General features: G+C 33.8%; 9 protein-coding genes, 1 long non-coding RNA gene and 3 pseudogenes across 23 annotated transcripts in view; 6 read left to right on the plus strand and 7 right to left on the minus strand.

Annotated features, from left to right (window-relative positions):
- Positions 1-7,715: 7,715 nt before the first annotated feature.
- Positions 7,716-9,160, minus strand: LOC111300919 (long chain base biosynthesis protein 2a-like; annotated as a pseudogene).
- A 401-nt stretch (positions 9,161-9,561) lies between these two features.
- On the plus strand, positions 9,562-10,407 carry LOC111300469 (uncharacterized). Its single transcript, XM_022896101.2, has one exon. It carries the CDS (start codon positions 9,685-9,687, stop codon positions 10,222-10,224), a length of 540 nt encoding a protein of 179 aa, XP_022751836.2. The 5' UTR covers positions 9,562-9,684; the 3' UTR covers positions 10,225-10,407.
- A 7,833-nt stretch (positions 10,408-18,240) lies between these two features.
- Positions 18,241-21,600, plus strand: LOC111299492 (protein AUXIN SIGNALING F-BOX 2-like). The gene is made up of 3 exons (XM_022894703.2): positions 18,241-19,283; positions 20,056-20,551; positions 20,636-21,600. Exons 1-3 carry the CDS (start codon positions 18,802-18,804, stop codon positions 21,404-21,406), a joined length of 1,749 nt encoding a protein of 582 aa, XP_022750438.2. The 5' UTR covers positions 18,241-18,801; the 3' UTR covers positions 21,407-21,600.
- Positions 21,601-23,814: 2,214 nt separating this feature from the next.
- Positions 23,815-26,173, minus strand: LOC111299494 (uncharacterized). The gene is made up of 3 exons (XM_022894704.2): positions 25,996-26,173; positions 25,606-25,897; positions 23,815-24,118 (listed from the first exon to the last, which is right to left on the minus strand). The coding sequence occupies exons 1-3, from the start codon at positions 26,036-26,038 to the stop codon at positions 24,064-24,066; spliced, it is 390 nt and encodes a 129-aa protein (XP_022750439.2). The 5' UTR covers positions 26,039-26,173; the 3' UTR covers positions 23,815-24,063.
- Positions 26,174-26,611: 438 nt separating this feature from the next.
- Positions 26,612-28,090, plus strand: LOC111299493 (GEM-like protein 5 pseudogene; annotated as a pseudogene). Of its 2 annotated transcripts, none has more exons than XR_016329826.1 (2): positions 26,612-27,713; positions 27,808-28,090. The product of XR_016329826.1 is annotated as a GEM-like protein 5 pseudogene, transcript variant X1 (transcript). The 2 variants fall into 2 exon arrangements; XR_016329827.1 differs by having other exon boundaries at positions 27,811-28,090.
- Positions 28,091-29,106: 1,016 nt separating this feature from the next.
- LOC111300471 (uncharacterized) lies at positions 29,107-31,549 on the minus strand. 2 transcript variants are annotated; one of them, XM_089747459.1, is made up of 5 exons: positions 31,251-31,549; positions 30,331-30,429; positions 30,136-30,244; positions 29,823-30,034; positions 29,107-29,506 (listed from the first exon to the last, which is right to left on the minus strand). In XM_089747459.1, exons 1-4 carry the CDS (start codon positions 31,430-31,432, stop codon positions 29,858-29,860), a joined length of 567 nt encoding a protein of 188 aa, XP_089603585.1. In that variant the 5' UTR covers positions 31,433-31,549; the 3' UTR covers positions 29,107-29,506; positions 29,823-29,857. The 2 variants fall into 2 exon arrangements, with proteins under 2 accessions (XP_089603585.1, XP_022751838.2); XM_022896103.2 differs by having other exon boundaries at positions 29,235-29,506; positions 29,963-30,034; positions 31,251-31,542.
- Positions 31,550-35,167: 3,618 nt separating this feature from the next.
- On the plus strand, positions 35,168-39,020 carry LOC111300472 (zinc finger protein CONSTANS-LIKE 14-like). Of its 2 annotated transcripts, XM_089747460.1 has the most exons (5): positions 35,198-36,158; positions 36,884-37,093; positions 38,094-38,356; positions 38,438-38,516; positions 38,818-39,020. In XM_089747460.1, the coding sequence occupies exons 1-5, from the start codon at positions 35,352-35,354 to the stop codon at positions 38,839-38,841; spliced, it is 1,383 nt and encodes a 460-aa protein (XP_089603586.1). In that variant the 5' UTR covers positions 35,198-35,351; the 3' UTR covers positions 38,842-39,020. The 2 variants fall into 2 exon arrangements, with proteins under 2 accessions (XP_022751839.2, XP_089603586.1); XM_022896104.2 differs by lacking the exon at positions 38,818-39,020 and having other exon boundaries at positions 35,168-36,158; positions 38,438-38,785.
- A 5,559-nt stretch (positions 39,021-44,579) lies between these two features.
- LOC111300921 (uncharacterized) lies at positions 44,580-48,368 on the plus strand (annotated as a pseudogene). Its single transcript, XR_016329828.1, has 11 exons — positions 44,580-45,405; positions 45,645-45,719; positions 45,806-45,864; positions 45,959-46,094; positions 46,207-46,253; positions 46,343-46,409; positions 47,094-47,192; positions 47,407-47,496; positions 47,601-47,755; positions 47,852-47,953; positions 48,061-48,368. The product of XR_016329828.1 is annotated as an uncharacterized LOC111300921 (transcript).
- A 127-nt stretch (positions 48,369-48,495) lies between these two features.
- LOC111300473 (CASP-like protein 1F2) lies at positions 48,496-50,406 on the minus strand. 2 transcript variants are annotated; one of them, XM_089747461.1, is made up of 4 exons: positions 50,275-50,406; positions 49,481-49,752; positions 49,237-49,357; positions 48,528-49,003 (listed from the first exon to the last, which is right to left on the minus strand). In XM_089747461.1, exons 2-4 carry the CDS (start codon positions 49,711-49,713, stop codon positions 48,779-48,781), a joined length of 579 nt encoding a protein of 192 aa, XP_089603587.1. In that variant the 5' UTR covers positions 49,714-49,752; positions 50,275-50,406; the 3' UTR covers positions 48,528-48,778. The 2 variants fall into 2 exon arrangements, with proteins under 2 accessions (XP_022751841.1, XP_089603587.1); XM_022896106.2 differs by lacking the exon at positions 50,275-50,406 and having other exon boundaries at positions 48,496-49,003; positions 49,481-50,227.
- A 2,413-nt stretch (positions 50,407-52,819) lies between these two features.
- Positions 52,820-61,201, plus strand: LOC111299495 (phytyl ester synthase 2, chloroplastic-like). Of its 4 annotated transcripts, none has more exons than XM_022894708.2 (14): positions 52,820-53,390; positions 53,483-53,534; positions 53,624-53,679; positions 56,376-56,534; positions 56,740-56,844; positions 57,086-57,192; positions 57,481-57,602; positions 57,728-57,836; positions 58,107-58,237; positions 58,492-58,861; positions 59,350-59,463; positions 59,959-60,044; positions 60,189-60,298; positions 60,517-61,201. In XM_022894708.2, exons 1-14 carry the CDS (start codon positions 52,979-52,981, stop codon positions 60,705-60,707), a joined length of 2,124 nt encoding a protein of 707 aa, XP_022750443.2. In that variant the 5' UTR covers positions 52,820-52,978; the 3' UTR covers positions 60,708-61,201. The 4 variants fall into 4 exon arrangements, with proteins under 4 accessions (XP_022750443.2, XP_089603589.1, XP_022750440.2 ...); XM_089747463.1 differs by having other exon boundaries at positions 52,824-53,390; positions 58,393-58,861; positions 60,517-60,853; XM_022894705.2 differs by having other exon boundaries at positions 52,832-53,390; positions 58,321-58,861; positions 60,517-60,853.
- On the minus strand, positions 54,277-56,165 carry LOC149513707 (uncharacterized). Its single transcript, XR_016329829.1, has 3 exons — positions 56,041-56,165; positions 55,087-55,134; positions 54,277-54,370 (listed from the first exon to the last, which is right to left on the minus strand). It is a non-coding gene; the product is annotated as an uncharacterized LOC149513707 (long non-coding RNA).
- A 589-nt stretch (positions 61,202-61,790) lies between the features above and the next one.
- LOC111300474 (uncharacterized) lies at positions 61,791-62,255 on the minus strand. Its single transcript, XM_022896107.2, has one exon. It carries the CDS (start codon positions 62,253-62,255, stop codon positions 61,791-61,793), a length of 465 nt encoding a protein of 154 aa, XP_022751842.2.
- A 3,463-nt stretch (positions 62,256-65,718) lies between these two features.
- Positions 65,719-68,973, minus strand: part of LOC111299496 (uncharacterized protein At2g33490-like) — a 5,357-nt gene continuing 2,102 nt past the window's right edge. For 3 of the 5 annotated variants that reach the window (XM_022894709.2, XM_089747464.1, XM_089747467.1), the window contains 8 exons: positions 68,750-68,811; positions 68,563-68,631; positions 68,383-68,411; positions 68,098-68,305; positions 67,755-67,982; positions 67,307-67,360; positions 66,325-67,150; positions 65,936-66,095 (listed from right to left, as the gene is read on the minus strand). In XM_022894709.2, coding sequence (XP_022750444.2) covers positions 66,085-66,095; positions 66,325-67,150; positions 67,307-67,360; positions 67,755-67,982; positions 68,098-68,305; positions 68,383-68,411; positions 68,563-68,631; positions 68,750-68,811 — 1,487 coding nt within the window. In that variant the 3' untranslated portion in view covers positions 65,936-66,084. Of the gene's footprint in view, positions 66,096-66,324; positions 67,151-67,306; positions 67,361-67,754; positions 67,983-68,097; positions 68,306-68,382; positions 68,412-68,562; positions 68,632-68,749; positions 68,812-68,973 lie in introns of all 5 variants that reach the window. The other 2 variants (XM_022894710.2, XM_089747465.1) reach the window with 1 other exon arrangement.

Consider the following 68,973-nt stretch of genomic DNA (forward strand, 5'->3'; position numbering starts at 1 on the left):
TGGATGAGAAGATTCAAACTCCCATTTTAAACCTCCTTTTAAACGTTCTTAATTATTATATATTATCAATAAATTAAATAATATCAATTTATTAATAAATAAATATTAATTTTTAAAATAAAGATATAAAAAATTAATATTTTTAAAAAATATATTCATTAATAAAATATATTATCTAAATCAATTTATTAATAAAACAATTTTATCTGATTCATTAATCATAAATTTATATACTAATAATACATCAAATATAAAAAATAAAAAAATTGTGCTGGTTTTACTATTGTGGATTTCAATAACTTTTTCTTTACCATGCATCACGAAACTACCCTATCGAATGAGTTCAATTAAAATTAACACAAATTGGCAACTGTATAGCCAACCTTATTTACCGTACAGCGACATCTAACAACTTGTTTAGGAGCTCAAATTCGGCTTCGAACGTTGAAGTTAAGGCTAGGGAAGGAGCTTTGGCTAGGGTTTTTTTTTTATTATTATTTAGGCATTTTTAAACGAGGTGAAGAAAATGCTGAATCTTGACTTGAGCCCTAGTTCGGCTCAAACTCATCATAAGCTCTAAGATGGTTAATACTCCCAGCCCCGCCCAGGGACGAGCATAGCAACAAAAGAGAGAAATCGACCCAAAGGCCATAACATAAAAAACTTTTAAAATGTCAATAGGTAGGAAAAAAGTAAGAATATTTTTTTTTATTTTTAAAATTTTATATTATATTTATTTTTTTATTTATATCTAATAAAAATTTAAATTTATCATTATTCTTATCTCTACAAGTATTTAATAGTTATGAATAATCTTCATATCCATAACTTAAAAAAAAATTAAAAATTAAAAATTTTTTATTTTTTTATTTTTATCTTGTATATTTGGGTAATATTTCTATAAATATATATTAATATTTTTTTAATAAAATATATTAATTTTAATTAATTTAAAATAATAATTTATATTATTTAATAAAAAATTTATATTATATATATATATAATATGGGCATAGAACAAATGTTATATAACCTATCTTTATTTTCAATAAAATAAAAAATCAAATTTTTCATTAAATATAAGTAAAATTGATATTTCTGATTATTTTTTCATCACAATTTATAGAAGATAAGGCAGGGTACCAAATACTAATGCTTATTACATATGTACAAATGATCAAACCACAAGATAAAATTGAAATAATAAAAAATTATACAAAAAGAGACACCGTCTCCTAAAAGATAAGATCTTTCATGTATGAAACAGATAGGCTCTCTTGGAGCAAGGTATGAAGAACGCTTTCAATAATTTATTTGGTACGACGGCCATTCTAAAAATTACATCATTAAGGAAACCATCCATCATACCAAGGCAATAAAACGTTAGACCTTTTTCCTCTAGCTTCTCCATCATCTTTTCTTGTTATTGCTAGATTAAGGTACATTCCTCATCAATGATTCCAGCTTCATCCCTTCTTGCTTTTGCTTCTCTGGCTCTGCAGGAAAATATTTTATGCCCACAAGATCACCAACCTGGCTGATAACCTGCAAAGAGAGGCCAATCGAAGTCAGAAGCGATTCATTCACGCTACAACAGTATCCTTAACAAAAATTGACTGTGTGCAACAATTTGCAAGTTGTACTTTTATGTTTTTCCAACAAATGATTGGTACAAGGACTAAAACTAATAACAATATGATGGAGTTTTATGTTGGTAGTTTAAAATGTGATGTAGTTTTCATTAGATAAAAAGATTTAATTATTGATGAACAAAATTAATTTTTATATTAATTTATTTATATTTTAAATAATTATATTTGAACAAAAATAATTATCATATGACAAATGATAATAACTATTTGAATATGAATAAATTATTGTTCATAAAGATCATAATTATATAAAAAGTTATAATCATCTGAATAAAAGTTTATATCTGTTTATTTATTATAAATAAATATTTCAGTATAATCATTTTTATTGCTTCTGATTAGAGAGTTTGAGGTTTTATTGTTTCCTAAAGGCAAAATTGCCATTAAAAAAATGTTTTTCACTTCTTAAAGTAAAAATTCTTTTCTATTATTTCCTTCTATTATATATTTTTCTAACAATTTAAAAGCAATTATAAAAAATTTATATTTCACATGAGGAAGATACAATGAAAAGAAATTTGCATGATTTGGAATCAATATTAGTGAAGGTTCAAGGTGTCAAAGGATTAATATTTCTATGGACCAAAATATTAATTTCATAAAGATCTTTATTAGAGGTATGTATCTTATTTTTTGCATAATTATTGGTAAAAAGATTGACTAAATGGGATAAATACATTAATAATTAATTTCATTAGTGTGTAAAGTCAAAACACAATATGTAAAATATTAATTACATTACATAAGTTTATGCATATACTGAAATTAGCTCCACAATTAGGTTTAATGAATTATATTATATTTATTTAAAAAATTAATGTTTATAAAAACTGGGATGAAAAATAACCTGAAAATATAAAAGAGAAAGACATGAATTGATCTGCAACCAAAAGAATTATCACTTGTTATAAAGTAACGAATTAAATTGGGTTCTAATAGAATGACTAATTGTTTAATTGTCATGTCTTAGTTATATATAAAACTGACAAATTATCCCATGGTTTCTATTAAAACAATAAAAAATAGGTAAAAGTATTTACCATGAAAAATTAAATGTAAGTGGAGAATATATGCAGAAAATAAAATTTGGTTGCAAGATTAGTTTTATTTTTAAATCATGGTACCAAAATTGAGATAATAAGTTGAGTCTAGCTATTTGTATAATTCTATCTTTGTTGGTCGTTTATAAATTAAATGTTGATTTTTTTTTTTTTTGTAAATTTATTATTAGTTCAAATTTTAACTAGTGTTCAATTTTCATGAAAATCAATTAAAATTAAATTGATGTATGTGAATAATTATTATTAAGATATGGTGTTTCATGGATTAATTGGTGGATAATAAACCAAATAATTGTTATTATAAAAAATATGGGTAGTGTGACATATATTTTGCCTGCTAGGTGTATTACACTAGAAGTAATTTTACAAGATAAAATTTTATTGTAAATAATTATAAAGTGAAAATCATAAATAGCAGTCAAAGAGTTAATAAATTTTTACATAAAAGCATTGTTACTTTTCGCAAACGAAATATTGATTTAAAGAAAAGGCATGTCATTTAAAATATTGAAGCATTTGTTGGTTATTAGCATTTTAACGGATGCTCATCAATGTCTAATTAGCAATGTTTATAAATTAGAAAAGGACATGCAAATTCAATGTTCCAAAGGCACCAATACGTGCATGTATTTAATTTCATTTTGTGATGGCATGAAAAATATTAGTACAGTTTGCCATATATTACGAAAATGAATTGAATGAGATGGAATTATATATATATATATATATATATATAAAAGAAATATATAAACTATGGAGATAAAATGCTATCATCCAATTAATACATTATTGATTAAAGACAATAAAACTATTTTTACTTCTCGTACTCGAAAAATGGCCTTTTGTAGGCTGATAAAATAAAAAGTAAATAAGTTTCTAAGGTTTTTAATAGTTTCATAACAATAGCAAGGATGTGGCTAGTTATACATCATACATATAGGCTTAGATAATAATATTGGTTTGTGAAAGCTTTAAACCATAGAGTTAGCCAATTAATGATTTAACCAATACAAATTCATTAAAGTTTTTGCATGAAATATGAATAGAACTCATATTATAATTATTGTTTATAATATTTTATGAAAATGATTCTTTGGATTCATGTTTCATGACTTGCATTGATATGGTGATCTAGATATGAACATATTAATCACAAAATGATTGTGAAAGTATTTGAAATTAGAGTTAAATATACCATGAACTCTTATTATACATTGGCATATTATTTCTATGAGTAAAGTTTGAATTTATTATATATCCAAAAATATTATGACCAATTAAAAGTGATAAATAACAGAGATATATAGGCTGTACAATGGTGGAGAAATAAAGTTTTAATAAAATTTTGAAATCAAGTTTAGAGATTTCAATAGTCAGGAATTTGGAATTGGCCATTGGGTAATTAATATATGCATTGGAAACTCTTGATAATATTTGAGATAGTTGATTTTACTAAAAGTCATCATTATAATGAGATAACTTTAAAAGTTAAATCTACATGATTTGTAAGTATGAGGTGAATTATTATGATTGGCTTAGAATAACCATAAGCCAAAATTGATGCCACAATTTTGATCATGTTATGGTAAATTTTTATTATGTATATAGTTTAATTCATAGATTATACAAATGATTTATCATTTATGATTTTATATAGTGAAAATTTCAAAGTATATTTACTTTGAAAGCCATGAATGATTCAAAGATCTTCTGAATTTGAAAACTTTTATAATAGCAAAAAGAATGCTATTTGATCCATTTGAGAGATGAAAATGGTTTTGTTCATAGTAATAAAAAATTATTAATAGTGTTCATGATGAAATAGATTCATATAAATATTTATGAATTGACATAAAAATTTTAAAATGCGACATAAAAGCATGATTATATTTGAAATCTGCTTATTGACGTAAACTCTTATATTGAGTTAAAATATAAAAGTTTTGAAAATTTTATTAAAATATTTAAATATTAATGAATTATTTTTCACTAAATATAGATTGGGATGCCTCTTACTTAAAAAAAATCATTAAAAAGTAAAAAGATGAATGAAATGGTAACTTAATTAAGTATATATAATGTCTTGATAATTGAATGAGATATTCTTTAATAAAAGAATGCATAGTTGCACATGATGAGGGTGATAAGAATTAAAAGAAATAAAAATTATGACCATAGTGTTGTAAGATTTTAGTATAATTTTATGAGTGAATTATACAAGCTAATAAATTTAAACACTTATTAAAGTAAAGTCATAAAAAAGTCCTTAAAAATCTTAAAATGACTAAAATCGTTTGGTTTATTCACTGAGTTTATCCAATTGTACTAAAAATATAATTGTATTAAAAATGTATAAAAGTATAAAAATAGAATGGTTGAAATTAATAAATATAAAGTTGTGGTCATAACAAAAACCAACTATTTCTTAAAATGATAAGAATGAGACAACAATGTCTGAAGCATATAAATAATATGCAAAATGAAAAGTTTGGACATATTAGCCTAAAGTAATTATATTAGAGATTTAATCTTAAGTGGGGATAATTACTATAAAAGAAAATTAAAATTCTAAAATATTGGGTTAATAGTACTACAAGTAGAATGGATTTAAACCTTATTATTAGATATTAATAATGAGAACTCAATTTTGAATTTGTAACCTCTAATTACAAAGTTTAATGGGTAAAAAAAATTATTATTATGTGTCTGTTAAACACTAGTAAAATCCATTCAAATTATTCATTGCGTGAGAATGATGAATTTTTATACTCTTAATAGAGTTTTAAATGTTTAAAGTAATGGAAACATAATGAAAATTCTATCTATATAAACATAAAAGTGGTGTTACTTTAACAAAAATAATTGGGGTCTCTCTTGTAAATGTTTATGAATACGATAAACATATGACCATAATAGTGCTAAAAGCAGTTATAAACTTCTAACAAAAAAATAAATAACTATTATGTGTATTATATCTTCAATTCTAACACTAGGAATGAAGTTTAATCTATGGACACCATCAACTTCATTAAAATTCTAAGATATATAAGCTAATTAAAGGTTTAAATCAAGAGATACCTTATTGTCTTCATAATATCTATTTGTGTGAAAGGTAAAAATTAAACACTAACATTCTAAACTAGTGAGAAATTATTAGTAATTTAGAATGTGATGCATCCTACTTTGGATAGAAAGATTTAATTATTGATGAATAAAATTAAATTTTGTATTAATTTATTCATATTTTAAATAATTATGTTTGAACAGAAACAATTATCATATGAAACTATTTGAATATAAATAGATTATTATTTATAAAGGCTATAATTATACAAAAGGTTATAACTATCTGAATAGAAATTTATGTCTGTTTATTTATCATAAATAAATCTTTCAGTATAACCATTTTCATTGTTTCTAATTGGAGAGTTTGAAGTTTCATTGTATCCTAAAAGCATAATTGCCTTTAAAAAAAAATGTTCTTCACGCCTCAAAATTAAAATTCTTTTATATTATTTCTCTTATCTTATATATTTTGCTAATAGTTTATGCTATATTTAGCTCCAAGGCTTTAACATGATCTTTCTTGGTACGAGACGCAGACATTTATATGTTTCTTTGCCAAGAGCAATGGTGTTGGTCAAAAGCCACTATCACAATAGTTATGTTACGGGCCGAGACTCAACCTTTAAGTCCGCGTGGCTTTAAGATCTAGGCATTGTACACAGTTGATGTGAGATTTTTGGCTTCACTTCAGGACCGTGATATCCTCTCCCACTCCAATGAGAGCTCATCATTTTTAGTGGCACATCGCTAGGAGCCCCAGAACTGGCTCTAATACCACTTGTCACAGGCCAAGTGTCACAGACCTAAGGAGGAGTCCTGAATCTCACATCGAATATAAAATAAGAGTCACTGGGGTATAAAAGGGTTCACACCATCTCTTTCTTGTGAGACGTTTTTTGTAGGATAAAATCGTGAGGCTAATGAGGTCAGAGTGGACAATACCTCACAAGGGTGTGAACTGTGGTAGAAAGACTAATCTGGGATGCCGGATGAGTGCATGCCCAGGTCCTGGAGCCGTACGAGTCGGAGTTTAAGTTTCGACCCGTGACAAGTGGTATCAGAGCCAGCCCTAAACCGTTCGATCCACGCCAAACGCCTCGAGGGAGGTAAGTAGGATGGCCAGCCTCTGTGACGAGGGCATCACGAGGTTGGGTGGGGGAGAATGTCACGGACCTAAGGAGGAGTCCTGAATTTTATATCGAATATAAAAGGAGGGTCATTGGGATATAAAAGAGTTCACACCATCTCTTCCTTGTGAGGCACCTTTTCGAATATAAAATGAGGGTAATTGGGATATAAAAGGGTTTACACCATCTCTTCCTTGTGAGGTACCTTGTAGGATAAAACCGTGAGGTCAAGGGGGTCAGAGCGGATAATACCTCATAAGGGTATGAACCATGACAGGAAGGCTGATTTGGGACATCGGATGAGTGCATGCCCGAGTCCTGGAGCTGCTTGGGTCGGAGCTTAAGTCTCGACCCGTGACACCAAAACTTAACCTCTAAGCTCGCATAGCTCCAAGATCGGGGCATGCATTCATTCTGCCTTTCAAATCGACTTAATGATCACGATTCATATCTTTGTGAGGTATTTCCGCTTTAACTTGGAGCCGCGTGGGTCGGAGCTTAAGTCTCTACCCGCGACACCAAGACTCAACCTCTAGGCCCGCACAGCTCCAAGATCAGGGCATGCACTCATCCGGTCTCTCAAATCAACTTAACGATCACGATTCACATCTTTATGAGATATTATTCGCTTTAACCTTTTTTTATCTTCACAATTTTGTTCCATAAAAATTACCTTACAAAAAAAAAATATGTGAACTCGTATATTTCAAAATTAATTCTAATATACTATCGATGTGAGATTCTTGATTTCACTTCATGAATATGACAAGCCGCCTATGACCCATCTGATTTTAGTCAGCCATAAACTAATGAAAAAAAGAATGAAAAGAGAGCATAAATTAAACATAAATTAAGGGCAGCCACTGTCACAAATGTATCGAAATCGAAAACGAAAGTTATTATCTAGGCCCAACCTTGTTCATTGCAAACTGCCATGATCTCTGGAAGTTTACAGAGCTTCCCTTCTATGCTGTATATTCCCTCCACCATAACCATAATCTTCTTCCATGGTCTATGACTCCTAGGTTGTCCTTCTGCAATTTGTTCTCTTAAGACTTCCTCCAAATAACGGGGCGCAGTGAACCAAGCAGTAAAAAGACATGAGTAGAAAAACCCCCAATGCAATTCTCAAAGAAACAAAGAACATAAGGGAACCAATAAACTGAACAGCGATCCCCTATGTGGCCACATCATAGAACAAAGACATTCTACGTACATATCAGTGAACAAAATCCCTGAAGCAATCTCTTTCAACAAAAAAAGTCATTATTCCTTCGCCCATTATCCCTTTGCATTAATATGCTACACTACCAAATATAAGACCCAAAACCATTTACAAGAAACCCGATAACCCAGATAACGACAATCACTTGAGAATGAATTATTCTAGCAACAAAACATCAAAACTTAATATTACGTTGGAAAACACGAATGGTTGCTCCAGATCCTCATGCACCATTGACAATGGAATTGTGGTTAAAAAAGTCACTAACAATCAAGCACCCTGTTAAAGAAATTTAGAATATAATAAAAATTTACTTGTACAAATACCATGCCTTTCAAAACAAAAATGATTAGTGAACTATACAAACCTTCCCAATTAATACTAGAAGTACAGCAGAACTTGTCAGATAATCCATACCGAAAACTATATCAGCAGGTTTTCCAACAAACCTAGCAACATGCATGATACCAAAATCGGGTTAACAAGTTCAGCTAGACTATCACAAAAGCTAAAGAATCGGAACAAGTACATTTGTCCGCCACCATCCACCTGGTTACTACAGGTACTCAGGTGAAATTCTCTTTAACGACTCAATTGCACAGGGTGTGCAGTATTCATCTGCTGCAGCAAAACTGAGGTAGTTGTACGATCGTACGTTAAGACATCTACTCATATTTGCAGTCGGTCTGCATTAAAAGAAAATATCAGTTACATCAACGCCGGCTTCAAAACTAAATCATTACTACTTTTAAACCATCAAATTGTGAATTATAAATCTTACTTTAAGGTCTAATTGTTGTCATTAGAGAAGCGTTCAATCACATCAGACCAAACATCAGGAGCACTAGCAATCGGTCTCCCAAAACAATCCTGCCGGTTCAAACATTACAGTCTAGCTCTAATCCAATTTCATTTCCACTCGTACAAAACGTTAGCTTTTTTATTTTGAGCTAAGAGATGAGAAAATGGGAAATTTAAAGCAGATTGCTGCATAACCTGCTTATGAGTAACAGTTAGTATTGAAAACATGATTTTGAGCTAAAAGAAAAGAGAAAATGGGAAATTTAAAGCAGTTAAATATGGAATTTCTATAATTTAATTTAATTTTATTTTATATATATTTGGGTAAATAAAAGGTCTTTGGCTTTTTTTTTTTTTTTTTTACAGCGAAGAATCCATTCGCATGTTGAAAAGATTACAAATTTAGAGGTATTAGTGCATTTAATATCTTCTTCAACTATTTAAATAATAAAGTAAAAAAATTTAAGAGCAGATTATGAAATTAAAAAATATTTCTTTTGGTTTTTTTGCTTTTCCTTGTTGCATAAATGTTGAAATAACAAAAAAAGGTAAAAATTATTTCTTTATTTCTCTTTTATTCGGGAAAAAAGGCCATAAAAAATTATTGCTTTTTTAAAGAAGAAAATTAAAAAAAAAAAAAAATCCACCAAGAGAGAATAAAAAAAACCCCTAAAATTCCGACCTTTGCAAAACCCCTCAAATAGGGCCAATCTTCGCGTAAACCCTACATCAAAATCCCAGCTTTGAATCCAATGGCCGATACCAAAAGCCTCAAAGAACCTGCATTGCCCGTCAAACGAAAGCCTGACGTCACCTCCCAAGACCAAGAAAACCTCCCTAAATCCCCAAAGCTCCAAGCCAACGACGAAACAATCCAGGCCAAAGAAGGAAATTACTCGTCCGAGAATCACGCTCTCGAACCTTCCGGAAACAACGAAGAACCTGGAATCGACTCCGAAGACGAAGAAGACGATGATGATGACTATGAAGATAGCGACGATGAGCATGACGAGGAGGAGGAGAATGGTAATGCGGCAGTTGACCGGAAAGGGAAGGGGATTTTGATAGAGGAGAAAAAAGATAACAGCGACGATGACGCGACTGATTCCAGTGATGGCGGGAACAAATCAGAGGGCGAGAGTGATTTATCAGATGATCCATTGGCGGAGGTTGACTTGGATAATATTTTACCGTCAAGGACACGGCGGCGAGTGGTGCCGCCAGGGGTTTATATTGCGAAAGATGTCGGAAACAATGGTGACGGCGGTGATAGCGATGACAGTGACGCTTAATTTTGGGAGGAGATTGTATTTCAGCGGTATATCTGTGCTTTAATTTAGAGGTTAGTAGAATTTAGTGACTAGTGTTACCTAATTTTATGAGTTTATATGCTAATTTTTGTTTTGTAACTCAAAATTTTAAGTATGCTGGAATGTCTAAGTTCAAATTCAAGAGCTTTTTCATTTGTTTGTTTATTTTCCTGTTTCAATTGTTTTTGAAATGCCTTAAGATAAGTAGAAAACAGAGCAGGGATTGCAAAGGGGGTGAAATAAGGTCAAGTGAGGCAAAATTGAGGTCTTGGCAAATGTGGGGTTTGTGAAATTTGATCACTTAAGGTGTGTGAAGAAGGTGATGATGAGAACTGTTAGGAAAATTATAGTACCTCTGCAATGGACCATAATATATAAATGAATAAGTCCCTTTCCCCATTTAAGCTGAAGAAGACATCCTTCAATTTTTGGAAGGAAAAGTAACAATTTTATGGGAAACAAGTATGGCTTTTGTACTTTTCATTCTGGAGAGCATTACTTGTAATTCTAATTCTGCAATTCTTACTCTGAGCTTGAAACTAATCAGCTCAGTTTGTAAGTGTTCAACTATGTTGTTTTCTGTGCTATTATTAGGGTGAAATGTGTGGTAGAGTAGTTGTAATAATATGGTTAACAGTTAATAGTTTTTAAGTTTTCTTATAAGTTTTAACTAGTTAGCAATGCATATATTAGGGTAGTTGTAAATATGTGCCAAGTGCCATGTTAGCAATGTCATTTTTTTTTTTTTGTTTTGCAATTGTTGAGATGTTCTTCATCTTGTTTAGTTGTATTTTGTATGTTACTTCTGATTGTGCCTACCCTTGTCCTCAGATTATTGACTGATTAAATACAGCTCATCTTTGATTTTCTTAATTGAAAAGTATGCTTGGTAATGTTTCCCCCTCGAGATAGTTTCCTTGTCCTGAGTTCAAACTTTGCGTTTGAAGACTTGAGGCATTGGACTTGTGGCCTATTCAGGTTTGTAATAGATATCATTTTGCATGGAAATGGTGCCAAATTTTTAGTTAAGCTCCCACAAAGTTCATAGTACTTCTCTATTGATACATGGTTTAATTGGAAATTGGAATTGTTACTTGATGGAAACAATTGGTCAAGGTATCCCTCCTTTTTCTCTTGTCACTTGATCTGCACCAAGAAAAATACTTCGTTTGTTTACATAACAATTTCTGTGGTCTGACTTTATCCTACTGGAATGTCATGAGCTAAGTTGATTGAACCAGTTTTTAGTTAGAGTTACATCCATACTAGGCACCAAAGGATCAGGCCTTTGAGTGATACCTTAGTTATATGTGAACTTACCCACCTACTTCAAGTTGCTTCTTGATTTGTTACCATCGAATGTGAATTGTGATGATAAAAACAACCTATTCATAAATATAATGCTTGAAACTCCATTTTTGTATTGACATTCATAATTCTCCTTCAACAAATTGAATTGTGGATATACTAGGTATCATAGTAGTAGGAACGTTTTTCCTTTTAGAGTCATAGAACTAATTTTGTTTGATAGAACCACTCTGTGTGGCATTGCAATGTTTCTTCATCTCCCTCAACTCCATATGAAACTTCCTGTTCATGTCAAAGGGTAGACTCTTCTTGGCTGATCTTATGGCAAGAAAACTCTATGCAAGGTTGTCTGAATGGCAATCTTTGTCCATTCCAGCATTACTTTTGGCGCTAGACTTTACATGTGTCATTTGTCGGTTTGAATATTAGGCTCCGTTTCTGTAAAATGATAACTTCAGGAAAAAAATTCAGTTGGTTGAGTGAACTCATAAAAAGTTAATTTTCCCATGTCTGGCATTCAATGGAAAATACCCAAAATTTTCATGATTTATAAGAAAAGTACAAACAAAAAGTATTTCATAGATGCCCAAAGCAAAAACCAAAACACAAACTAATATTCAATTTATATGTTAGTCGGAGAAGCAAATTAGTTGTTCATCCACTTGGCTGTTACAATTGACTACAAACATATTATTGGGCATCAAAATAGGCGTTAGATAAGTCGGCAGTTGTTGGGTATGCAGTTTGATAGATTGATAGGATAAGCAGAAGAGAGAGAGAGAGAGAGAGAGAGAGAGAGAGAGAGAGAGAGGTGGTGGCTTTTGGTGTGAAGCATGACTGTTAAACGATAATATTATTGTCAAACGCTACATGTGGCAGATCAGATGTCCGCTTTCAGAGACTGATTTATCAAACAATTTTGCGATATGCAGATAAAACCTTTGTCACCAATCCATGTGCTTTTTAAATTCACATTATGCATTTTATATAATTACAAAGCATAAATAGGAACTCATCTGTCTTATTAGAAGGAAATGCTTGCATTACTCGGTTTTGAAAGCAAGGTGTAGAAGTTTTCTGAAAGAGTGCAAAACCATTCGCTTCTTTTTCTGGCCGGCCATATGGGCATGCCAGTGGTCCACCCAGTCACCCAATTATTATATGCTTACACTAGGGTCCACTGTTAGTCTTTGGCCCTACTTCCATAGCCTTCATAGATAGTCTATTGAGCAAAATACAGATCAACCCTTGGGCTTGCAAATATAGTCTGCCCATCATAGGTCCGCTCTTTCAATTCTATTATTTTATTATACAAAAAGAGCCACGGAGACTAGCCAGCTGACATGAGATTGAGAACAATTGATATGCAACGCCATATGGTAGGTTTGGTTAGCCTTTTCTTACTCTCTTTTAAAAAGTAGAGAAGTTGACATCAACCGACCATTTTTGTGGTCCTTTACCTTCTTCTCCTCATCCTTTTTGCCTTCTAGTATTTGCAGAGACCTCCACGACGACCCCTTATCGTCTTTGGACCACCAGAGACAATTAAAGAGACGTCTTATGTTTCAAAACTCTCATTCAAGCCACAGCCTCCATCGCCATCGGCCTTTTCTAACAATGATACGTTGCCTTAACATTTTGGACCACAAACAGTCCATCATCATGCGTTATCATCATACCGCATGCCCTTTGATCTTTCCTTCCTAAACCCCATACAACTCTACAGCATGAAATCATGCTCCTAATTTCGTCCAACAGTTAATGCAATAATTCCAACACCCCCTCAAAGTTCACTTCATTGAAAAATCAGTCCACTCTCTTATTTGGTGATGATAATTTGGGAATTGGTTTCAGGTTTTTGCATTGGTCGGATAAACTTTGTTTTGGGCTTTGAACTATGTGTACTTCGTCACATGGTTTCAATTCTAGCAAATGATGGGGGGGGAGGAGCATATGAAGATGGAAATGATCATATATATCACCATTTTCAAAAGAATATCTCTCTTTCCTTTTTCTTGGCTTTCACTTTCAATCATGTTCTTCTCCTTGTAATTATATGCAAGTGGCGCAATAATTATAGCATTTCATTAGCCAAAACTTTTTGGCCTAACCACTCCCTCTTCCAATTACAAATTTCAATCCTTTCATTGGATTATTTGTCGTGCTTCAATTAACGTCATCGTTTGTTGTTGAATTGTTGAGGGTAGTAGCCCTAATGTCAGACAAAATTTTGCCAGCCTATAAACCCCTTTATTTATTCATTCTTTATTTAATCCAAAAGCATGTTTGCTGCACATGTTGCTACTCTTTCACCTGATTTCTTAATCTTATCACTTTTTATTAGTACCATCTTTTTCATGTTAAAAACCTGAATTTTTTAAAGTAGATAAAGTCATAAGATTTACCTGGAAAGCTGGTTATCTACTCGTACAAGAAATGAAAAGCATTGCTTGATTCTCTGCTTTTGAAGGAATCAATATTCAATTTCTGGAATCTAATTGAAAAATTATAAACACACCAAACCCACCTTGTTCTTTTTGGATGGTAATAACAATTGAAAGGCAAAGGAAAAAAAAATGGTTAGAATTTTCACATAAGAGTTAAAGAATAACTACCACATTCAAAATTATCTACCTTTAACCCATTCATATATTTCTTTATGCGTAGTTAAATAACCCAGAAAGTACATAAAACCCATTCATGTTTGATGTTTCCTTTTTAGAGGTTCGACCTTTTTTATTTCCTACCAAAAGCAAAAACCGTTTGAAGCTTCAAAGGAGGCTTGGCCATGCTCAACTGGTTCAACATAGCTTGTACAGCTCTGGTGAGTTGTGACTCATGTTAGGCCATTCAATAATTTTAAGTTGAAGCAAAAGAATCATGTTTGTTGGTACCGAGCTCGATTTAGAGAGTAAAGAACTAAAATCAAAGCAAATCGGAAATTAATTAAAAACAAAATCAAAGCAATTTTCAGTGTTTGCGCTTTAATACTTAAATGAATACTAAAAAAAGAAAAATCTAAAAAAAAGTATAGAGAATTGATTATTCACACCTGAAATGAGAAGAAGTATTTATACATTAGAAGAAGGTGTCAGATCTTGATGATCTGAGCTCTTGGAATTAGATTTACAATTTACGAAATCGATCTTAACTGATGTGATGAAAGAACATCCAGCAAAAAATGACAAGTTATATTTACATGTTATTAAGTGGGATATGGAATTGATCAAATTGACGTGAATTTTAAGAAGTAAAATCGGTTTGCTACATTAACTCTGATCTGATGATCAAAATTACCCTGAATTGACAATAGATAACTCTTTTATTGAAAAAACCTATCATATCCTTTCGATCATAAAATGGCTCAAGCAATTTTCTAAATTCTAATACTGCTTACTGTTAAAGAAAATTGGTACCCCACCATAACATGGCTTTTGAATCCAAATCTCTTTTTCTTTTTTTCTCTGCCTCTTCTTTATAGCCTAATAGGTAAAAGTTAGAGAAAAGGTTGCTGCAATACCACTGAACATCTTCAAGTTAGAGAAAAGAGTGCTGCAATACCACTGAACATCTTCCGCGTGGCACGGTCAGGGTGGGCACAGCAATATTTGACTCGATATGCATATTTGATTATTTTCAACACTTCAAGGCATGTTATGTCACGCCAAAGAAAACCAACAAATCAAACACAGCTACAAGACTTCTAGCATAGTGGATTTCTCTAGTGCTTTCTCCCTCTGCAATGTTGAACAGATGAAAAAATTTTCCTGATGAAGGATTGCCTGTCAAATCTTCTCTTGTTGCCAGCGCCATTACTGATCCGAGGGATATATAGTTTATCAGTAACAGAGAAATTATTTTCTGTTTTGATGTGTATATATATATATCCTGCCGAAGAACATTATGAGCCCTTATTAGTGCTTGGGTTTTCTTAGAGGTCACCAAAATGTCTCAAAATGGGGAGTATGGAATCAAAGGTAAGAAGGAAAATTCAATCACTAAATCCAATTATGTTAGAATTATATACAAAAGGAATCCTAAGGTTTTACTTTCTACCAACATCTCTTTAAATCCACTTTTTGCAAAATGATGACAGATGCCTTTTCTTGAAGGCTAATCATCTTCCATATTGCATGTAGAAAATGCACCGTATATCTTATATCTGAACAGGCACAGGGCCATGGGGTTTGATGAAATTTTGTTTCTAAACTGCAACTTCTTTTTACCAGTTGGGTTTGGTGAATTCCTAGCTGATCAGAGGATGCTCCATGTACTCAAATGAAGATATGTTTCAATCATGATTTTACAGTGCGATCTTCCACAGGGAAACTACTAAAATTGTAAATGGAATATTAACTTGCCAGTATAGCCAAGGGTGCCAATCTGCCAAGAAATGAAATGGTGTGGGAGCAACAAATGGGACAGTACCACTGCTGTAACATAACTGGTCTATTATTTTATAGAAAATGACAAAACTTATTAGTCAGCCAAAGATCTGAAAATTGGAATCCACAGCTTAAGTTAGGGCTTTAGATAACCTTCAAGTTTTATCTTACATATTCTCACACTTGCATCAGAAAATGTTCAAAACACTATGCTCTTTCAGTATTAATTTCAGTACCTGTTTGAGTTGTTATCGTTTCTCTTGGCTATGACTGTGACATAGCCATCCATTTGTTTCTGGTAAGGATGACCAGGGAACGGTAAAACAAAAGAAAAGAGAATTCTAGCAAGGAGATTTTACACGTTTTAATCCCTGAGAAGGGGCGTCAAAATAGCAGTCCTTACATGCTCCAATTTCATTAGTATGGATACTTTTTTTTTTTTTATTTTACGGAAATTGGAATGATTGTGAAATGTTCTTTATTTTGTTGTCAATGTGGGACCTAATGTTCATTTCCACAAAAGAAAAGGATTACAAAGTTCCTTTTTCATGGTTTTTCGCGGTTTGACTTAAGCCTAGCTTTTGTTCCTAAGAGGATATTGGAGGAAAAGAAAAGAATTGATAATTGAGCCTATGACATTTAGTCAAAGTAATAAATGATTGGATTAAACCACAACTAAACCATGGAAATTTGAATTTGGCCATTAAAAAAAAAAAAGAAACATGGAAATTTGACAAGTCTTTGCTTGAATCATTTTTATAACTTTATATGTTGTGAAATTTTTACAATGGTGAACTCTTCATTACTGTCCATGCCTGGAACAGCAGAGACATTCTTTCTATGCTAAGAATCACTTCTCAATTTTTGTTAAAATTTTAAATTGTGCTATGTTTATATTTTTTTATCATTTTTGTGATATATGTAGTATTATATTTTAAATTATAAAATATTTTTTATTTTTTTTAATTATCATATTAATTTCACGGAAAATTATGATTATTAAAAAATTTTTCTTTAGAAAGGCAAAAGAATTTATCCTTTAGCCATGTATATTTTCATAAACCTAACAAGTTATCGACCATTGTTTAATCTTCAATTTGATGAGTGAAGATGGCATTGCTTAGGGTCAAAATTAAAAGGAAGTTTGAGAAATGTGGATAAAAGCTTTTGTTTTCAAAAGCAAACAACAGATCTCATAGCCCTAATAAAGTTGTTTTCAAGGTCAAGCTTTGAAGAATCATTGCATTATTATCAAATTAAGTTTTCATTAAATGTTTAAGTAAGATGTCAACAAAAAATTAGGCAAACTCAACAAAAGTCCCATCCAAAATACTAACATTGTTTTTTTTTTTTTTTTTGCATTTACTTTAATCCTAGCAGAATCATCAGAAATACATCAATGTTGCAGGGTATACAATTACGTTAAAACCAACATAAACATCCCTTGTAAGGGGTGATTCAAGGTTTGGCCATCGATTGATGATCTTCTGACTAAACCCAACCAGTTTTTTTTTTTTTTAGTTCTTGCCTTAAAATTTATATGCAGGGTCCTCCGTAGCTATAAATGAATCCAACTACCAATCCAATGTTAGGCGTATCAAAGGCATTGACTGTATCAATATGGTAACATCAAAGAAGAGAAAAACAGACAACAATTCTTTAATTTAATGAAGGAGAAGTACATGCATTTAAAGCTGAGTCTTAGATTTTGTCAAATTCCATTTTTTCCCCTCTCCTTTCTACTCAGTTTCCTAATCATTAAAGAGAAACCCATGATTCAGTTTATCCACAAAGGTGAAGAAGTAATGCAGACAAAGTAAATTTACTGATACAATCAAGGTGGTTTCCAGAACTAAACTAAACCCAACGTCGCCAGTTACAACAGCTACTTAAGTCGCTATACATCTCTGTGTAATATCACTCTTGGCTTCTACTATGCCCCCACCCACATGGAGGTGTCTTCGACTGAGCTAGCGACTACGCACACTCGCGCGAGTGAAAGGACAATATCCTTATCTGCAGAATGGCGTTCTCGTTATTAGCTTGAAAAGCAGGGTTGTTTTTCTGACAGCCCATTACTGGTCGCTTTTAGGAACACTCGAAAAAACTAGAGATAAGGACACATGCATGCTAAGTTTTTGGACGGTTACGATTCTCTTAATTTTCTCATCAAAATAATATCAACCGCCTGATCATTAGCAGACAGCCATAATTGAGAAAAACTTTAACCACGGTTCGAACAACCAACCTTGGTTACTTCAGTTGAGCTCTGTCTCAACTTCAGCTTCTATTGTGAGTTGAACTTGAGCACTTTCCAACTGGTTTTTTAAGGGAAAATAAAAGGAAAGGGAGAGTTTTATTTTCATTTTGTTTTTCTCTCTCTTTCTTGTTTGCTATTATTATTTTTGGATTTCGATTCAGATAACAGTTTTGCACTTATAGAAGTTAAAGATTCTTCAGATCTATGAAATTTTCGATGATTTTTTTTCATGGGTTTTCGTTTACTTTTTTTTTTTTTTTAAACTGTAATGTAATTGTAGTTCTTTGATTTTTGAAGATGATCGTTGAAAAGAACCCATCTTCTCCCTTCATTTTCACCCCAAAAAATCTCTTTTTTTTCTCTCGAGAGAATTCGAGTTCCTTTTCACTCTCTTTCAATTCGGTTCCTGAAAGAGATGTGAAAGCCTTTGAAGAAAAAGCTTGCTCTTTTTCTTTTTCCACTATGTGTCTTATTTAAAATCTTCAGATCTGGTCTCATTCTTGTTGATTTTATCAGGATCTCTGCCTTTCCAAGTAGTAAAGTCTTGGTTTTTTTTCTTTCTTTTCCTTGGTTTTCTCGGGAAAAAGGAAAAAAAGAAAACTGTGTATGTTCTGGGGAAATAGAAAAACATTAAAGATGAATTATTTCCCGGATGAAGTTTTAGAGCACGTGTTTGATTTCATTTCATCTCACAAAGACCGGAATTCAGTGTCTTTAGTTTGCAAATCATGGTACAAAATCGAAAGATATAGCAGGCAGAGGGTTTTCATTGGAAACTGTTATTCCATCAGTCCAGAGAGGTTGATAGCTAGATTTCCAGGTTTGAAGTCACTGACTTTGAAAGGGATGCCGCATTTTGCTGACTTTAATTTGGTGCCACATGATTGGGGAGGTTTTGTTTATCCTTGGATCAAAGCCTTGGCTAAGAGTAGAATTGGATTGGAAGAGCTTAGACTTAAGAGGATGGTGGTGTCAGATGAGAGCCTTGAGCTACTTTCGAAGTCCTTCCTGAATTTTAAGTCTTTGGTTCTTGTTAGCTGTGAAGGCTTCACTACAGATGGTCTTGCTGCTATTGCTGCCAATTGTAGGTAAGACATTTTTATGATTTTTTTCTATTTGGGTTTTGCTATAATTTGCTTGTTTATGAGATGTTTAGTGGTTATTTGATTTTTTTGGCTTTGTCGTTATGATTTGTTCAAGACGTTCAGTTGTTTAAGTGGTCTATTTACTTTATGATTGATTTTGTGTTGTAGTGATGCTAGTTACTGATTGCAACTTTGCAACTGTTCATAAATGTTTAAGCTTGAAATTGTATTTTGATGGATGAGCAATTGTGTGGGAAGTAACGACGTTAATGGTGGGTATCTTTGATAGGTAGCCAGTTAAGATTTCATATTTGACGAGCATGTAGAAAAATATTACATTCGTAACTAAAAAATACGAGAATCACTTAATCAAGTTTTATGTTCCATTGACGAGTCACGTGTATTTGTTGTTTGTGTTATTGGATTTGGTACGATGCAGCTTTTTGTTCACCTTTTTGTTAGCCACTTGAATTATTGATTTGTCTGCGGGCAGCTTAACCGGCAAAGGTTTCTCTTTTGTAATCCGTACTAGTAATTTCTTAGCTGCAGGTCGTGCTAATTCAAGAAATCCTACTTCTGAATTTTGATGGTTGATTGAATATATCTACATTTGATTTATCTAACCCCTTACCGATCCCTACTATAGGTGGATTAATATTGCTTTAAGTTTTCACGAAATTCTGACTGGCTTTTGGTCTTTGCTAAATAAGATAGTGAAGCATTTAATGGTGGGGCTTTTAATTCATTTGCTCCCTTTGCTATTATTTGATTCTAGGTTTCTTAGGGAGCTGGATTTGCAAGAAAATGAAGTTGACGATCATAGAGGCCATTGGCTTAGTAGCTTTCCTGAAAGCTGTACATCTCTTGTCTCCCTGAATTTTGCATGCCTCAAAGGAGAAATAAACTTAGGAGCTATTGAAAGGCTTGTGGCTGGATCTCCCAACCTCAAGAGTTTGAGGCTAAACCGTGCTGTTCCTTTTGATACCCTTCAAAAACTATTGATGCAAGCACCTCAACTGGTGGACTTGGGTACTGGGAATTTTGTACATGATCCATCTTCTGAGGCCTATAACAAATTGAAATCTGCCATTCAAAGGTGCAAATCAATCAGGAGTTTATCAGGGTTTTTGGAAGTTGCTCCTCATTGCATGTCAGCTATTTATCCAATTTGTGCAAACCTGACCTTCTTGAACTTGAGCTATGCTCCAGGCCTTCATGGTAATGACCTCACAAAGTTGATTCAGCACTGCAGGAAACTTCAGCGTCTATGGGTATAATCTTTACTTATTTGCAATCCCATTGTAGGTGTCCATCTAAATTAAATTGAATAACAATAATCAGTATACATTTTGCAGATACTGGATTGTATTGGAGATAAAGGACTAGGAGTTGTGGCTTCAACATGTAAAGAACTGCAGGAATTGAGGGTTTTTCCATCTGATCTTATCGGGGCTGGAAATGCTGCTGTGACAGAGGAAGGTTTGGTCCATATATCTGCAGGCTGTCCTAAACTCAATTCATTGTTGTACTTCTGTCAGCAGATGACCAATGCTGCCCTCATAACTGTAGCAAAGAACTGCCCGAATTTTATCCGCTTCAGATTGTGCATCCTTGACCCCCAAAAACCTGATCCTGTGACCAATCAGGCATTGGATGAGGGTTTTGGTGCGATTGTTCAGTCTTGCAAGGGTCTCAAGCGGTTATCACTTTCTGGCCTTCTGACTGATCAGGTTTTTCTTTACATAGGAATGTATGCTGAGCAGCTTGAAATGTTGTCCATTGCTTTTGCTGGTGACAGTGACAAAGGAATGCTTTATGTGTTGAATGGTTGCAAGAAACTTCGCAAGCTAGAGATCAGGGACTGCCCCTTTGGTAATGAAGCACTTCTAGAGGACGTGGGAAAGTATGAAACAATGCGATCCCTTTGGATGTCCTCCTGCGAAGTTACCCTTGGAGGCTGCAAGACTCTTGCAGAGAAGATGCCAAGCTTGAGCGTGGAGATCATAAATGAGATCGAACAGATGGAATTTAGCCTTGATGATATGCAGAAGGTAGAAAAGATGTATCTATATCGAACATTGGTTGGGCATAGGAAAGATGCACCAGAATTTGTATGGATTTTGTAGGTGCATTATTTTGGCTCTGCCATGTATTTTCTGCTTATTTAAGTAGTTGTACTTTGTTAGGACAGCTGATTTTTATGGATTCTTAGCTTCTTGGTGATTTAGCTGTATGCTACTGTTGTTTAATTTACAAGAGATTTCCTATCTGTAATCCTTGTTATCATAAATAGATCTGTTCTAGTATTTGCCAGGATCAACCAATGTGAAATTTGTCATTATTTCCAACAACGAATTTGGGTTTCATTTGGATCAGGTAACATAAGCCTTTATTGGTGTGACCTGTGGGTTGAGTTGAAGCAAATTTTGTCTAGAAGCAGTTCGAACCTTTGAAGGGCTGTTGGATGAAGAAAGCTCTGCAAATTTATGTAAGTGCCAGGGCCCTATAGGAGATGGCCATGTGCTAAGCCTCAATCATGATTATGACCTGCTGGTTTCATGGAATTGTATAACATTAGTGAGGATGACTTCATCATCTTCGGATGGAGGCAAGGCGGTTATGGCCTGAATGGACTTGAATCATTTCAAATAGTAGTCCGCTCTTTCAAATCTGAGCTATCATCCTCCAGTTGAAAATAACTAAAAAATGGTTCTCAGTCAAGCTCGACAGCAACTATGGCAAGATTTTTCTAACAATTTTAACGTGAAGATTCGTACTCAATTTAAGATATATTATTTATTTTAATTTAAAAAGTTTATAATTTTATCTTATAAAAAATATTTTTATAAAATAGATCTTATTAATTTTTAATATTTTTATTGTTATTCTCATAAAGTTCAACACAAAATAAGATTCATCGAACACAAAATATACAAATTCATCAAATCACACCAAATATCATGTAAGTTTAACACAAAACACACACATCATAGATAGAATCATACAGACATTGAGATTTTATGAGTAAACTTGACATAAAGTACATACAGATCACAAGAACTTAACATAAAATACATACAGATCACAAGATTCACATAAATCACAAGACTAGTACCTTTAAAGGATATTATTCACTTTGACTCAAAATCTCATGATTTTTTAATATTATCTGCACCTAATCTACGAGATATTGTCTTATAATTTCTATTTATATATCATAATAGATTTTTAAAATCTCTCGATGTGAGATTATTGTGTCATATATTGTTTAAGTCTTGTTTGACTGATGATTTACTCTAATATCATTTATAGAGTCTCGTTCGACTGGTAACCTACTCTGATGCCGTTTATGGAGACATGCACCTTAACCTAAAAATCTTATGATTTTGTCTCACATACTTAGAAGTTTGGATTTAAATTTTTACATATATATATCATAACAGAAATTTATATTATTTTGATATGAGATTGAAGCATCATAAACTTTTTTCGTTAAAGCTTGACATCTAAGCACATAGATCCACCCATCAAGCATAAACGTCGGGTAAGCCCAACGCAAAGCACACATAAATCGTAGGATCACACTAGATATTAAGATTCTAAAAGTAATATTAGACATTGAGATTCTAAAAATAGCTCCTACTATGTAACACATTCTTGAAGTGACTCCCACCGTGTGACTGTTAGTTCTTACAGAATTTTAAAAGTGGCTCACTTTGTATAACATTTAATTTTTATAAGATTTTAAAGATAACTCATACCGTATAATACTTAACATCTGTTTGATTAATGATTACTTTAATATCGTTTGTGAAAACTTACACTCAACTTACGAAATATTATCCGTTTTTATCCAAAAATCTTATAATTTTGTTCTAAAAAAATATTTTATAAATTTTAAGTTTAAACTTCTGCTTATAAATTGTAATATATCTTTATAATTTTTTATCGTAAGATTGGTATGTCACACTTAATCGTTGTTTTCCTAGCGGTTTTCATTTTTAAAGCAGCAGAACCCAAAATTTTCTTTTCCAAAACTCATGAACAGCTGCAGACGTTAACATGGGTGCAGCAGCGTGTCAGCAGAGAAAACTTCCGTTACATAATTTGATTGCTCAATGACAAAGAAAGAATTGCTCAAGCTGAACCTTGGTCAAACCTCAAAATACTATTTTTATGGGAGTGTTTGAGTAAACAAGTTCCTCCGTTAAAATTTATAAAATTTACTGCTGAAGTTTGGCAGGATTAGGGGAATTATGTTAACTGCCCCGATCTTCAGTAGCCTCCAAGCCATTGATGGTTGCAATAAGAACACAAAAAAAAAAAAAAATGAAGAAGGATAGCTGGACTTTGAAAAGCAGAGCATAAACATTTCAAACCTTCCTTCATGATTCTCTAGGTTGCTTATTCGCAGCAGGAGTTTAATAATAATTTCGAAAGCCATTGTCAATGGAGATAAAAAAACGTTAGAAAGGGGACTATGAATCATGAGAAACATCAGCATGATGAAAGCCCAAGCAAAAGATACAAATAATTGATACACAAGGAGAACCGAAAGATGTATTTATAATGCAAACTTCTGTTTACAAAGTTTGAGTAGATAAACCATTAAATCGGATAGGCATGGAATCCATACAAGCATACGACTATTTATAGAACAGTAACAACCGCCATAAAACTACAATGTAGAACTCATTATAAGCAGCATTTCTCCCCCAAATAGTAGCAACGAAGTGTAGCAAAACCACAATTGTAAATGAAATAATTCATTCTTCATGGATTGTCATAAGAAGCAGCAGCACTCCTCCAACATGCAGCAGCAACATAGAGCAGCCAAACTGCATACAAACATAATGCTTTATGCCATCAGTAAAAAAACATATGATAACAAGCAAAGCATCTAAAACATGTATATTATCCAATTGATGGCCTATCAATGATAACCAAAAAGTGGCCAATAGACACTGGTTCTGCAAGTTCAGTTGTTAATCAAAGCCTAACACCACTTGATACCGTAACTGAAAGGATTAAACGAACACCATTACTTGTCACAAGGAATGCCCATTTTACGTTATTATAGCCTAATGAGCTAATGGCCCAAGGTTGTCACAAGGAAACTATATTGTTATCCATAACTACTTGTGACTCTAAATGAATTTCTACATGCCAAATATTCTAATCCCATGTTACAATCTAGAAACTCACATACACAATCAGATTCCTTCTTAAAAATACAAAACTAATTCAATAATAAAGTGGAAAAGGCCACATAAACTTGACGTATGTAAAGCTTCAGAAGCATAAAATCAGGAATGCCCTTAAACTTGCAAATACAATCTGACAGCTAAGCACATGTTCGAGAAGGAATTGCAAATTAAATGTGCCCATTAGGAGTCTTCTAGCATAGGCTCTAACTGAAACATCCAATAACTTTCCACAAAATGTCAATAGTGGTATTACATTAAAAAAAAAAAAAAAACTCCTAGGCAACAACACTATCAAAGAGAGGATTTTTGTCCTTAACAAGAATGCCTGGGTAGCATTTCTAAAGCACATCTTAAACAACTGTCCAAATCATGATGGCAAAGTATATCCTCCATAATTCTCATTTTGAACCTTCATCGATTCAAGGTCTTTGGTCAACACCTCTAGACAGATAATCTAGTTTCTACTACATAAAACTGATCCATATTGAACAGGCAATATGGATAACAGGCTTCACTCGAGAAATATAAATCTCACTTACATTAACACATCTATGCTGCTTATCCAATCTAACAATTAAATGCCATTAAGGATGCATCTATCAATTTAAACATGAAATATAAGAGACAGGAGAAGCTAATAATCAAATAAAAGAAATATACTCAAGCAACATACACAAAGCTGTACCAAATCCTATGACCTTCCAAGAGAGCACTGATGTATAATTGAAATGAAACAATTTATATATATAAAAAAAAAAGAGGATAAATGACATAGTTGATAGGTTATACTGAGATCAACTCAGGCTAGGAGAATCCAACTGTTACTGTAATGCTAAATCAAATTCCTTGCATCAAAAAATAAGGAGACCTTCATCACAATACCTTTTTCCTTTATTCCTTTCTCTTTTAAAGTTTTCCCTTTTAACTTTCTAGTTTCTTTTGGGTTTGATCACAGAATTCTTTAAGCACATTCAGTTCCATAATCCAATACCAAAACTAAAAGCTAGAACCTTCCAATTATAAATTCTACATATTAAGCAACAAAACTCAGATCTTTAAGCACCAAACCATTCCACCAATAACAAAAGATAATAAGGAAATGAAACAAAAACTCATACCAGCCTTGTAGGAAAGAGAAGCAGCCAGCATCAGATTGGTTCTGGTAATGGTAATGCTCATAGTGGTGGCAGTGTTGATACTGAGGATGACCTGGAGGTGGTGGAGGCTGAGGTGGTGGATACCCTTGTGCAAAATACCCTTGGTACCCTTCGTACGGCTGGCGTGGCGGCTGAGGATAAGCTGGATATCCTGGTGGCGGCGGTGGATAGCCTTCGTACGGTGGCAGAGGCGGCACTGGTGGCGCTGAAGGGAACCCTGGCGGGGGTGGTGCTGAATAAGGTGAGGCGTACCCTGTTGTTGAAATAAAATTCGAGGAAACAGAATCAAATGATCAAATCACGAAATTAAGAAGTGGAAGATATTGAAGGATTGGAGGTTTGTATTATTACCAGGAGGAGGATAAGGGTCTTCAGGAGCTCTCTGGTAACTCATCTTGATGATTTTTTTGTTTGTAGGTTTTCCTTTCTGTCCCTGGAGATGTTGTATCTTCCAATCCAAAATGGTACGGTGTGATATTTAGAAGGACAAATCCTCTTGGGTCCAGCCTGTCTCCAATCATTTCCTGCCACATCACCATAATGGAGTAGTCAGAAATTTTATTTTAAGAAATCATTTTTTTGACTAATTTCCATCCGAAAGAGTTTGTTATGTATGCTTGAATAATATATTAAAAATTAGTTGTTGTCTCAACTCTCATGATGTCAAAATGTTCTGGCGTTTTAAAATTCTGAAATCCAGCTCCTAAGCCAGATAACAAAGAGATTCGAAAAGGAAATTTCGAGTTGTTACTATATACTGGAAAAACATTGTTTTGGAACTTTCATCTTCGAAGATCACAAATACCCAACAATCCTCTGATTGAAAAAACCAATGAGCATAGTCACAAGTCATTTTGTTGATGTGGAATTGTGGATCTTTACAAGCTATTTTCTGTTGCAGGCTTGTATCAGCGGAAAAAATTTCAACATGAATAAAAAAACAACAAAACTTCCGAAAAGATTAAACGCCCCCTAACGAGTAAGCAAACCAAATGAAGGGACATGGCTAAGCAACCGAGATGGATAATTTCATTCAACGTGTCTCCCCCTGCCTCAAGTCAAAGTTTTCGCTTTCACACCCCCACCCCAATGAAAAATATCGATTTTCTTCTGCTTCTACTAGAACTAGAAGACTAGAACGGCTTTAAGGAACCAATACACGCACCTCGGCTATCTTTTTTCATATATAACCAACGCTTTGATCTTCTAAAGGCTGCAATATTCATAGCTAAAAATTGAAGCAAAAACCACGCAAAGAAGCCCAGTGTGTATTGAATTCTCTGTTACCAAAATGAATAGCAGCAGCAGCAGCAAAGAATCACAGGCTATTACCCTGTATCTCCCCTCCCACTCGAGAAGATACAAACCCTTTCCATCAAACAAGCGCACTAGGAAAACAGCCACAGATGCAATCTGCAGCTGCTGCATTATCATCATTATCATCATCATTGCCTTCCCCTCCTCCACAACCGTCTGATCAGAATTCTGAGAAATGGGGGAGTCATATCATGGGAGCACCAGCTATTCCCGCATGCCATCCAGACAACATGAAGGCAGCCTTGTGGGGTGCTGGTGACCAGGCTCAATACTTCCATCATCCATATCTCCAATACTCCCCTGTAGAAAAATCAAACAATAGCCTCATAGAATCCGTGCTTCAAGTTTTCAATTCCTGGAGTCACAGAGCTGAGATCATGGCCAGCAATATCTGGCACAATCGTATGTTCAAAATCTCTCAGATTCCCTGTAATCTAGTTTTAATTTCCCTGTTACCATATTATTGTTCTTCTTAAAAGTTAAAACTGGATCGTCCGTATCTGGAGCTGCCTGGGGGAAGATGAACCTGACGGCAAAAACACTAACAGGAGGTGGATTCGAGTCTCTTTACAAGCAAACATTTGCGACTTATTCAAATAAGAAGCTGAAGAAGTCATTCGCCGGCTATTTATCCACTTCAACTGGACCAATTGCTGGAACTCTATCTATCCAATATTCATGTAGCTTTCTGCAGTGATCGCCCCTTGTCCTTCGTTGCCCCTTCAGGCCAGGAAACCTGGAGCTATTACAAGGTAAATAAACTGATTCAACATGTTATTAGTTAGCTTCATAATAAACCTTTTATCAATTGTATAATCCTTTCTTCCCCGTATGTTATATTGATAGAAGTGGGACTACTTCAGTGGCTTGGAAAATTCAAGGTTATGGTACCTTTGAGCAAAGTTGGCATCATCAACCCTATAATCATTTGGGAGAATCCGTCAGAGAAATATATTCAGATTGTTACGGTGGATGGACATTATTTCTGGTACATGGGTTTTGTTAATTATGAGAAAGCATCCAAGCATCTAAGAGTGTTCCCAATTTTGTAGCGTCTGAGATTGCAGTACAACAACCTGCACCTGTTGCATAAAGGGGATTATATTTACAGGTTTCTTCTTTTGTTTTCTATTTTTCTTGGATTTCATCATCTGTTCTTCGGATCCTCTTTTCTGCGTTTGCGATAGACAATGGACAAAAAAAGCAAAACATAAAATGGGTTTTGCGCTGACAGACAAAAATACTTGCCACTATACTACAACTACTTGATGTTGGATCCTCTGTTTCCTTAACAAGACATTGGCTGCTGAAATTTCAGTCTCTCAAAATGAAAGGTGACTGTAGTAGTCATGCACATAGATGGGTGGAGTCAGTAGAGTAACAAAGTTTGACTAATAATAACATGCCAATGCATAAAAATGCAAATATGTTTTGTTTTTTTTTATCATTCAAAGGAGACAGAACCTATATTAAGGGAGAGAGAAAAAGATTGGAGTTTGAACCCTAACTTTAATGTCTTCTTTAAAATTGTTTTGATCACTAAATCAAACAGTTGAAGACAAAATGTAAATATGTTATTAATTGATGACTAATCAGATTTTCAAAGTCCAACTCTTATTTTCAAGTGAAAAAGGAAAAAAAAGCCTTTAATATTTTCTTTAGTGAAATCAATAATTAAAAAAAATATATAAAACTTCATTAAAATCAAATAATACCAAAAAAAATTTAAACATTTTTATATTTTTTAACCATGAGTTTCAATAAATTCAAAAGACGAAATAATTTTTTTTTCTTTTTTTCACTTGAAATCAATGATTAAAAAATATAAAACTATTTACTATTATACTGATATAAATTCATCCTTCCGAAAATTATATATTAGTTTCTGGTTAGTTGGTGAATTGGAATACTTCAAGTTCAGATGGCACTGCTGTCATTTACCATATATTCGACTGCTAAGAAACAAAAGGCTACAATTTGGATTCTACAGCTACAGCCAGAGGGGTTCTTCTTCAAGCTACCATTTCAAGCATAGAAGCCTTTCTTTTGTGCGAGTCTAAGATTTGGAAACGGACATCTCATCCCTAAGATGACTCTGAGTAACTTCATGACATCTCAAGCAGTATACATACACAATTCACAAGATTAAATGGAAAAGATAAATAAATATTAAGTTTCAAAAATGTCACCCTATTACAGATCAGTTCTTCCACCTCTCCTATAGCACTACTTGTTTCAATCAAGTCTAGGCCTATCAAGTACAAATCAGTTGATTCATCTTGAACTAAACTCATTTAATACCCATCTAATTAGAAAATTCCGACAACAAATGTTCTAAAAAAACAAGAAGAAACACCTATTTTAACTGCAAACATAGCATTCAGTGCAGACACGCTCTTCATTAGGTTTCTCTCAGCTACAATACTTAGCGCTTCTTCTTGCTTGCTTTTAAAGCGCTGGATTTTGATGGGGTAACAATCATGTAGATAAACAGAACCACAATCAATATCACAGAGATTTGAGACCCATACTTAGCCAGCAACCTCTGCAGACAGAGAAGGTTCACATTAATTTGATGGGGTAGGAAAAAAAGGACAGCTTATGGACTCTGTAAATCAAACTAAAAAAAGGAGTTAAGAACTAGAAGGTTCATCAAGGATCCATTTATTTTTAATTGTTACACAAGAAGCAATACTCAACACCTACAAAATCATCCAAAGAGCAAAGATATTCCAAAAATGGATGTGCATATTTTCTATTCCTGAAACGAATCTGGCAATCTCTGCATGCATGCCAAATTTTTTCCATCCAGAATCTAGAAGCATGATTATTTTAACAAATATAGCAAGAATCATTCATACCTTAGCCTTCAATATTTAGTCATGACCAATGCGAGTTACACAAAAGACAAAAACAAACAAGCTTTAGTAACATGGAAATAAGGAAGCAGATATTGAATAGATTTGATTCTTTGCTTATTGTTATTCCAACCAAAACTTACCCGCTCAAACTTCTTCTCAGGAGGTCTTTCTGCAAGGACATCCAACGGCAAGATTGGAGTTGCATATGCCTCCTAAAGCACACAGCAAATTAGAGCATCAAAGCTTGTTCATCCTTTTTTCCTTCCCCTTAAATTTTAAGACAGGAAAATAGATTCTGTTATGAATCTCAAACCTGTAGAGCAGCCTTTGTGGGAATGCGGAAAGTAATAACTGCTGGGGCACCATAGAACATTCCTTGTCTTTTGGCCTCTAATTCAAATGAATGTGATACAAGACCACCGCTGCAGATCATAAAGTTTTCACAATTTAGTTAATAAATGATCCAGAAAGACCAAATTAAATGGAATAACAGGAAGGAAATACTCACGCATCAAGTCTCTCCCATGACTGTGAAGTATTACCACTGATGACATCAAATGCATCTTGAGGCCAGCTATCATCAACGAGACTCACATCATATGCTGTCCTGATTTTATTTTATTTTTCAGAAAGATTGTTCCTCAAGTAAGGTAATATCCCCACAACACATAATGCATGAAAAATCTAAAAAAAGATAAAAAATACTTCACATGCGAATTAACAGGAACATGGCAAAAGGGGAAAATAGACAATGCCCTGCGTTCATATTATCACTTAAGAAGTTTCTGAAATCTTCATCAATATTATTCAAGCATTACATTTGATCATATAGCAACATCAACCTCAATTAAAATTTGATGGTCAACGGGGTTACATAAGGCCTTCACATGAATTGACGGTAAGAAAATTGCAAATTCATTAAATAGGCAAAATTTTAGAGCACAAAAACTCATAAAAAAGAAAAAAAAAAAAAAAAAAAAAAGCATGCCAAAGTAAGTGTTGCAAAATTCTCTATTCATGAAGGTTAAAAAGGAATGCAATTTTTTTATAATTTTTGTTCGATTTATTAAAATTATCGGATTTGCAATATCATCTCGTTTCTCTCAGATCCAAATAACTAAAAATTAAACGAAATTCTCTTTAAATTCACTTATTCTCTATTCATTTTTTTTCTAAATTGAACCATCAGCAAAAACAAAATAAAAAATTGATCTTTCCTCACTGTCAGACAAGCAAATCAGCTGCTTATCGTTCAAAGCCTAAAGAGACACCGTGAGCTACATAGGATAGTAAGGATAGCTCGAATTCATACTCAAAGTTGACGATCAATTCAAGATTTAGAATTTCCACCTCGATGGAGAAATCAGAGTTAGATCTGAATTAAAGGGATTAGAAAAAAAATTAGAGAAAAAAGGAAAGAGAACGCACGAGAAGCCTTGGTTGTAGATGTCGATGGAGACAGAGACGCGTTCGGCGCTGGATTTGAGTCTGGTGAGCGATGCCTTCTTGTGAGCGACGATGAAGGGGGCATCGCCTGTGGCGGCGGCGGCTGATATCAAGAGAAGAGCAACCAATGCCTTCATCAGTGGATTTCCGATTAGCGTCGCCATGAGTCTGCCGGAGCTGATTATTTTCTTTTTCCCTTGAATAAGAAGTGGCAGTGGAAATGGTTGAAGAGACGATCAGACGAGAATAGGGCTCGTAACATTGAGCTGACCCGGGACTGCAAATCTTATTGGCCCGGTATATGATGCGGTGCCGTTTCAGACTTTTTGACATAAGCAAAAAAGAAATCCTTTTTGAGCAATTGATAATGAGCTTAGCATGCAATATTTTTAAAATATAATATTTAATATATTTTTATTATAATTATTTACTTTATTTTTAACATGCAAACTTGAAAAAGTAATGGGCTTGATATTTTTATTTCACTTGTTGCTTTCTTTTTTTTTACTAATTAACTTTCAATTTTGATAAAGTTGAAACTTGAATATTAGAAATTAGAAGTTAAAAGAACATAAATTCATAAGAAAATTAAAATTTGAGAAACAATATAATCCATATAATGTATAGTGAGGAAATGAAAATTAGCACAAAAAAAAAAGAAAAGGGAAGGAAAGAGATGAACATTAATGTGGCTTTGTCTCATTTCTTAATCGAGTTTCACAATTAATAAATAAATAAAATTAACAAGCAAAGGGAATATTTTTATATAGGAAAAAGGAAAGGTACTTTGAAAACAGCTTTGTTTCCATATGCATGAAGCATGCAAACAATAAAGATGAGAGGATAAGAGAAATTGAAAATCTTATTCCTGAACAAATATTGTCATTTTCCAAATTAATTTCCCATTGATTTTGTCGCTTGCACGGATTCTGTTTCAATATGTTAACTATTAAGCATTGGATATGAAATGATATACTGACATGATCGAGCCATATCCTCATCAGCTGAGGCCAATGCCATTTTGTTTTCTATCAGTAACCAAGATTCTGGAAAAATAATGCTTAACTAAACTGATTCAATAAATTCATCATCCATGCACGCACTTTTTTCTCATCAGTAGTGCAGTTAAAATTCACATATGATCGGCATCGATTAACCCCAAATATATATATCTAAATCGGAGTGAATCACAGCACATTATTCTTGACACAAGGCTAGTTAAAATGACGGTTTCAGCGTTTCCTGCATGCGATCCGCGACTAGATTGTTCAAAGGAAGAAGAGAAAGGACAAGCATGAAAGAGAAGAGCCTGTCAGCTTAGCCAAGGATGATTGCCTGCAGGGAGCCAAAAAGGGCTTCCAGCTGCTAGAATTAAATGACCTTGGTGAAACTGTTTGTGAGGCCGGTGCAGGCAAATCATCCTTGGCTACCAACAAGACTCTTTATCTTCATGGAAGACCTCGCTTCCTCATCATATGCATGTATGCATGCATGCATGCATGCTTCATTTTTATACCGAACAATATTTCCTTGTTTCTTTTTGCTCCATGTATCCAAATGCTTACCCGTACGTTAAAAGGTGAAGAAGACAAGGCCTAACTGAAAGAAAAGAGCCTGTCAAGCTGGCCAAGATGACTGCCCGAGACCCAACAAAGGTTTTAGAAATATAGAATAATACAATCAATATCTGAAACCTCTTGGAAGGAGTAGGCAAGTCATCCTTGGCTACCTAACAGAATTCTTATCTTCATGTTAGACCTTTCTTCCTCTCAAAGCTCAAATGCGATGCCAACACAGCATTTTTGAAGTCTGTATTTACAGCAAATGAAATTAAGGATCATAGAGATCAGATTCGTATTGCCACGCATAATTTTTATCCCTTCTCATCAATTTGCCTCATCCATTGGTTTTCTTTTAATATGTGCTGTTTCTTTCTGCAAATCTCGCTTCCCATAATGGAATATATTCGCTTCAAATGTAGGGACCTCCTGTTTTCAGAGATAGACTCTCCACAAAGATTAAGGAAAGGTCTTGAAGTTTCTGACTATTCCACTGCCCACCCTGGCACTTTGACCCGGCAACTTGCAGCTAATCTTAGCCCCTTGAACAGATTTAAGGCTAAGTGGTTGTAGCATAATATAGATATGCATACCAGTGCCCTTCTTCCCTTGGTTTCATATATGTTGCCATGTGCATTTGTTGGGCTTAGATTTTGGCTCAAACCTCTTTTTGATGCAAATTTTTTTCTACACCTTTAAGTTTAGGGGTTTAGATCTATTGAGTTTATCAGGTGAAAATTAATGAACTCAAGCCATGTGACCCTTGGCTAATATCTTCAATCTATATCGTGTGATTACCTAAACTCCAAAAACATTAATACAAATCAAAAGGTTTTCATTCAGTTTGCGACCTCAATCTTGATCAGAAATCATTTGATATACTCACAATCAAATCAGATCACTTTTAAATCATGGTTTTCAGGAGATTCGTTTGAGAGAAACCAAGGTAAATATTTTTGAGCAACTCTTTTAACCAGGCCTTTACTTCTCTCTCATTTTCCATCTACTTCATGTATGAGGCTTTGTGACCACTTATTTTCTAGTGAATTCTATGTAATTCTGAATGCTTTGAAATTATAGATGGTTTTGACTTCGCTCAAAGGGAAGCAAGCACAAAATCTAGTAAAGGCAAATTGGTCAAGAGATTTTCTGAATGCTGATAGAAACCCTAACTAATTTCATGTACCTTTTCCTCTCCTTCATTTCATGGGGCATACGATTCTAATGACAACACACGTCCAATTTGAGATGCCCAAACTAATCAAACCAGAAAAAAAAAAAAAGAAGTCAATGCCATTGGCACCAAGCAAATGCTTTTGTTCTGATTGTACATGCATTCCCCTGCTCACAAAGCCAAGTAGTAGTATAAATTCTTCCTCCTTTAAGCATCTCCGAGTGTCCATATCAATAATTGGAAGATACTATACTAGCGACCACCTCTCCTTCTCCCTTATGGCCCTCATTGTTTCATTCCTTAGTACATTTGATTTCAACCTTTGAGACACATGTAAGTTAATAGGATTGAATTTTATATATATATATATATATATGAATTTATATTTAATATATTATCAATATATAAATTTTATACATTATCTGTAAATAAGATAATACTATTTTATTAATAAAATAAATCATATGATATCACTTTATTAATAATTAAATTTTTTTAAAATATTAATTTTATATATTTATTTTAAGAATTAATTTTTGTTCATTAATAAAATAATATCATCTGATTTACTGACAATATATAAAATTTATACACTGATAATATATCAAATATAATTTTTTTATATATATTCATATATTTAACGGAAATTTTTAAAATTTATTACCAACTTTTTGAAACTCGTGGACAATCTGCAAAGTTTTCAACAAAGACGAGGATTTACCGTGATTAAAGTTATAATAAATCTTTGACTTTATACTAGTGTATCAGACTGGACTTTAGAGATTAGGACAATGCCAAACTCTTCCCAATTACGGATTTACCCAAATGTTCTGTTTGTTTTCCATGAGAAACTAGAAAACCATGCAACTGAAGCCTTTATACCAACAACTTTGGGCCTCAAGAAGCCTTCAAAGAGTTTGGGCCTTTGCCTTAGCTAGAAAGTACCCACTTTAGCCTTCAAGAAGCCGCCGACAAAGAGGTCCTGATCCAAAACTCAATCAGAGCCCAAGCTCATCTGCCATTAAAGTAAGCAAGCAGGGTAGCACATGGTCTTTTCAGGCCAGCTAAGCAGAAAAAGTGATGATATTTCTCCCAAGTGGACCCCCACTTGTCACCCCAACTTTTCCAGTACTCTTTGCAGCTCTGCAGTGCCTATCATGTGCTTCATAAATATCAACTCCATGTAATCTTTTATTAAACTCTTTCTTCAGACATTGAAAGATATTCTGAACTTAGCTCTACTTGTCTCACTTTAACTTACGTGATCTCAAACTTCTTATCTTTGCCTTTTTTATAAATTCCAAGATCTCAACTTTTTAAAAGTATGATGTCAGATTTACCCAAAACTTCATGTTAATTTTGATGATGGACAAGATTTGCAAATCAAAGCCAAGAAGATCTATGCTGTTTCTGTGTGACTTTTGCAACTCAAAGCCCGCAGTTTTTTACTGCAGAGCTGACTCTGCAAAGCTCTGTTTGTTCTGTGACCAACAAGTCCACTCTGCCAATGCTCTGTCTATTAAGCATATTCGTTCGCAGATCTGTGACGGTTGCAAAACCAAACCAGCTTCTTTTGTTTGCTCAAATGATAATCTTATGCTCTGCCAAGACTGTGATTGGAATTCACATAACAGTAACTGCTCTGTTTCAGCTCTGCACGAGCGTTCCCCTGTTGAAGGGTTCTCAGGTCGTCCTTCAGTGATTGAACTAGCTTCTATTTTTGGAATTGACTTAAAACCAAATGATTTGATGAATTTAATTCCAGAGTTTTCTATATACGAGCAAGAATTGATGAATCTGGAAGATTTTATGGTCCCAAATGAGAATTCTTCCGTTTCCTCAGCTTTGCTTAGCTCTGTTAAGGTTAACCATGAGGTGTACAGACAACTGGTTGAGATGGCGAAGAGAGATTTGGTGAGAATAAGAGGCGATGCAGCTGAATTGGGGCCAGGGACACCCCCTAATGGAAGTTTTGAGCAGGGGAATTTATTGAGTTTTGAAGTGGAAAATGGGGATGACGAAGAACTGCTGCACCGACAAACTCCCTTTATCTCTTTGCTAATGTTGCACAACAATGAGCTCTTAAGAAAACATGCTTTTGTTGCTAATGAAGGAGAGCTTATGTGGGACTGTAAGTCTTCTTATCAAGCTTCCCAGGTATGTATCAAATATATTTTTCCCTAATTTAAATTACTTACTTTTTTTAGTAATTAAATATTCAAGTTAGGGGAAGTGGGATTTGAACTTTGAACTTGGACTTCCCTTTTAGAGTAAAGGTGCTTTCTGTACATTATATTTTGTGCAAGTTGTTAGAAGAATAAATCCGGACTTCATTGTATTTGTATGCTGTAGCCTTCCTATGCTGTGTTTCATCCGTTTTTCTTTTAACTGAATTCTGTAGGTATTTGAGGTCATGCTTTATCTTGTTGGCTTAACAATCTTATTTAAATGTCATTGGTCCTTGTATTAAATATTTTAAAGTTGCAAAGTGGATATTCATGGTGAATCAATGCCTCTACGGCTGAATTTCATTGCTCAGCCTCAGCAGCAAATGGCTTCACATTGCGAATTAATAAATGCTTATATAATCAGACCACTTTCCATGGTCAATATTGAAACTTTACCCCAATCTCACTTGCATCAGCTGTAGCATCTTCATGCATAATGTACTTATGAACATTCATTTGCAGCTTCACATTTGTGTTAAAGCATGTTTAACGTGCGTGGCTATCAAAATTATCCTTTATTGTTTGTTTTGAGGTGATTTTAAGTTGTTCAAAATAATTGTGCTAACTAGGGTTTAAATTTGGGTCAAATTTCTGAGATTCAACCAAAATTCTTTACCAAAAAAACTCATGCTTAATATTCACGTGACATTTTAGATATGGGATTTTCAATCGGGAAGGTCAAGAGATTGTGAAGAATCTGGTCCAGAAGATGCTGGGTGCATAAATAGCATAAACAATCATGCTTTTGTGATTAAGAACTATGATGGCCATGCTAAGGGAAGTTCCTTGTCGAAAACAAGTGTCTTTGAAGACTTGTACGAGATGAGCCACTCCATGAGATGTCAAGATGCCTTGTCTGGAAATGTAAGTTGCTTTTAGTAATGTTAACTTCCTTGATAGAGTTCTTATGCAACAGCCACATATTGTCATTTAAAATATATATGGCTCAACCATGGAAATTTAAGCTCCTTTAACTAGTAACTTGGTCTTCAGTGTAATAGGAACACTAGTGAATAAGAGGGCTGTCTTGAAGGAGGTACTTGTTTAAAGAGTAAAAATAAAAGGAGCTTTTTCTTCCTGATTTTTTACAATGAATGCTTGGAAGGATGCATTTTTATTTCTCCTTGTGGGGTTATATCAAATTGGTGGGTTAAACTGTTCATTGACCAAGCCGTATGTGTTAATAGGATTTCTTCCATCTTTTATAAAATACTTGATTGTTGTCCCTTACTGGTGCTATTTCATAAGAAGGAAAACATACCTTACCATGTGCTCATATGGCTACCTTCTATCTCACGGGTGTTTAATTGTTGGAAATGAAATGGCTTTATCGTGGGTGTTATGGTATGCTGAAAATTCATGTAGAAATTATTTGAGATTTGGTAGTTTCAAATTGTCAGAATTCTGGCTCAAAATTCTGTTTTCTTTTGATTGCTGAACTCAATTAAAAAAAAAAAAATACTCAATCAAAACAAGGAGTTTGGTTGGAAAATGACAAAGAGGAAATTCTCTATTGTTTCCAGTTCCACAGTTCATATATATGACATTTTTCCTTGTGGAATTTAATGTTTATGTGTTCCTGGTTTGCAGTAAGGCGACAGCAAAGGTGTTACAGGTTATGTGCAAAACGTTTAAAAAAGATTTGGCGACACCCTTATTAACTGTTGACTTCACTGTGTCGTGGATACTTTCTGAACTCTAAATATGTAGAGATTGTAACCTTAAATTTGGCTGACTGATCCTAGTGTCCTTTTGATAAATCAGCTTTTTAATGGGTCTCACTTCAATAGACTTGACTTTATGTTTTCTATTGCTTAAACTTTGAAAGCTGGCGTATAGATAAGCTTGATTATGAAAACTGCAGAACTGCTGCAATCAACCATTCTCAAGCTACAAACCAACAACTGAAGAGAGTAATGATGTACCGTTGGTGGGGTCATCATCAGATTTCAAGGTGGCTGAACCCCTAAAATGCGATGGCACAAGATTTGTCCAGGTCATGGAGCACCATATTCTGGCTGGTAGTGACTCTATGAATGAGGGAAAAGCTAAGGTTGATGCGGAACTGTTGGCACAAAACAGAGGCAATGCCATGTTACGCTACAAGGAGAAGAAGAAACATAGAAGGTATATCAGATCTTTTAATTGAGTTTTTCTGTTTTGCCATGACTATCCCTTTTCCAATTGATGTGGTAAAAACATGGACAGATATGACAAGCAAATACGCTACGAGTCAAGGAAGGCCAGGGCTGATACTAGAAAGAGATTCAAAGGTCGCTTTGTGAAGGCAAGTGAAGCTCATGATGTTAAAGTTTAATGGCTGTTTTTTAATTTTTGGATAACATGCTCCCTCCCTATGCTCCCTGTCTGTAATATCTCTTGCTTAGTTTGTCTACAAGAATATTATACCCTCTATGTCAAAAGGAAAAATACAGTTTCATTGCCACGATATATGCTTTTCAAAATCTGGAATTAAAGATGTGTATGGTATTACAGAGTTTTTACTTGCATGCTCATATATCCAATGGATCGTTATTAGTTATAAAAAATCTGGAGGAGCTACTTGACGGAAGATCCCTAATGTGCAGTATTGTTGCAAAGCCGAATTGTGAACATTCTATAGGTTTCTGTAAGCCCTATGTAGAAGAGTGAGGCAGGTGATCCTGATGCATCTCAATTGAAATCCAGTACGCTGTGAACAATTTCTTTAATAACTACCGCAAATACATTCTGTGGAACAAATATGCGTTATATAGACTTGAAATACTACAATTTTTTCCTTTTTGGGTTCAACAACCATGAAGAGCCTTTCCATGATTTGAGTTTTCCAGTGCAATATTGGTGCTGCCATGGAATTGAGTTACTTGCATATTTCTACAATCTTGAAGAGATTTGTGACTTTTACATTACAAAGATTTAGCATACTTGAAGAGCTGATTTAGGAACCCGTGAATCGAATGTGCTAATACCAATTAACAAGTTGCCCTTGGAAATCGATTTAAGCAAAAACCAAGCCATGGATCTCAAAATCCAGGCTAGTGGTTGACTATAAAATATAAGAAACTTCACTGGTTTATGCTGTAGGTACATTTGTCTTGTTTTGCCAATTAAAGTTTGAGAACACTGGATTTCTCATCTACGAACCAGCCTGTATCCTGTCCAGGATAACATGGTGCATCTGCGAAGGTGGTAATTTTGATATTTTTGGTAACACACTGCATCCAGGATTATGGCAGAACCATTGATGAACCGTGGTGGAGTTGACAGCTGATCCATCGACAACTGCTGAGCTTCTTTTATTGTTTTGTATATATTGTTGACTGTGAACCTCATATCATATTTTATTGGTTCAGAAGTAAACGCAAATCATACAAATTTTCGCATAGGAATCACCACATTAAAATGCTAGGATTTATGAATATAAAGATCACGAATGTACCCCCCAAGTGTCACATGTATGCAAAGTTATTTTCTGATATAATTGCGGGTAGCCCACGTCCCTATGTCATATGCGAGTGATTTGAATGTAGTCCATTTCAAGCGCTGCTTGGATTATTATATGTATCACTATCAATGTGAGAGTATATTTGAAGAATTAAATCAAAAAAGTGATTTGGCAAATCATGGTTGAAGTTTCAGAGGAAAAATTGTTGGTAAGGAAAGGTAAACCAAACGTGTACGGTGTATGACACCAGTTGTCATTTGGACCAGCCATGAAGGTTGGTTCCCACGTGCACAATTTCAGAACCCATAACGTTAACATATCCGCACCAACAACCAAGCTGCTTCAAGATAAGTCCAGACTCCACCTTTAATGAAATTCAATCTAAAATCTAGATACTAGCTGCTAGTTAATACATAGTTGTAACATATCATAATACTTTTATCTCAGATTTTAGTGTAAATGGTATTTTAATAATATTTTAGTAATATTTTATATTAATGATATTATTTTAGTAATATTTTAATAATATTTTAAATTAATTTTATATTCATTTAGAGAATATTAAATATTGATTTAATATTGATTTAAAAAATATTAGATATTGATTTGATATTGATTTATATATTAATTAGGTGATTATAAAAATTGATTTAATCATTATTTTTTATTTTGTAACAATTTACCTCTATATAAATAAGCTTTAAGTTTTATTGTAAAATATAAGTCAATATAATAAAATTTTATCATTTTCTCCTTTTTCATGATAACAAAGCTATTTCATAATTCATTTTGAAAGTAAATCACCTTGAAATAACCAATATTTTCTTATTTCCATATTTGGTTTATTCTTTTTTCTAAACTTTATTTTTTGGTTTCGCGCTTTAAATTTTTGGCTTTCTCCTTTCATCTTCAATATTCATCTTTTATATCAATACTCACAACTTCTCAATTTTTTTTTAAGAGCTCTTATGAAATTGATATATGAGAAAACTTGATTAGTTATGAGTAAAACTCATAATATTGATACTGTTGTTGTTGCTGCTTCTCAGAAAAATACTAGCTCTACTTTTCATAAGTTTTGTTCACGATGTGAGAGGACTAATCATTTCGTTCAAAAGTGTAAAACTAAATATTATTAAAATAGTAGTCAAATTCATGATCTTCGTGCTAACAAGAGTATTGCGGTAACAACCACTAAACTATATATTTCTGAGACCATTATAATCTCAATCGCTGATATTTAAACTTTGTTCAATCAAGTATTATCTCGATCTCATGTTTCTATCATATCTACTGTCACATTAGGTAATGTTTGGTTGTTTGATACTGTATGTGAAAATCATATGATTGATGACCCTTTCTTGTTCAAAAGCAAGATACCTATACCTAATTTTTCAATCATTAAAACAACAAATGGATTTGTCTTAAAAACTAGTCACATTAGAATATTGAAACCTCAAAACTATGTATATCTGACATTTACTTGTTACTAATCTTGCCTTAAATTTACTTTTTGTTGGCCAACTTTGTGACTTTGGTCTTGATTTGCTTTTTTCACAATGATATGGTTGTATTGTGCAGGATCCTCAAACAGGTCAGAAAGTTGAAACAATACGTAAGGTTGGAACACTGTTTAAACTTGAAACTTTGAAAATTCTACAACATTTGCTTACTGGTCCTACTTCTTAAACAATTAACTCTTCAATTTCTTTAAATTTATGGCGTTCTAGGCTAGGACATGCATCTATTTCTCAATAAAGTCACTTGTTTCCACTAGTATCTTAAGTAATATTTTTTATGATATTTTCAATTGTTTGTCTTGTCAACTTGAAAAGCAAAATGCTTTACCTTTTAATAAAAGTGATTTTATCTCATTTACTCCTTTTGATTTAGTCCATTATGATATTTGGGGTTTAGCTCCCACACCAACCTTAAGGGATTCACGTTACTTTGTTATATTTATTAACAATTTCTCTCATTATACTTGGATATATTTATTCAAACAAAGAACTAAACTTTTATCCATTTTTTTGTGAATTCAATAACATGATACAAATTCAATTTTTTAGAAAAATAAAAACTTTAAAGTGTGACAATGCTACTAAATATACAAAACTTGAGTTTTCTAACTTGTTAAAGGATGATAAGACTTTTCCTCATAGGTCTTGCCTATATATTTAACAATAAAATGATTGAGCAAAAAGAAAACATCGTCATATTGTTGACATAGTTCGTGCCCTACTCATTTTCTCTTCTCTTCTTGAACATTTTTAAGGTGAAGCTGCTCTCACTGTTATTTATACTCTTAATCATGTTTCTACACCAGTATTAAGCACACAGTCTCCCTATGAGTGTCTATATAATAAGGTATCTAATTATCATTTTCTTAAAGTTTTTGGATATGCTTGCTTTGTTCTATTTTCTACTCATAAAAGGACTAAACTTGAACCTAGAGCTACATTGTGTTGTTTTTTGGATTATGGTATAGAACTCAAAGGGTATAGGTGTTATGATCTAATGTCTAAAAGTCTTCGCATCTCAAGACATGTAGTTTTTTAGAAACATAAAAAGTTTAGTAATGTATCCTCATTACATTCATCATGTACTTTTTCATATTTTTTTATAGATTCATCTATTAATTTTTTAAATGAAAAGATAATAGGTACTTCTGACTCAAACAGTGATCCATCTTTTTACATTTTTACTATGTCTGATTTGATTAAGGCTTTTATTGATATAGTTGTCCCTTCATTATACATACCATCTTCACTTCATCGTTCTACCCGAGTAAGGGAACCCAACACTCAATTTCATAATTTTCACTATTATTATTATGCTTTAGCTACGTTACATGAACCTTATAATTTTCATAAAGCTGTTTCTAATCTTATATGGTAGTAAGTAATGGCAGAGGAGTTTCAAGCTCTTGAGAAAACTCATACTTGAGATATTATTGAACGACCTTCTGATAAGTTAGTAATTGATTGTAAGTGGGTCTACAAGATCAAGACTAGATCTGATGGGTCAGTGGAACATTACAAAGCTCGTCTTATTACTTAAGGATTTACACAAGAATATGACATTGACTACGAAGAGACTTTTGTCTCGGTTGCACGTCTCACATCTGTTCGTCCACTATTCGCTGTTGTTGTAGCTAGAAAATGGCCAACATTTCAAATGGATGTTAAAAATGCCTTTTTAAATGGTCATCTTGTCGAGGAAGTCTATATAAAGTCATCTCTTGGTTCATTTATACCTTATAACATGCTCTATCATCTCTAACGTGCTTTATATGATCTTAAGCAAACCCCTGGAACTTAGTTTTTGAAGTATAATACCATTGTTGCACAACTTGATTTTACATCTAGTAATCGTAATTCTACTCTTTTTACTCGAATTATTGATAATAGTACTACTTTTTTTTTACTTTATGTGGATGACATGATCATTATAGGTAATTATACAAATGGTATTCAAGATCTAAATACTTTTTTTTCATTTTAAGTTTGAGATGAATGACCTTGGTCCTTAGAGTTATTTTTTGGGCCTTAAAGTTACTAATGATTCTACTATTTTACATTTATCTCAAACAAAATATGCTTATGATCTTATTGCTCGAGCTAGTTTAACTGATAGGAAGATTACATCATCACCACTTAAATAGAATTTGACGTTTTCTCCTTCTGATGGTACACTACTTCTAAACCCTTCTTTGTATCAAATTCTGGTGGGTAATCTCATATACTTGATAGTTTCTCTTCCAGATATTGCCTATATTGTTCATCTAGTTAGTCAATTTTTGTCTGCTCTTCGATCTACTTATTTTGCTGTTGTCCTCCAGATCCTACAATATGTCAAGGGTATTATATACCATAGTTTGCATTTTTCCTGTAGTTTCTTTTTGAACTTGCATTGTTATTGTGATGCTGATTAGGTAGAAGATTCTACTGATCATCATTCTACCACAGGCTATTGTTTCTTTCTTGGTTTTTCTCTTATTTATTGGCAAAGTAAAAAACAAACTGTGATGTCCTATTCTAGCACTGAAGCTGAGTATCGAACTCTTGCAGATGTCACGTCAAAACTTTTATGATTACGATGGCTACTTCAAAATATATGTGTTTTTAATCACTTTAGTACTCTTATATTTTGTGACAATCAAAGTGCCATTCAGATAGCTCATAATGATGTTTTTCATGAACGTAATAAATATATTGAAATTGACTGTCACTTCATTTGTCACCATCTGCTTGCTCAAACTCTTTGACTTATTCTTGTTACCAGTGTTGATCAAAAAGTAGATATCTTCATCAAATCACATCCACCTGGTCAATATCTTGTCCAAATTTTCAAACTCAAGTTGGCCTCTACATTACATCTTGAGTTTGCCGAGTGTCAATAATATTATTGTAGTATTTTAGATTGATGATATTATTCTAATAATATTTCAGTAATATTTTAGATTTATTTGATATTGATTTAGAGAATATTAGATATAATTAAATATTGATTTAGATATTGATTAGATGATTATAGGAATTGATTTAATCATTATTTTTATTTATTGTATTTTTTATTTTGTAACAGTTTACCTCTATATAAATTTGCTTTAAGCCTCGTTGTAAACTAAAAGTCAATATAATAAAGTTTTTATCATTTTCTCCTTTTTCATTCAATTGAAACTATTGCAAATGATAGGATTTAATAGTTACTCTTCTGTAATTGTCTAATGTTACTCTTAAAAGTGAAGGATATTACATATGTATGATTGAGATAGGATAACGGCGATGTGTTTCTTTGAATTTTTTTCTGATTGGAATAACCAGCTGCGTCAAAGAAACGAATAAGTATTTTTATATGGGAAGTTTTCAATTTGCACCTTTAACAATGCAATGAAGACTTCTACGTCTCGGCCTTGTGAGATATGCCTCGGTCCCGGATCTTCCTATTCCCAGATTCGTTTCTCTTTTCTCTCTCTTGATATGGAGATATCAGCATTCCATTGCATCCTCAAAGCTTCATTTCTCTTTCTCACTCTCTCTCTCTCCTCTCTCCGTATACAGTGAATTACTCCAAGATCTCTGCTATACATAGTACACCAGTATTGTTTTTACTGCTTTGATTCATTTCTCTTCCATTTCTTACATAATTCCGGATGTTGTTTTGAAAGTTAAATTTTATTTATTGAACTTGAATCTACTACTTAATGTTCATATGCATTGTTAGTTTCATTCTTGTCAAGACTTAACCTTCCTAATCAATATTCTATCACGGAATAGAAAAACAAAATACGGAGTTTCAAGATAAACTGCTTTAAAAAGAAAAGGAAAACATCAGATGTATGCATGTCTTAAGTATATGTCTCAACTCTCAATTATGTGTGCTCAAGCTTCTTTCTGTTCTTACTTGCTCAAGTCCATATGTTCCTGAATTACCATAATTTCACTATTGGAACACTTATGGATCTGAAGTATAAATAATTTGAATGATTTTTTAGGATGCTATTTTTTAGAAGAATCCCCAGGGAAAAAGATGTGGTGCACTTATTCTGTGTACGGAGTTGGGAGGAAAAAGAAGCTGAATATCCCAGAAGTGGTGGTATTTGTTCCTTCTATGAGAATTCCAGCACAATGTGATCTTCAAAGACCGCTCAAGGGTCTTATTCCTCGTGATCTTATCGACAGATTATCTTGTCTTAGGAATCGGATTGCATTGGTTGCAGAGAACACTGGTCTAGCCTTATGATCCTCTTGTTTTTCATTTTTTTTCTGTTCCTCTTTACTTCCTATATCTGCAAGAAAATGTTGGAAAATTTAAAGTTAATGGACCTGAAAAAGAACAAATCCTTTAACTCTAGGGTCACGTATTATCATGTAAGCTTATTGGAATTATGAATGTTCACTGTTTTTTAGCCTAGCCAATGTATTATGACGAGTCTTCCTATCTAAAGCGCAATTGTGGATGTTGCAGGTGGATCTGGTATTACTGAACTGCGGCAGGCACTGGAGGAGTACTTGTCGATTCTAATTGGAATTACTAAGAAAGGTTTCAAAATCTGCTGCTCTCTTCCTCTCCCCTTTGTATCCATGTTTATCCCTGTTCCTATGATGAATAAAGGGTCTATATTACAGAACATGGTCTTGTGGACTTGGTGGAATTCAAGTGGAAAATTTTAGAAGATGGACGACAAGTAAGATTATCAGGAATTCATTATGGTTTCTTCTATTAAGTTTGTCCTCGGTATTTATGGTCTTGTGAATTCTAATTGAGTCTGCGATGTGCAGGAGACTTGTATAGCAAATGCCTGGTTTGAATTGTTATCTGTTGTTCACATGATGGCTATGCTCACATTATCTGAGGCTGACACACTTACGATCCCCAAGGATTATTCTGGTTCTGGCTTTAGGGTCGTATCTACAGGTTTATTTTTCTCACTTATATGGCTTTTCTAGGGAGCCAATTTGGCAATTTCAACTATGATTACTTAACTCTTTTCTAATCACGAACAATCTTCTGCAATAATCACCATCAGATTGTAAGAGAGATGCTGTTGATTTATCGCATACCAGCAGAAATCAAGTATATATATAGATTTACAGCCCTTGAAAATATTCTTTACATATTTCAAATTTTCAAGCTTCTTATTAACATCTCATCAATATTCCCAGGAAAAGTTCGTCAAAAGATTTGCAGGATGGTGTCCTAGAGGCTATTTCCATCCAAGCATTAGGCCAGGTATTCCTTACTGGGGTCTGTGGAAAAAGTTGGACCTTTTTCATTACTGACAGACTACACATAGAACACTGATTGACGCCTAAAATAACAAATGGATGAAATTTTTTAAAGCCGTGTATATAATAAGTTCCTAATCTGCATTATTCTTCTATGACAACCGTTTGCAATTTTAGAAGAGTTTATGTTTGATATCCTATCACCGTATAAATTCTATACACTGTCAGTAAATTAGACGATGTTATCTCATTAATAAATAAATATCAACCCTTAAAATAAATATACAAAAATTAATATTTTTAAAAAAACTTACTTATTAATAAGATGACATCATCTGATTCACTTTATTAATGAGATAGCATTATTCAATTCGTTGACAGTGTATAAAATTTATATGCTAACAGTACATCAAATATAAATCCATTTTAGAATATGCTAGAACTTTTCATCTATGTTCATCACTAGTAGTAAGTGTTGCAGATAAATTTTCTGTAGTTGTGAAGTGCACCTGTGTACGTTATAGGACTTTCTAGAAATAAACAATTTTTTTTTAAAATGGGAAACTAAAATCCATGCGGTGGCCAATTTTATGTTATGACTATGTAAAAATAACACTATTTTAGCAAGGTAATTAAGCCATGATACATTGATTTCTTGACATATTCGTGGAAATGGATCTTGATTCAGGGAACTGAAATACAGCTGGGTTTGGCTGTTGAAAGCCAAAGGGCTTCTTTATCAGTGAAGAGGAGGTTGGCCTGTGAACAGCTGATCTATTACAGTCAGGTTTGTAGTTATTTCTATTTCCTAATTTGAGATTGTCACTCAATTGCTGTCTGAATTTAGATTTCAGCCTTTTCATAGACGGAATTCATTGGTTAAGTTGATGCAATTAATAGATTATCTCGAACTGGATTGCCTGTTTTGCCTTGTTATTAACCTTTATAATAACTGCTTTTCTTTCTCATAGTTTAATGTGTTCCTTTTCTGTTTTAATCAGGCTTATCAATGCTTGTCTGGATGTGACTTAAGCCATGGATATGGAAAGAAACATATGTGGTTCATCAAATGGAAATTTCTTGAAGCAAAGGTTTTGAGAACAATCAATTGCAAATCCAATACTAAAACATTCTTATCCCAGCTTTTCACTCAATTTTGTATAGGAATCTAATTTTTAAGCAATCGTATCTTCAGGCAGCCGCTTACTACTACCATTGCCTAGTTCTTGACAATGGCAATGAACCGACCTGTCATATTAGTGCTGTATGCTGTTTTCTAGTTGCACAAGAACTTCTGATAGAGAGTAAGAAAGCCTGCATAAGCTTTTGCCTTGCAGCTCCAGTAACCAGGTTAGTTTCACTCATTGGAAGATCCACAATTGTGTTATGGTATCATCTCGGGTCAGTCTTCTCAAATCTATTCTTTTTTTTTTTTTGGCGGAAAAGGGCTCCTCCACTTTGGGGAGCTATGAAGCATTTAAATCAGAAAATACCTGAAGTAGCATCAAGGAAATCTCAGATGTATGGCTACCTCTTTGAACAAGAGAAGTAAGCACTTTCTGACTCGTGCATTTCTGCAGCTTAGAGTTTAATTTGTTTTGTCAATAAATGATTAGGGATTTATGATAAATTTTAAAATATTGGTGATGAAGCAGGGCCCTCCAATCATTACCAGACCTACCAGATTTCCAACTATCACTGAGACCTGATGACTATGACTTACCTGGAATTGATCCAGCCTGGGATTGTGAAAAGTGGGAAAACCAGAGGCAGCCCCTAAAAGAACATCTCAAAGACTCTGAGAATGAGCTTGAAACAGAGTGAAAGAATTTTACACTCTTCTCATTATATCTCTACTCTAGCCTGGGAAACTAGTTAACATTCTTACACAAAGCTTATCTGATATCGTAAGACAGATAGTCACAAGCAATGATTGTTAAAGTTTTACTTTCATATTGATCATTGGCATTGGTTTTGTGGCGGCCCCATTGATGTTACTTAAGACTTGATGGTGAACCCAATAAACCAGGCGGTAAAGATCAACAGAATTAGCATGTTTTTGTTCTTTAAAATTCGTTCCAAACAAACAATTGAATGCTACTCAGGCACTTTTATGAGGAAATTGGATAATGTTGGCTTACAGTAACAGGAATCATTGAACTGAGTAGTTAAATATGCAGGCTTTTGATCTCTTCCTAAAATTTTACAGCTATAATATTAAAGCCAAGATTGAGAAAAAACTTCCAGGATTACTTAGGATAACAAGCAGCCTAAAGCAGTCTAAGTCAGGGATTACAGCAGTTTAACAAACTCCTGCTGCATTCCATTATCTTCAAGGACCCAATTGCGTTCCACTGTCTTGGTAGTTGGCGCTCATTCATTGGCTTGATACACGGCTTTTTTGCCGGACATAACGGCAAGAGCAAAGTAGGAAAAGAAAGCCAAGTAAGACAACACCATGGATATCATCATTTGATTGCAAAACTTCCCCACACGATTACAAATAGCCATCCAACCCATTTTTCCTTCTCCATATCTACTGATATAACCCACTGCCGTTGCCGCCGCGCATCCAGATATCGCCAACACCATAATCACCTGCAATACACTAAGACTTGTTGAGAATGAGAATGCTAGTAAAGTGTGACTGACCTTTTACTATTTTCCATCAAACCATTCATTCTTTTCCTGGTTCAAACATGATCATCAACTCAAAATTGCTGAATTTTCCTTAATTATTATTTCTCACAAAGGTGAGAATTAGACATTGATTTCTGACAGTCTTCAAGAGGACACATAATTTTCACCATTTCAATAAAAAATTTGCTTACCATGTCATGCAAAAACAGATAAAAGTTCTTAAAATTTGATGCTGAACGGCTCAAACAGTAAACAAAGATCACTGAAATTACAGAGAAGGTGCATATAGTAGCGTCTGACACAAGTAAAAACCTATAAAAAAAACCACAAGGAAACGGGGTTACTCTAATTGCTAAGCCATCCAAATAAGCAAATGAAAGACCAAAAAAAAAAAAAAAATCAAATTAGTGTCTACTGATTTAAACCAGTGTTTACCTCATAGCAGATGAGTAGCTATAGCGAGCTTTAATAGTGAAGCCAAGTAGGATGATGGATTGGGAGCTCGTGGCCATAACACAGATTGCAGCCAAAGTGAAAACAGCAGCAAAAACCCTGAGCATGATTTGAGCCATAAAGAAACTTCTTTTTGAGGTGTTTGACACTGGAAAGCCCAGAGATTTGGCTTGGAGCATAAATGAAGCTTTATCTCTGGCAACCTCAGGTGCCATTTAGAGACCCTTCCTTTGCCAAGAATGTCTAGAAAACAACTGCACCGGACAGGAAGAAGGAAAAACCAAAGGCACAAAAAGAAAAGGAATTACCTGGCAGAACCAGAAGAGATGCACTAATTGATAAACAGAGAAGAAGAGTTAGAGGAGGATTATGATCTCTTGACACTCGCCAAAATTGATAGTATCTAGTTGGTTGGAAGTCTTGATTGGCTTTTATCAAAATGCAAGCCAATTTAATAAATACTTTTTTATTAAATAAATAGGAATCTTTGCCTTTGTGTCAGGAAACTATATTCAAGACTTTAGTAATCTAAAAAAGTAAATTAAAAAAATCTTTGAAGCTCAAGTCCAACAAAAGATTGCCTTACGGGAGTATGATTATGAACTATCATGTATTTAAACAACTTTGAATTTCGAGAAAATAAAAAAGATTAAAAAAAGGGTGTGGAGTTTTTCAAAATTCTGTTGTTCCAATGGGATTTTTTTTCTTGTAGAGGGAAATTTTGTTTTGTGTTATTTCTTGTCCACAAGTTATTGATGAAAGGGGCTTGTACCAACCTGCAGAAATCATTAAAATTGGGGAGATGTTGCAGTGGAAAAAGATTAATTACTTCTGACAACAAGGCATTTGAGTTCCTGGAACTGCTGAGGAAAGCAGGAAACAATCTTAATTACTGGTTTTTGCAAGAAAAATGTATTTTAATAAAAAAAATATATGGGTATTTTTGTTTTTTTTTTTTTATTGAAAGTAGATGCCATGTCTCATTCTTGTGATTATAAGAGCTTACCTAAAATCCAAAAAAAAAAAAAAAAAACCCTAAAATGCATCAAGAGTAAGGTGGAGAAAGTTAGTATATACTCTAGAAATTTTTTGCACCAAGAAAATTAACTTAATACCATTTTATTTCTTTTTTTTTTTTCTTCTTTGGATAAAAGGGCTATTTCACTAATCGAAGAAAACAAGCAATGAACATACTACAAGAAGATAGCACAATTTTTTCTTATGAAATGATTTTGTTTTTTCTTTCTCTTGAACTTACAAGTAAACACGTATAGGATTATACAGTAATTTTAGACCCGGTCAAGAATCAAAATCCTGTATATATTGCATGCTTACTTCTTACTTCTTTTCCTCTTTTTTTTTTTCAATTAAGAACAAACTTTATAAATCATCCCAAAAAGTACAAGAAACTAACACAAGGCACTCAAAAGTTAAAATATTTGCCTCATGGGCTTAACTCTTGAATTTAGTGATAAATAGGGATATCAATAGGTAGGATATTTTTCATCTTCATCTTTAAATTTTTATGTTATACTTATTTTGTATCTATATTTAATAAATATTTTAAATTTATTTTTATTTTCATCTCTATTTTTACAGGTATTTAATGAGTATGAATAATTTTTATATTCATAACTTAAAAAAAAACTAAAAACTAAAATTTTGTTAATTTTTTTTATTTTTATCTTGTATATTTAGATAATTTTTTATAAATATATATTTTTTTCATAAAAATATATTAATTAATTAATTTAAAATAATAATTTATATTATTTAATAAAAATTTATATACTAATATATACAAATATATATGTAAGATATGAATATAAAATAAATATTATATTATTATCTTTATCCCTGTATTGAATAAAAATTTAAAATTTATACAGTTTCATTGTTATACCCATAATGTAATACTCATATCGATCTCTATTTTGATAAAAAAAAATTGAATTTTTCATTGAATATGAGTATAATTAACATTCTTAACGATAAAAGTGAAGCTTTTATTTGAACTGTAGCACCCCTCTATTTGAATATGGCATCAGATCTCTAACTAGAGCATGGGGTGGATGTTTTGTTTGTTGTAGGTTTTCGAGACTGTTCAAAGTAGTCCAAATAAAACAAAATAATGTATGGTACTATCGTCTCCTACCAATTGCCAAGCACTAATTTTTATGAGTTGGCAAGGGAAAAGCAAAGCTATGGAAACATATTTGATTGAGGGCTTCAATGAAGACAGATTTCATTCATATACATATACATAATAGCATCTCATGCACATCCTTGGATGTCTTGGTGTATCCAAATAGATCCAAAACATTCTTCAATTGAAAAAGAAATGAAATCAGAAATAATAAAAAAAAAAAATGGTCCCTTCCTCACATTCAAATGCATGATGACAAACTGCATACTAGACTAGTATAGAACATTGAACAATAACCCCATCTCAACTACCTTTTCTATGGTAAATACCAAATGTTACTACTTTTTTTTTTTGTCTCTTTGCCATAATTAAATGTGCATTGGTCTACAATGTCCTTTTATCTTTCTTTTTGGTCAATAAAATCTACTTGCCTTTCAAATTCTATCTTCACACTTGAACAAACCAAATCTAGGTGTTCAATTCCATCACTTTTTTGGGTTGTAACAAAAAGACCAAAGACAGGAAACAAAAAATTTTAAACGAAGGCAGAACTAGGTAAAGACGTAAGAGCAAGGTTATGCCTGTTACCTATGTATTAAGCCTTAATCAATTGGATTCTGAAATCCTTATGGAAAAACCAATCTGCCACTTTGATGATTTGGGCCCAAAGTTGTCATAGACTTGGACTCAACCCTACTACCTCCTACTGGGTCCAAAATGGGCCCCTTTAGGCCTATGGTTTGAGATTGGGCCAACAAATGGTCCACGCCATCATTTTTTTCCATTCTTATGATAATTAATTGGGCAAACCACTGATAAGCTTAATCAATTCAACATTAACCTTTGTGTTTATACTAATAATCTACCATTAAGATATTTTTTTTTTTATATTAATTTTTGAAGAAAAGTCTGGATGTGCCATTTTTAGAAGATTTCAGGCCGGCTCTTTTTTTTTTTCTTTTAAATCTACCAAAAGATTTGCTAAAGACACTCTTAGTGGTGCATGTTCTTATCGTACATTGAGAAAAGATTATCAATTAATCCCTATGTCTTAATTACTATATCCAAGGATAAACCCAATTTATATTTAAATTTAAATTTATTAATCTCATTTAAGACATTTTGGCCAAAGACATTCGCATTTAAGACAAAATAATATAGTAATAGTCGATTCTAGACGATGCAAAGACATACTTGCGGAAATCTCGACGACCCAAACCCAAACCAACCAGTCATAAGCTTCTCTCTTTTGACCCATATTGCCAATTCACAGCGCAAACAAACAGATGAAAAGAAAAAATAAATAAAAGGGAGGTGGGATAACATTCGTTGCCATGGCAGCAACTAGAGCTTCTTTGTTTCTCGCCGGTTCATCGTTGAGGTCAGCAGCCGGAAAGTCCGGGAGGAACCGGCATGTAAACTTATCTCGACGGATGGCGGCGTCGGCAGAGCGGATATCGGCGGCGGAGACGGTGACGACGAGTTTAATAGAGAAAGGAAAGTTGTTGGAGGAGAAGGAGAAGAAGAAGAAGAAGAAGAAAGGAAGGAAGGAAGAGAATGAGTTGATATCAAATGTTTACTCCAATCTGGAGGAGATAAAGGAGGAGAGTCGAAAGAAGTTGAAAGATTATTTCCAAGAGTGTAAAGATTTAATCATCCGATCAAACGATGGGCCGCCTCGCTGGTTCTCTCCTTTGGAGTGCTGCTCCCACAGCCGTGATTCTCCTCTCCTTTTGTTTTTGCCTGGTTCGTCTCGTGACTCGTCTCTGGGTCTCATAAGGAAAATGATAGCAGCTTTTGACATTAACAGCATTTGATATGGAAATTTATATTTACAGGGATTGATGGCACGGGGCTTGGACTTATAACACATCATCATAAACTTGGAAAGTAAGTGACTATTATTTTTCTTTTATTTATTATTCTTTTGAAGATTAAATTTAAAATGCGATTTTTATATTTTCTTTATTTGAATGAAGGATTTTCGAGATGTGGTGTTTGCACATTCCAGTTAAGGATACCACCTCATTTACAGGTCACTTTACCATTTATTTTTTATTTTCCTTTTTTTTTGGTTGGTAGGGACTAGGGACTGACTAGGGAGGGATGTTACTTTTAAGATATTTATTTACTTTTATTTGTTTATTCCTTCATAAAAAATAAATAGAAGGTAGCATTTGATTATGTTTTCAATTTTCATATGGCCCTTTCATCTTTCCCTTTCAAGATAAGTACAAAAGGATGACAAATCTTTCAAAGTAAAAGCAAAATGCTAAACATGCTACATTACTGCCTAACAGTTTCTGCTTCATACTCGAGGAAAAAAATCTTACTATTATCAACTTGGTTCTGTCAAGTAATACATGATCATTCTACTTAATTAATAACTTTTAAATGATTCAGAATTTGCTTTTTCATACTGTGCCTATATCACGTCTCGAGATCAAGACGTAACACGATCATATTATTTTGAAAAAATTTTAAAGTAATACGAATCATTTTTTCTTAAACGTTCTAAAATTCTTCAATAAAATAATTTACCAAGCAAAATTCATATATTTAATCCAACTGATGATATATCTTTATATATACAAATATAAATCATATAAAATACAAAACTATCTCTTAAGATCTCATTGGTCAACATATTCTCTAACGACTAAGTAATCTTTTTCATTTCATCTTCTAGCTTCACACAAGACTAACCAAACTTATCACTTAGTCATCTGTAAAGAAAAAGTAAAATGAGAATGAGCAAATCACAGCTCAGTAAGTATAGGCTCACGCACCTTATCAGATCAAGCATCATTTTCTTACTCATCATATAGATCATTCAAAACATTCATCAAATCATAATATCAAAATATTTCAAGATCATCGTTTTGTCAAATATTTCATAAATTCATAAATTAATGTCAAAATATGTCACTTCATAAATCAATGTAAAATATGCTATCATTCAAACATCATAATCAAACCAAATTCATGGATCAATCATTAAAAATCATCGTAAATCATCATTATCATAAATCATCATTATCCTTCAAATCATTAGCTACGATCACTGCTATAACCCGTGACATTGGCCGTATCAACAATTTCATTCTCATGATCATTGCTAACTATTATAACCCGTTAGCCAAGGCTTACGCTAACTACTATTACCCGTTAGCCAGGGTCGTAGAACTAGTTTTGGTGTCGATGATCTCACTTCCCAGGGATATAAAAACATAGCCATCACAAAATCATTCTTTAAACAAAAATCATTTTCTCATTTCATTCATAAGCATGATCCATCATTTATATAGAGAAACACAAAATAATCATATGCTTGATTCTATTTTCATACATCGAAAATAATAAAATAAGATATTCATTCATTTAGAAACATACATATATTCATAGATTCGAAAACAAATAAAGTGTGTGAGATTCTACTTACCTTCATTTGATTCCACCACTTAGGTTTTTCCTCAAAATAATTAATGGCCTATCAAAGATCATTTCAACAGATCAGAATTTAATCAACCCTTTTTGAGACCATTTATACAACAATCAACTAAGTTACACAAGGATTAACTTAACTAATTAATACTGACAGCCCGACCTCTTTTCATTAAAACAGTCATATCTCAATATACCCAAATCCGAATTATGATCTCTTTAATGCATTAGAAACTAGACTTGATAAGCTTTCTAACCATATATGGCACACCTCGTAATTCCTTGTAGATTAATTATAACAATTTTTGAAATCCACGTCATATACTGGTGCCAAACAGCCTGTATACCTTCTAATAAAAATTATATATTTATTCATAGAAAACTCCAAATTCAATTCCGTTTATTTCATTGGAAAGTAGACTCAATAAGCTTTTCAAATATATATGGCTTAATCTGTAAATCCTTGTATACAAATTAAGAAGAATTTCGTAATTCAACCCTGATGCTGTTGTCTTACAACCTGCATATCCTTGAGTTAAAATTAGACAACTCTTCATAGAAAACTCAGATTTGACTTTCGTTTGTTTCATTAGAAACTAGATTCAACATGCTTTCCAATGATATATAATAATCACAGCAATAATCTATCCATTAATGCAAAACTCTATTTTAATTTATTATTACAGATCACAACATCTCATCCAAAAATAGAATTTCTCCTTCAATCTTTAAAAACTCAAATCTTTACTTTCAGCCTTCAAACTCTATTCAATAATCATCAATAACTCTTAAGAACATGAAATAAACAAAGCCCAGTAATTTACCCATATAGATCATCAAGATTAATGAAGGATTTCATGATTTTTCTTGATTTTTCTCTCAAAACTTCAACTCCAAATAATAGCAATCAACTTGATATTTCTTCTTAAATAAAAAGAGGGCATGTACTCACCTTTAAGGGATTAACTTAATTGTAGCCTCTGATTGTGAATCTCTAACTTAATTTTTCATATTCTCTAACCCCAAGAAAGATGAAGAAGAATAACTCTATTTCTTTTCTATTTCACGATAGTTAGGTTTCCTTTCATCTAATACTTCAACCCTTTTTCTTTTACTAAATAATGTCTTAATAAACTGATGGGCTTTAGTATTAGTCTAGCCCAATTATTATTTGGGCTGGGGTATTACAGCCTACAAAGCAAAAAGCTAATCAATACTATCATGCCTTAATCTTTGTTTCATTTTTCTTCTCTTCTATTTGCTTAATTTGCTTTTTTCGTTCCTTAGACCTAGTGAAGCTGGTTGAAAGAACAGTAAGGTCAGAGTACACAAGATCACCACTCCGACCAATTTATCTTGTTGGGGAATCTCTCGGAGCATGCATTGCCTTAGATGTTGCCGCTCGTAACCCTGATGTTGATCTTGTGCTAATTTTGGTTAATCCAGGTGCAACTTTATGATGTTATAAGGGCCAGTTCTGGAACCTGAACATAAAAGATTGTAATTATAAAGAAACAGTAAGAAGTGTATACAATGAGTAATGATATTGTATTTTAAGATAAGATGTACTTCAAACCCAGAAAATTGGCGTAGGAGTGATTTGATCGTTGCAATATCAAAAGTGTTTGCTTTCTCATTCATGTTTTTGCAGCTACATCATTCAGTGGGTCACGATTACAATCTCTAATACCTTTATTGGAACTCATGCCTGATCAACTCTTTCTGAGCCTCCCTGAAATGCTGAACTTGGTGTCAGGTGTGGAATCGGTTCTTCAGTTTTCCATTTTGTTGACTTGCTAAGTTACCTGAGGCTGAGGTTTTATGTAACTGTTTTTATTTAGTATAATAGACTAAAAAACATGGTATTATCAATATGTGGTTAAAAATGTGTAAAACAAGGATATCATATGATCACTTTTGGTAGATCTATTCTTATTATTTCTAAACAGAGATAATAAAAATTGTTGGTGAGATGTTAGCAATGGCATATATTTTAGGTGATCTGTTGAGGATGGGATGGGAAAATGTGGCGAAGGGACTTCTGCCACTCCAACCTTTTGGAGAGCTATCACAGGATCTTACTGCAATGTCATCTTACCTCTCTGTAAGATTCAGTCATGAAACATTGATTCTGGAATAGCTATTTCGATTGGCATTTCTTGTGATACTCTGCATCTACATTCTTTTGTTGCCATAACATATATATGTAGATGATAGTATGAATATAGTTGTATCTTTGATTAAGCTGAACAACTTTTTCATTAATAGCATGATGATTGCCTCACGTTAGTTGTTTTTAGTTGTTTATGGTTTTGGTTTTATGCTCATGCTATATAACTGCTCATAACGTGCCGTCAATTTCATCAAAAAAGAATTGACAATTAAGTCTCAGGTTCTGGCTGATATGTTACCAAGAGAAACACTTCTCTGGAAGCTACAAATGCTTAAATCCGCATCTGCATCTGCCAATTCACACCTCCATGCTGTAAAAGTTCAAGCACTGGTACTTTGCAGGTCCTTAATTAATCATCAGCTCAATCTGTTGTTATTATATCTCAATTATCTTTTAGTTTATATTCTTGCAAAGTTTATGGTCCTTAGTGTTATAATGGCTGATACTTTTATGTTTTTCTTTATAGTGGAAAGGATCAGTTGTTTCCCAGTCAAAAGGAAGCCCAACGACTTCGCCACATGTTGCCAAAATGTCATATACGTATGTTTGAAGAAAGTGGGCATTTTCTCTTCTTGGTAGGAATCTCTCTCTCTCTCTCTCTCTCTCTCTCTCTCTCTCTCTTGTTGTTTAAATAATTAGTTTCATGCAAATTAATCTGATGGAAAATGTAAGCAAGAAAGAGGTGAAACAAAACTCATAACTAACCAGTAGGAATGTGCACTGCATATCCTTAATTCGCATACATTTGCATTGTACAGCTGAGCGAGTACACAACTTTTTGCTTGAAACATCATTTCACAACTTTTCCTTCTGATAGGGATTATAGTTCTACTCATTAATTGCAGGAAGACAATGTTGATTTGGTAACAATCATCAAGGCTACTAGTTTCTATCGTCGTGGAAAATACCTTGACTATGTGTCTGATTACATGCCACCAACACCATATGAATTCAAGAAAATACAAGAATCAAACAGGTAACAATTATCCTATGGGAAATCTTTTGTCAAAATTTCATTAATGGTAATTCTAACTGGAAGAACATTTTGTTTGTCTGAAGTATCTATAAGTTGACGGTTGGCAGGGTTTACCTTCTGTCAGCCTTGCTGATCAATATGCCTTTAGTTGACAGGCTATGCTCACATTGGCAGTTCCTCATCCTAGCAGATTCGGTTAGTTTTAGAAACACATTATTTCTAATAATATCGTCTCACAATATTGTTGTTCCTAGATGGGTTCTTGCTGTCACTAGTCCTGTGATGTTCTCAACTTTAGAGGATGGCAAGGTGGTGAGAGGCCTGGCTGGAATCCCCTTACAGGGACCAGTCTTGTATGTTGGCTATCACATGTTACTGGGATTTGAACTGGCTCCAATGGTGATTCAGTTTTTGATGGAGAGAAATATTCTTTTGCGAGGGATAGCTCATCCAATGATGTTTATTAAATTGAGAGAAGGAAAAATGCCTGATCTAGCTGCATTCGACACATTTAGACTAATGGGTGCAGTTCCTGTGTCTGGACCCAACTTCTACAAACTTCTGTCCTCAAAGTCTCATGTCCTACTGTATCCTGGAGGTGTTCGTGAGGCTCTTCACCGAAAGGTAATTATAACATTTAAGAAGGACCTTTTTTATCTGAAAACTAGTTCAATATTCATCAGAGTTCAGACGTCTAATACAAAATTTAAGAATTGTACGTTAATACCAGCTTTAATTTTCTTCACTCAAGTTTCATGCATCTGTTGTGAATTAAAATTAGTGGATGATTACAATGGAGCAGGTAGACTTTCTGCTTCTATCCCTATCTGTGTCTTTCTCAAGATTTAAATCCCACAAACTTTCCCTATCTTCTCAGTCTAATGTTGATCTTATGAAAGAATATCACTTCTTACAAGTATAAATCCAACCTCTTTCTTATATTATTGATTCTACTCTACTGTAGTTATAGTTTATGAGTTAATTCATATATATTCATGAAGAAAAAGTGCTGATGAGCATGTGATATTTTTGTGATCAAATGCTAGATGCACTTCGTAAAATTTGAAGGGCTAAGATACTCAGGGATACTGAACCATATATTTTTTTTTCAGGGTGAAGAATACAAGTTATTCTGGCCAGAACAGTCAGAGTTTGTCAGGATGGCGTCTAAATTTGGTGCAAAAATCGTACCCTTTGGTGTGGTAGGAGAAGACGATGTTGGTGAGGTGAGCCTCACATGTTTAATGCACTATTTGCAGAAGTTTGTAAGGCTAGTGTCTGCTATAGCATATTACTTTGGAGCGTATGAAACATTTGATCTTGAGGAGCACTTTTAGTTGAAAAATGTTTTTGACGAGTTCCTCACTGATGCTACCTGCAGTCACCAGCATATTCTAACCTGGACATGTGTGTTAAATATATGCATGCATATGCCTGTAATCTTTAACCATTGTTGTACAATCAGGAAGATAACATATAAGCAAAAATGAGAAGATGGCAGTCCCTTGAGATAAATAAATAACCAAAATCTCTGAAGGTTTCTAGATGCCTGCATATTATATATGATGAAATTTAAATTTGAGGTGACTTGCATATCTGCTTTGCATCTGAAGCACCGTGTATCATCCTTTGCTTTCCTTTTTGTGGTATCATGTTCTATGTTACTAGGTTTCAGTCCCTCTCTCTCTCTCTTATAGATAACTGTACATTTACTATTGCAGCTAGTTTTTGATTATGCTGACCAAATGCGAATTCCTCCCTTGAGGTCGTTCATAAAAGAACTCACAGAAGAGGTCGTGCAATTGAGGTACTATGATTTTCTTGTTCTGCTGAATTCCTTTTAAATCCTCTCGATTCATCTTAAGTATACCATGTATTTTAACTGTTCTGTAAGTGCTATATATTCCTTCCCCTCCATTATTTTGGTTTCCTTACAATTCTGGGATGATAGGACTGACGCAAATGGCGAGGTTTCAAACCAAGATATCCACCTTCCCGGAGTTCTTCCTAAATTGCCAGGCCGGTTTTATTATTATTTTGGGAAACCTATCGAAACAAAAGGTGCCGTCTTTGTACAATCTGTATTCTTGAATATCTATCGATTTACTTACATGAGCAACAATGATCTAGTTAGTCTTGACAACAATGCTTGCCTGAACAATCTGAGTTCAATTCAATATAGATATTGTTTGCTGGATTTGGTAAAACACTAGTGGGAATTCTGATTTTCCTTTAATATTTAATGCAATTTGATGGACGTAATTCTCTGTATTTTGAAGGGAGGAAACAAGAGCTAAGAGACAGAGAGAAATGCCATGAATTGTATTTACACGTAAAGTCGGAGGTTGAGAGATGCATGGCCTACTTGAAGGAAAAAAGAGAAAAAGATCCATATAGGAATTTATTACCTCGGTTGTTATACCAGGCGACGAATGGCTTCACAGCTGAAGTTCCAACGTTTGAACTTTGATTTACATCTCTGCACAATGAAAGTTCGATTTTAATTTGTCTTTTAAGAGAAGCTCAATCAAGAACGTTCCCCAGTGAAGGTTGCAAATGGAGTCTTTACTGAGGGTTGGCCGTCTACCAAATGGAGACTTCAATAAGAAATTCTGAATCTTGATTACTGATTAGACAGTTCCAAAAAGAAGAAAAGAACAAAATAAGGATGCAAGTTTGGGTGGGGGGGGGGGGGGATCAAAACTATTGGAACAGTGCAGTGGGGATGGTTTTAATAAGGACAATCCAACAAAATTGATCGATATATCTCGATATCTGGCAGCAGGAATGCTCTTATTATCATTGGATTATGAAGCGCCATTGTTTTCATTTATGTTTTTGCATTTGCCAGTGGGTCATTTTTCTCATTTGGCTGGAACGTTACGATGTTAATAAATTCATATTTCAGTCGTTTGTGATAAACTTACTTGAATGTGAACATACTCTCGTTTCTATTTCTATTTATTTATTTGTCGGAAAATTTGAGCGAATTAAAGTTGTACGTATGGCTCACTCATGCATTGCATTGTCGATAGCCAATTCACATTAGGAATAGCTACTATCAAAACGACACTAAACATAAAATTTACAAACTCAGAAAGAGTTGGGATCTTGGATCCTAACTCTTGATCCCCCCACAGCTAGCAGATGAATACAGAAATGAATTACCATTTCATGTTAAAATATAAAGCAGAAAATTAAGAGAGAGAAAAATGATGAACATCTAAATTAACTAACATCATGCAACTGCAAGTTACTATCAACAGAGAGGGATTAAAAACATCAACATCACAACTTTAACTCATCAAAACATGATTTGAGTATCCATTTAGAAAATAGCATCAAATCTTAAAACAAAACATTGAACTCAATGCACCCTTGAAGAGCTGAAACTTTTAAAACCCTACCTTCGGAAGCCTCTTGTTTCACTCTCAGCTAAGCTTACTTGGAGGATCATAAGAAACACAACAAAAGCTACATTGTTACTTCTGAAAAGAAAAAGAAAGATAAAGAACAATGAAATGAAGAGAGAGAAAAGCAAGAAAAAGAAGCTTTATAAACGAAGAGTGAGGTCGACATTTGTGGAGTCATCAACATCAGTGGTTGGAGAGATAGTCTGATCAGGAGAAGAAACAGCAGTGAAACCCTGATGAGGAACGAAGCCAGAAGGGGGAAGGTGAGGTTGGAAGGGCTCGAGCCACTGCTCAAGATGTGCACCAGGGTGGTGCATAGGAGGCTCAGTAGGGAAACTGGAAAAAGGGTTAATCTGTTGGTGGAGATTGTATTGCTGGGTTTGATCATGATCACTATGGAACTTCCTTCGAGCTGTGGCTCTTTCACGCTTATGAGCATTTTGGTGGCCACCAAGAGCTTGAGAAGTGAAGAATTTCCTTGGACAGTAAAGGCATTGGAAAAGCCTTGGAGGAGCAGATGGGGTAGCTATTGGGGGGTGTTTCTTGGTGGATTTGGAAGCTGAAGAAGGCTGGTTGAAGAAGTTGTACATTGAGGGGTCTGCCATTGAAGTTGTAGAGAGCGAAAACAGAACAGAATCAAAGAGAAAGAGAGAGGAAATAAGGAGGAGTAAAAGGGCCAGGAGGAGTCAGGTTTTTATGGGGTTTAAGGTTTTTGTTTGTATTCATCTACAAAAAGGCTAGCAGAAATGTGATGATTGGTAGTGCGTTAAAGGACAGAATTACCCCTATGGCTTTCAAATTTTTTAATCTCGATGCATGTAAACCACGTTCCATAAATAAATTAAAAAAAAAAAAGGGAAAATCAATCAAAAGTGCAGTAGTTAGAGGGAAGTTGTCATCTGAGTGCACACATGATGGAGATCTTTAAACCTTAGAAAGTGATCTGGTTGTGTTAAACCCTTAATTAGATTCATATAAAACTTCAATCAAGATCAAGGTTTATTACAATGTGAAATATAGAGAAATGGAAAAAAAAAGATTAGACCAATAGATGTGATGCATGAGACATTTGTTGATGGATATAACATTTTACCATCATCTATTTTTTTTCTTTCACTTCTGATTGATTGGCTGATGGTAACTGATTTCAGCACCATTTGGTATATAAAAATGGCTGTTGAAGCCTAACCCTTTTTAGTTATAATGATGTCAAGTAATGTCATTTGAGCCGGAGAGAGATTGCTACCTATATTCTAGCTGGAATCTAGCACACAGTATGTTTTTTCTCTCACATTTAAGCCTTACTTCCATAAGCACCTTGATATAACTTATGAAAAATTTTATAAGTGAGATCGTGAAATTTTTTATTAAAAATAACTAAATAAAAATTAAAATTGATAGATTGGTAGATTTTTGCACATAGATTAAATGTATAAAATTTGAAAAAAATTTAATAAATTTTGATATATTTATTAAATAGATATTTTTAATAAAAATATTAATAAATTTTTTATCGTTAAATAAATATTGATTATATTTAAATTATAAACAATATTTTTAATAATTTTTTTACATATTATTAATCTTCATAATAAATTTTATCAATCTATTGGTTCAAATTTTTTATCAAAATTTTTATTTACATATTTTAATAAAAAACTTCATGAATTCTACCTATGTAATTTCATATAACTTTTTATCTTGATTTTTTTGGGTTAAAGAGTAATATACTTGATTCAAGTCTATAGAAAATTATCTATCAACTGAAAAACACTTTAATTTCTTCAAATATAATTCTTGGTTATAAGATATTTTCTGACACTAGTAGTATGTAGAAGTTTTCAATCAAGTTAAAATAAAACTATAGCATATGTTTCAGGTTTTCATCAGCTGGTGCAATGGCACTGCTCTATGACCCTTCCATGCAAAGGGCAAATGACCTCATCCCCACATGACACGTTTAAGGCATATGATTCAGTAATTCACAATGGAAAAGCCTCCTTGTCCTGTCAATAATCACAACAAAGAACAGCCATACTGACCTTTACGGAGAATTATCTACCCTCTCAAATTGAACACTGGCCTAGTTTGTTGTAGTACCAGTACCAGTACCATTCCCATTTTTTCAATTTAAAATTTCAAAATGAAAAGTAGAAAGAATGGGTAGAATGGGAATAAAGGAGAGTGGGATTTGTACGGGAATAAAGGACTGCAAGTGGCAATACGCCTCTCCAATTCCTTTGTTGTGTCAGTGACTGACTGCCCAAATCTCCCGCTCCCTCTTGTTAGTTTCTGTAAACAGCTCAGCAAATTAGATAGAGCCCTGGAATCCACCCTCCGTTTAGGCAAAGCTAGAGACACGTATGAAGGGTGGGTATGATTAGTGGAGACTCAATCAGCCAAACATCAACGATCAAACAGTGGGAAAGAGAGAGTGAGAGAGATTCCCTGTACAATGCATGAAACGGAAGCATTATGAATTGGGTTCTTACTTGTTGGCCTTGTGACTGAATGTGAACGTGAGAGATTGAGCTTGATCGACACTTGATGTTTAATCTTAATCTCAGTAAATGTGGCTTTGGCTAGTGAGATCCTGAGGGCTGAGACTGATAAACTCCAGCCCCCAAAAAAACTAGAATTTTGAGAAAATCCCAAGTATGTTTGTATGGGTTGTTGGGGTTTCCCTTTAAAGGGTTGTTCTAGGTTGGCTTGGAGTTTTGAAAGCATAACAAAGTCCAACCATTTTTTATCTTTCTGTGTTACTTTAAATGATGCTGCCACATCGTACCATGCAATGATATCTCTTCAATCTTCAGTGGTAATCCTCTTAGTTTTTAATTCCATTTGTTAAGCTTTCTTTCCCCCTTTATTTCCATGCATCCCATCAAAATCCATTTGGACTCCACGAAGACTGCAAATAAGACAATTTCAGTAACCTTACCAAAACAAAATGGGAAAATAAAAAGAAAACTTGGAATGACATCAAGAAGTGGAGTGCCCCCTATTTTGTCAGCAAAACTTCTTTTTTCTTAATCCTTCTCAAATTATGTCAAATGAATGGATCCCATACTCTTGTTTGAACCCAAGAATTCATCATGGATAATTTTGTTATCCTCTGGACTATAATATTGGAAAGGGTATGCAACCAGAATAGACTACTTTTTTTTTTTTGCCAAAACCAGCAGAGACTTGTTACTTGTTCAAAAAGAATCATGATGAATAAAAGAATTTCAGGCCACATCAATACAGTGACAAAGAGTTGCATCTTTGAGAAACAAAAGAACATATCTAATTTTATTCGGTTCAAATGGACATTTTTTACAATACTGTACAACAGGAACATGATAATGGTTCAAAAGGCATATATTATCTCCAATGAAATATTAGGGTTCAAAAGGATACTTGCATAATAAGTCCAAAAATAGAAGGGCTTGATTCGTATTATTAGGGCTATTGAAATGATATAATTTAGCCCAACATGAGGCCTCATATGCACTAGATACGGCCTGTACTCTTTAGAGAGGACCTCATATATTATTTATTTATAATAACATATCTAAAATTCAAATATCCAATTTAAAAACCATACCAAAATTTTAAAAAATATGATAAATAGTATTCCATTATAATTATTAAATAAAAAGAGCATATGATAAAATATTAAATAAAAATATGCGTCAAGCCATAATTGATCCAATTTTCACCATATTTCGGTTCTCCAGAAATACTCCTACATCTACTTGTTTATTATATCAATATTCTCACCATCATTCCTAGTACCATTCTATTTCTTTTTTTTATTAATCCATAAATGGCCTTAACATGGGGTTAAACCATTAGACCTGATCCAATCATTTATTTAATTCAATATTTCAATCCAGTTTTTGAATTGGATTAAAATATGATTATTAAAAACTAAACCATAATATACAATTTTAATCATCTATAAATTCCAATTATATATTTAGTTGCATACGGAAGAGGAAAACAAGTAGTTTCCAGATTGGTGCTGGTGGATGATGCAATCCAATCCAATATAAATGTACTAATTATTGTAGCATCATATGCTTGAAGAGAAATTGCACGTCGGACAGTCTTTGAGATGCAAAATTCTTTTTGACATCGTGGTCGTGGCACTGGCGGCTTAACTAACGCAAATGCCAAATTCCTTTTTCACTTTTGCTGCTTCCACAGCAGCGTACATCAAATCAAAGAGGAAAAAATTTTACAAAAATTCCTCACGTTACAGAGGAATATACGGGATATCTAACATTTGACTCAAATCTTGTGCCGTTTAGTTCTCGATAATTGGATGCCTAATCAAGATTAAGATGAGAAACTAAATAGATCGCTAAATGCCATATTTACAGAACTCCCAACTTTCTGGACATCCAGACTCGAAAAGTTCAACCGCGCCGAAATGAATCAGATTTGTCAGCTCCCACCTGCATACGTCAAAGATGATATCACTTAAATTTTGCAACCGCATCCTGTAAGTCAATAGATAGATTTAAATAAACTATGATACCATTCACAACCTCACCACTGTGCACTGGCCTATAAGCAGAAGATGAATAAGTTTTCTATCAAGGAGAAAGAGTCAAAAGAAAAAGAAGGAAACATTTTCCCTCCCAAGGCAGACGTGATACTAAAACAAAAAAGGAAATAAAATACCGATTTGTAGAAAAAGTAATGGAAAGGAGCGCCAATCACCTCTGATTTGCCCAGAATGAGATGCCGCTTCAGAAACACCTGGTATTTTTTTGGTGTTTACAAGGGAAATGGGCGTCACCAGAGGGGTTGTAACTTCCCCATCCTTGTCTGGAACTTGTGGAGCCTCCAAAAGCCTGGAAACATGAATCGCCATTGCTCTTTGATTGCTAGAGGGTATAGAGAAACTTCGAGGGACAATCAAAGGTGGAGTTGGAAGAGGTGATGCTCCACTCGTTTCCAGTGAAGGAATATTACTTGCAGAAAGCTCTTGATTTCTTGAGAATAGTGGAGCAGAGTGACCAACCATGGCAGGAGATTTTGCTGGCTTAGCAACTGAACTACCAGGAGGCCTTGGAAGCTCATGTAGCTCGCTTATTCTAGGTGAAGAAACAAGGCGAGGTGACGCATTTGGGGATCCTTTTGGAGGGGATAACGGTTGAGAAATTGGCAAATGAGAAAATACTGATAGTTGACCACCACCGGAATCCTTCTCATGTTTCTTTTGCTCTAGTGGGGAAGAATGTGACAAATTGTGTGCACGTCCAGCTACATTTTTTGGTCTTGTGTGGGTAATTGGGCTAATTGTTCTTGAAGAGACTGCAAACTTTGAATCATTTGGTGTTGGGAGCACATATGTACTAGACCTCCCTGTAGATGACTGCAGCATCTGTTTTACTCTTTCATCGGGATCGAGCTTCCTTTCCGGAAATATGGGGGCTGAATGGCTGCCCACTCTATGCTCCCTACTCGAGACCTGACTATTCCCATGGCTTTTCTCTGGGTTTACCTACAGGCAGAGAGCGGGAAATAATAAAATATATACTTAAAAAACTGCTTATTTCGAGCAGCAAAACTAACAAAGTTAAAAGTTCATAATTCTAAAAGCCTATGTTGTTTAAAAAAAACTAGGGCCAACAATGAGAAATGTATGAAGGAGATTTACCTCAGCATTTTCCTTCTTCAAAGTTTGGAGAAATGAAAGACTTACTTCATCTACCTGCGGAATAAGCCACCATATTTAAGAATAAAACAAAGGTGTCAACACATACACACATATGGATCACGATAAAAGATTAATGTACAATAGTCACACAAACAATAATGACATCATCCCCCTATTCTAGAACTAGAATGAATTGAACCACTAAACTGGCCAAAACAAATTCTGATTTGTACGGAAATCTGGCCAAGGAAACCAATCCTACTAATTGTTAAAATGGGGAAAAATAAGGAAAAAAAGGCAGAAGAGAAATATGGAAAGTTCAGGTAGATAAGATTTGGAGCTCATTTATCCAAGCCTTTTATGTTTGAGGGTACAACTCTTGCTTACAATTTGACCATAACAGCTTCAAAAATGAATCAATAAATTTACACTGGCAAAAGAATCTGACCTCCATTGAATTCCTTGATGCAGAAGTAACATCAACCCCCTTGTCATTTGCTCTATAGTCAAAACTTAATTCACCATCTTCGTTTGGTTCATAGGCAATTTCACCATCTTCCCCATCATCATCTTCAAGGCCAGAGAACAGGTAATCAATGTGTTGCTGTTCTGTAACCTGCTTAACATGAGGCTCAATTGCCTCAAGTGATTTAAGTCCTTTCCTAAAGAAATTCAACTGCACTCTCAAGAGAAAGAGAAAGCAAAAGAGGAGAGGAGGTTTATCAGCATTGAACTTATGAAATACAGAAGCCACTGACATTTGAAACTTTTGGGAATAAATTTCAGAAAACCTGAGCTGCATAGTGACGAGCAGCTTGTGTTAGAAGACTTCTGGATTGCCCTTGCTTCAGAGATTTCGATCGGAAAACACAATGAGTTGCAACATCGTCATATTCATCACGAGCTGTTTGCAACTGCTGTAAAGTGAAAGTTTCGCCTTTTCTGCCTTTTGACCTTCCTTTTTCTTTTTGTTGTGTCACAATGTTTTCATAGACATTTCTGAAACTCATGAACAAAATTCAGAAAGGGTTTACAGCAACTGAAGCAAAATAAGTAAGCAGAGAAAAGCAATGGACCTTTTTTCATCACACTGCCACTTCATGTCCTGCACCAGCAAACAATAGAAAGGCCACTAAGCATGATAATTGTACAAGAATATTTACAAAGGTAAAAGAATTATCATTGGACATGTAAGAAATGATGTTGAAAACTTCTGATTTCTTAATTAAAAAATAGAGAAATCCAGATGAACAAACCTCAACAGTCCTAAGCTCATTGAGAAGTGACTCAGATGGGTTTGTAATTGTCAGCAATATATGTGATCGCTGAAGCACAAAGAGCATCAAGAAAGGCTCAAACAAAGGATTATTCCAAAACACAACATATAAAAAATTGGTGGAAAAAGTTTAATTTGTTCAATTTACAAATAAGATTTAAACTCACATAGTTATCCACAAGTTTCTGGAGTTCAAACTGCAAGTTCCCCAACATTAACAGAATTCTACCTGTAAATAAATGCAATGTCATGACTGCAGAACCATTATATCCCAATAAAATGGGCCATTTTTATGACACTCCCTTGCCATTACACCGAAAAGAAGAAAGGTAACAGTTTAGTGAGGTATGCGAGCACATAGTTACATGATGACATCATTACACCAATGCAG

This window comes from Durio zibethinus, chromosome 18 (genome assembly GCF_047325235.1).
Source record: "Durio zibethinus cultivar Kanyao isolate XHJ-2024 chromosome 18, ASM4732523v1, whole genome shotgun sequence".
In the NCBI taxonomy this organism is placed as follows: Eukaryota; Viridiplantae; Streptophyta; class Magnoliopsida; order Malvales; family Malvaceae; genus Durio; species Durio zibethinus.

Coding starts and splice junctions, on each gene's coding strand:
- LOC111300469 (XM_022896101.2), top strand. CDS start 9,685: ATGGCCGATACCAAAAGCCTCAAAGAACCTGCATTGCCCGTCAAACGA.
- LOC111299492 (XM_022894703.2), top strand. CDS start 18,802: ATGTTCTGGGGAAATAGAAAAACATTAAAGATGAATTATTTCCCGGAT. Junction 19,284..20,055: donor GCTATTGCTGCCAATTGTAG/GTAAGACATTTT, acceptor ATTTGATTCTAG/GTTTCTTAGGGAGCTGGATT. Junction 20,552..20,635: donor GGAAACTTCAGCGTCTATGG/GTATAATCTTTA, acceptor TACATTTTGCAG/ATACTGGATTGTATTGGAGA.
- LOC111299494 (XM_022894704.2), bottom strand. CDS start 26,038: ATGAGTTACCAGAGAGCTCCTGAAGACCCTTATCCTCCTCCTG. Junction 25,898..25,995: donor AGACCCTTATCCTCCTCCTG/GTAATAATACAA, acceptor TTTCAACAACAG/GGTACGCCTCACCTTATTCA. Junction 24,119..25,605: donor TTCTCTTTCCTACAAGGCTG/GTATGAGTTTTT, acceptor GTTTGTATGCAG/TTTGGCTGCTCTATGTTGCT.
- LOC111300471 (XM_022896103.2), bottom strand. CDS start 31,432: ATGGCGACGCTAATCGGAAATCCACTGATGAAGGCATTGGTTGCTCTT. Junction 30,430..31,250: donor ATCTACAACCAAGGCTTCTC/GTGCGTTCTCTT, acceptor AAATAAAATCAG/GACAGCATATGATGTGAGTC. Junction 30,035..30,135: donor CCACAAAGGCTGCTCTACAG/GTTTGAGATTCA, acceptor TGTGTGCTTTAG/GAGGCATATGCAACTCCAAT.
- LOC111300472 (XM_022896104.2), top strand. CDS start 35,352: ATGTTAATTTTGATGATGGACAAGATTTGCAAATCAAAGCCAAGAAGA. Junction 36,159..36,883: donor CTTCTTATCAAGCTTCCCAG/GTATGTATCAAA, acceptor GTGACATTTTAG/ATATGGGATTTTCAATCGGG. Junction 37,094..38,093: donor AAGATGCCTTGTCTGGAAAT/GTAAGTTGCTTT, acceptor TGAAAACTGCAG/AACTGCTGCAATCAACCATT.
- LOC111300473 (XM_022896106.2), bottom strand. CDS start 49,713: ATGGCACCTGAGGTTGCCAGAGATAAAGCTTCATTTATGCTCCAAGCC. Junction 49,358..49,480: donor AGCTACTCATCTGCTATGAG/GTAAACACTGGT, acceptor TTTTTTTTATAG/GTTTTTACTTGTGTCAGACG. Junction 49,004..49,236: donor ATCTGTTTTTGCATGACATG/GTAAGCAAATTT, acceptor AGTGTATTGCAG/GTGATTATGGTGTTGGCGAT.
- LOC111299495 (XM_022894705.2), top strand. CDS start 52,979: ATGGCAGCAACTAGAGCTTCTTTGTTTCTCGCCGGTTCATCGTTGAGG. Junction 53,680..56,375: donor GGATACCACCTCATTTACAG/GTCACTTTACCA, acceptor TTCGTTCCTTAG/ACCTAGTGAAGCTGGTTGAA. Junction 60,045..60,188: donor GAAGAGGTCGTGCAATTGAG/GTACTATGATTT, acceptor CTGGGATGATAG/GACTGACGCAAATGGCGAGG.
- LOC111300474 (XM_022896107.2), bottom strand. CDS start 62,255: ATGGCAGACCCCTCAATGTACAACTTCTTCAACCAGCCTTCTTCAGCT.